This window comes from Dendropsophus ebraccatus, chromosome 1 (assembly GCF_027789765.1).
Source record: "Dendropsophus ebraccatus isolate aDenEbr1 chromosome 1, aDenEbr1.pat, whole genome shotgun sequence".
Lineage (NCBI taxonomy): Eukaryota > Metazoa > Chordata > Amphibia > Anura > Hylidae > Dendropsophus > Dendropsophus ebraccatus.
In genome coordinates, this window is record NC_091454.1 from 26,697,429 (window position 1) to 26,759,709 (window position 62,281).

Below are 62,281 nucleotides of genomic sequence, written 5' to 3' on the forward strand. Positions count from 1 at the left end.
AATATTACGCAGCTATTGGACAACTTGTGCAGGCGAATTTTTGCCCGTACACCATGATCGGGATGTATGCCTGCCCCCAATGTCTTGGAAGGCTTACTATAGTGGATTCACAGGGAGTGAGCGCCAGGGAGTAGAAGCCTTCAGCCATTATATGCATGGACTAGGTGTTATGTTGCATGGTATGTGGAAGAGTTTAGCACCTTATTATTTTACTTCTTTTTTTTTTACATTTCTAACATGAAAATAATTTAATGTAGAATTAATTTTTAACTACAAATGAACTTTCATTGACACTCTCATTGACATTTGCTAATTATTTTAATGAAAGAAAAGGCATTACTGATTTGGAAAATACAAAAAAAGAAAGCAAAATAAAGCACTGCAATGTTGGTTTCACACACAGCATTTTTTATTGGGAAAAAAACAGAAGTGGATTCAACAGAACAGTGAAGTAGAAGGCTACACAACGTCACAGCCGGGGTGTATACACATAGTATACACTTCAGCCGGGATTCCTAGTGGCTGTGGCAAAGACGGACATGTCAGTGAATAGCGGTCGCACAGATCAGAACCTTTATTACCTTGCTGTATCATAATCATAATCATCATAAGGTTCTTATACATTAACATGGTGCCACCTGCTGGTAAAGAGTGAAATTACTATTTTTCTTTTCTCAGCCAATAGCCTGCAATAGAGCATATTTATTATTATTATTATTATTATTATTATTATTATTATTTATTTAGCATATAGTTTCTTGTTAATTATCTATGTTCCATTGTTTAGCTATGCATTTGCAAAGTGTGTATACAAATAATAATAATAATAATAATAATAATAAATATATATGTGTATATATATATATATATATATATATATACAGTATATATTTGAGATGTATGAGATATGCAATATATGGGGATATACATTGGATGTTGTTGCATATATACTCTCATGATGTATTGATTGCCTGAGTTTTTTAATGGGTTCTTGTTTTCTTCTTTTGTTATAAGGGCTTGGGTATGAGAAAGTTGCTGTGTATATAGTTGTACAATAAAGAGAATTTTTTACATGACTGTGAGGTCATTTTAGGTTTTGGAGTGTTATTTTGTGACCACTGGTCGTACATAAATTGAAGCTTTTGGGGAGCTACAGTATAGGTTATTTACCACAGCATGGACTCTATATAACAGCACATATAGGGCAAACAAATGTTATTCACAGTTATAAGTCCATGTATACTAAACTATACAGGGCCAAACAGTCAAAAAATATACTTTTATATTTCTAAAATATACTTTTCCTGTCACAAGATCCTCTTAGGCTCAGGCAGAGGCGTAGCTAGGATTCATGGGGCCCCATAGCAAAACAAACTGTTGGGACCCCCTCACCCACGTGCAACAAAAAAACACAGCAGCTGACTGATGAGAATCGGGGGTAAGGGTCAGCCTTGTAACTATTACGTGTCAGTCGACCAAATGCTGAGAACAGGCAGAGATGGGGGTTTGATGCTGTCACGTGTCTGACGGGCAGTAGCCACACCACCGCTGGATGGGGACACACTGTGGTGAGCCCCCGCAGTGCTATGGCGGGGGAACGCCACTGCTGTGGTGGTTGACCGAGATGTAGCCAGACCCTGAAATGTTGGGTCGTGACACCAGTGCTGGTTGGGCACACAGGTATGGCGGCACACCTGCTTATATTAAAGGGGACGGTTACACCTTGTTCCCCTGTGGTCAGTGACCTGCCGGGCTGCTACGGGGTCCCTTGGGTTGTTATCACGGTAGGCCAGAGTGGTATAGTGACCCTCACGGACTATCTGTACTGCCACCCACAGAAAGGGGAAATGTCCCAAGGATGTAGTGTTCACTGTGTTGGTGTGGGGCAAGAATCACAGAGTCTCTTTATTATAAATAATCTCTTGTGTACTTCTGGTGTACAGCAGATTATACAGCTGTGCATTGACAGAATATGTTTCTCTTGATAAAACACTTGATAACACACTTGATAATACACTCGGTAGCACACTTGGTAATACAGGATCCAGCTCTGTAATAGGAGTATAGTGAAGAGTACAGTCTTGCTGAGTGAGTAGCGTGTTGAGAGACACAAAGAACCAGAGGAGCAGAGAGGAGGATGTCGTGAGAGTCCTAACCCAAGTAGTACTGTGCTGTGCTGGGATGTTGGAGGATGAGGTAGAATAATACTTTAGAAGAAGAAGAGAATACTTGTGCCCGTGTTTTGCACCACCTTATGCCCACCAGTGTCGGGTGACCCGTCCTATGAGAGTGACACAAGTCCCAGGCCCTGCTACCTGGGATGAGCGGAATGCTGAGGGTTCCCTGCTGACAACCGCACTGCGAGATAGAGTTCCTAGGCTCTTAGCAACTTTGCTCTATCCGGATCAGTTCCTAGATTTTTTGCTTTTTGTGGATACTGTGCTGCACTGTGACTCTCCTAGTTCATGGCGTGGGTTGAAATTATCTCTGACATGTCCTCTCCTGTATGAGTTTAACATTGCATAGTGTTGTGTAGAGTAAGCTGAGGAGAAACTGTTAGCTGTGTCTTGTCTTGCTTCCTACCTACCCATAAGGGGACCTGACTAACCCTTTAGGGTGAAGGGACATGGCAGAGAGCCAGGGCCCAAAGGGACCACTGTAGGGAGCATTCTAGCTTGCGTCCTTCCCCTACAACGTCCAACACAAAAGACCTTCACACTTCCTCTACCCATGTGACTTCCTATCTTCAGCGTATCTAAAGGGTGCTGTGAGTGGGTGAAGAGTGCGTAAGAAGACGTAAAGTGAGAGATGATAGGACAGAAGAAGAAGATACTCCTATAGGTTCACAGATCCATGTGACACACAAATAAACAATAAGCCTTTCCAAACTTTAGCTGTGCACCATCTGTGTACATACATCTGTAATAGCGACATCAAGTGGCGAAACTCTATCACTGCTTCATCACCACTTACTCACAATAAGTACAAGCTTTTACGAAGGGTGTAACCAATAGCAACACCCGTGGTAGGACACCCCACACACCATAGGTCAATATGCCCCTCTCTTGGGCTTGACCTTGCAATCCAGATCAAGAGAGGTCCAGGACAGTGCCAATCTCTGCTGTAGGGCACAGATTGGGCACAGTATAGCCTGGTGGCAGGGACAAGGCATCTCCACAGAGTGCATGCTGATGGCAGGGATACAGACGTTACACGGTTTGTAGGCTTGTATCTGATGGCAGTGGATGGCCACTTGCTGCCCAATTAGAACCCTGTAGATTAGCCCCACAGCTCTTCCAGCCCTTTCCCTGCATTTGCGGTGCTCGGCTTGCGTGGCTCACCACATACCACATGTCGGCTGGACAGGGAAGCTGCAGGTATTAAGAAGTTTTCCTGCACAGTGCGGAGGTAACACTTGGCCAGGACAAGACAGTGTTGAAGGCCGAGAACGAGTGGGGGGTGTTTCAGCTATTCTGAGAGGGGGGTGATCGTGCCACCAGTGGGTCTGCAAGCCACCTGTCAGTGCTAGGGAAGGTGCAGAGGGGTAGTTGTTAGCATGGAGGCAGGCCATGTCCTATAGCAGAGGCCCCATAGCGTCTGCGTGGTTTGCCTCCATGGTAGCTATGCCACTGGGTTCAGAACAGTCTTCACTTCTTTTTTTCTGATAGACTGTCACTGCCCAGAAGTTTCAAGTCTTCATCCTCTCTGGAACTTTCCCTGTCCATCATCTCATGTGCTGTGCTCTGATTAGACACTAAGGTCCCCCTCAGGACCACCCTCTCCACATGTTCATGATGAAAAGTCACGAGGGGTATTTACAACAGGGATGGGGGAACCTGTGGCCCTCCAGCTAGTGCAAAACTACAATTCCCATCATGCCTGGACAGCCAAAGCCATACCCTTAGGGGCCTATTCCGCGGAGCGATAATCGGCCGAATCATCGCTCGGTGGAATAGAGAAAACGATCAGCCGATAATCGTGTGATCGGCTGATTGTTTATTTAGGCCCAAACCTAAAATCGGGCACTGACCGTGCATCACTTCGTGGAATAGCGGTGAGTGGTGGGCGACCAACGATTTGAGAAGCACCATACATTACCTAGCAGGGCTTTTCCTCCGCTCCGTCTTCCTCCCCGGGTCCCGCGGCACAGCATCAGCTCCAGAGGGCCTGACTGAGCTGTCAGACCGCTCAGCCAATCACTGTCCGGGACCGCCGTGCCCATGATTGCTGAGCGGTCTGACAGCTCAGTCAGGCCGCCCCGAAGCTGATGCTGTACCGCGGGACCCGGGGAGGAAGACGGAGCACAGGAGAAGCCCTGCTAGGTAATGTATGCTGCAAGGGCTGCAAGGACATTGGTAACAATGTCCCTGCAGCCCTCGCTAAACCATCACTGGGCTAGATCACAATTTTTTTACCCAGAAGAGCATCTAGTCTGAATAAAGCCTAACAGTGTTAATGAGTTTAGATACCTTTGTAGTTATATTTTATTTACTTTCTCTCCTTTTAGTGTATTACATACAGGAATGACATCTAATGCCATTGAATATAACCTCCCCAGCAGTATACAGGGGCAGAGGGAGTATATTCAGGCAGTGTGGAGGTAACATGCTGTCCTGAGTCCTGTCCCTTTAAGGTGCGGGGTTTTGCTGTCTCCACAGTGAGTGCTGGTTGGCTGAGGGTGGTCACTTGCTCTGGAGTTGTCCTCTGAGCTGTGAGAAGACGGAAGTGCTGCATGTCTGGTGGGTGTCTGTGTCTTATACAGCTATGTGCTCCCTGAGGTGATGTGCCCAGCAGCCTCCCAGCCCCCCGGGGACAATGTACTCTGCACTGTACAGTCTGGCCTCAGCCATGGTGCATAGTGCAGGCTGGGAGGCTCAGGTGCAGCAGTCACACTATGTAACTGAGACTTATAAAGTAACCATCTCAGGAAGTCGCACTAACCACAGCTCTGCGACATTAGGACAAGTGTTTATTGTGAACTGCAGCAAGTCATGTGACCGGGGGGGGGATGCAGAGCAGCAGGGGGTGCAGGGTGTGTGTGCACAGAGACAACAGGCAGAGCAAAGTTTCCTTTCTGTGACTGAGCTGGAGAGCAAAGTTCAGTCACGTGATTGAAAAGAAACTTCCAGAAATGAGGAAAAAGAGAAGAGCCATGATAGTAGATTAGCAATACTCTCATACTATGCTGGTTGTATGCCAGTCATCCTGCAGTGACTCTTCAGCTAAACTACAACTCTCATCGTGTCCAGGTGTTTTCTGGGAGTCAATAAGGGAATATACAACGCTGCACCCACAGTGATTTTTGTTTGTGGAGCTTTGGTTTTCTTCCCCCTTGGCATTATTTGGGTCACTGGTGGCGAAGAGTTGTACCTATGGCTTTTTTTTTTCATGCACATTCTAGTGTTTGTCTATAGGTTTAAAAAAAAGCTGATATTTATCCCCTATATATTGATCATCGTACTTTTTGCATGTTTTTTTTTGTCCTAAAAGAAAAAAAAGCTAAAAAAAATGTTGTTCCTCCTCTGGGTAGCTTCATACGTAACGGATTCGCAGTAGATTTCACGCTGCGAGTTTGCAGCGAAATCCGCTGCGAATCCTGTTACTGTTAATTTCAATGGGGTTACATACCCGCAGCAGAATTTTCTTTCCGCTGCGAGTAGGTAACTCCGGTGCCGCGGTTGCATGTGAGGCTCCCGCCTCCTGCCAGTCCCCCCAGCCAATCAGTGCACGGGTATGTAACCCCCATTGAAAATCACAGTAGCAGGAATCACAGCAGATTTTGCTGCAAACTTGCAGCGTAAAATCTAATGCAAATCCGTTATGCATGAAGCTATCCTAAATGAGGATTTGCAGCAGATCCTCTACTTGTGAATTTACTTGTGAAAAAAAACAAAACACCCAGAAGGTAGATTAACATTACGGAATTCTCACTGAGAACTTCCCGCAGATTCCACTGCACTCTTCCACTTTCCATTCTATTCTTGGGCAGGTTCTGCTGTTCGCCTAAAGAAGTGACATGTCCATTCTTTGGGCGGTATCTGTCCGAGCATAGAATGGAGTTTATGGGACGAATGGAGAGCCAAGCGAGGGCGAGCGGCAGAATCCGCTGCAAGTTCTCGGCGAGAATGTCATAGTCTGAATGCACCCTAAGGCCACATTTACACATCTGTTGTCCCACAAGTAACTATGTGTGGGACCACGGATGTGCATCTTCAGCCAGTCTAAGGTTACAAACCCACTTGGCGGGTCTGCAGCGAGTCTCCATGCTGCGTTTTTGCAGCGAGACTCGCTGCAGATCCCGGCCCTATGCTTTTAATGGCAGACAAATACGCAGCAGGGATGTACATCCCTGCTGCGAGTTTGTCTGCAGCCCACCCCATTAACCCCCCGGCTGCCGGAGCTGATACTTCACCTGATCCCGGCTCCGGCGGTTCCCGATGTCTTCAGCAAGCCGGAGCGGGGACCAGGTGAAGTATATGCTCCAGCCAGCCGCCCGCAGCCCCGGCCGCCCGATCGCCCCCCCGCAGCCCTGGCCGCCCCCCCCGCAGCCCCGGCCGCCCGATCGCCCCCCCCCCCCCCGCAGCCCCGGCCGCAGCCCCGGCCGCCCGATCGCAGCCCCGGCCGCCCCCCGCAGCCCCGGCCGCCCGATCGCCCCCCGGCCGCCCGATCGCCCCCCCGCAGCCCCATCGCCCCTCCGCAGCACCGATCGCACGCCCCCCCGCAGCACCGATCGCTTACACGCCCCCCTGCAGCCCCGGCCGCTCGATCGGGGGGGGCGTGCGATCGGTGCTGCGGGGGGGCGTGCGATCGGGGCTGCGGGGGGGCGATCGGGGGGGCTATCGGGGCTGCGGGGGGGCGATCGGGCGGTCGGGGCTGCGGGCGGCTGGCTGGAGCATATACTTCACCTGGTCCCCGCTCCGGCTTGCTGAAGACATCGGGAACCGCCGGAGCTGGGATCAGGTGAAGTATCAGCTCCGGCGGCCGGGGGGTTAATGGGGAGGGCTGCAGACAAACTCGCAGCAGGGATGTACATCCCTGCTGCGTGTTTGTCTGCCATTAAAAGCATAGGGCCGGGATCTGCAGCGAGTCTCGCTGCAAAAACGCAGCATGGAGACTCGCTGCAGACCCGCCAAGTGGGTTTGTAACCTAAAAGGGCATGGACTCAGTGGCGTAGCTACCATGAAGGCAGGGAAGGCGACTGCTATGGTGCCCTTGCAACAAGGGGGCCCCAGAAAGCCCTGCTCTGCCTTTATGTTAGGTATGCCACTGACAGCCGACCACCACATCCCCCCTCCTGCAGATAAAGAGGGACCCGCCACTGTACTCTTCAGCCCGCTCACATCAGAAGGAGAGGGACAGAGGAGCAGGTCCTGCACACACAGAAGGAGAGGGATGAAGGACCTTATTACAAGACCCAAAGGTCCTCAATACCTCTGTGTAAGGATCAGCCTACTACAGAAGGGGGAGGGGGAAGCCTGGGAGCTGTAAGTGCTATGTATGTGTGTCAGTGTTTGTACATATGTGTCTGTGTATATATGTATATGTCAGTGAGTGTATATATGTATCTGTCAGTGAGTGTATCTATGTATCTGTGGGTATATATGTATATGTCAGTGAGTGTGTGTATGTATCTGTGGCTATATATGTACTGTATATACTGTAGTGTCTGTAACACTGGTGTATATGTGTGTGTTTGTGTATGTCAGCAGTGTCTCAAGTGATTGACAGGTTTGCTCCCAAAGATGTTCTGCAGCAGTTTCTATTAATGCTGGGCTCTAATAAAAGAACCCACCACTAAAAGAAAATGCTGCAGATAATATTTCTGGTTCTTATTACGCTTGGGAGGTGATTTTCCTGTATATGGTCCATTCATGGTGTATATGTCATCACTAGTGTAATCACATCCCAGTGTAAATGTATATGTCAGTGGTGTATTTGTGTCGTGGCAGGGAGGTATGAGGTAATTAGGGTAATTTAGTCTGCCACGCTTCAACTAACTGCCTATGTCCAGATTGAAAAATGGGGAAGTGTCGGCCGTCAGGAAATCACACCAACAACCAGTTTGGTCCAAGTTCCATATACACTCCTTTTATTACTTCCTTGATCCATCCATTTATACGGTAGAATATAGGGGTGGTTACAATATGACATTATTACATTCCTCTTTGATCTAATTGGATTACACCAATTTCTATTCATTTATGCATTTTCTACTGCGTAGCTTAGGCCGTTAGACTCTTGTAGTAGTAACGTTTTCTATCTTCACATATCTTCTGGACGTGACTTCCTCTAGCTTCCTCTGCAAACCACCAGCATACCATTCTTTGTCCAGGACAGGAACCATTAATCTTCCATGTGAAGGCTTGCCTTGCAGAAGCAGTTACGAGCTACTAGTATATATATATATATATATATATATATATATATATCTGAAGCAGTTTGTTAAGAATTATATATTGTAATAAAAATCACGTGTTAGTATACATTGTAGATTTAAATGTTTCTCTTATGAGGGCCATACCTTTACCTCCATACCTGACATTTGTATATATGTAAAAGGTGTCTGTGTGTGTGTGTATATATGTGCGTCATTGTGTGTGTTTAAGAGTTTCCTATCTATGGGGGGAGGAGATGTACAGGATTCAGGGGCCCCGTAGAGTTTTTTGCTATGGGGCCCCATGAATCCTAGCTACGCCCCTGCATGGACTCCTACATTTATGATATTGGATCAGGAGCATTATAGTTAAAGGAGTACTCCGGGCTGGGGGGCTTTTTGCCTATGACTGGGGAGGAGGTGGATGAGGGCAATGACCCCCCTTACCTCCCCGGTTCCAGCGCTGTGTCCCGGTTCGCACCGCTCCCGGTCCGCGCTGCCCGGCCGCTTCCTGGTCACTGACGTGGGATTGAGACGTAAGGTTACAAGTCAGCTCAGCCAGTCAGTGGCAGTGGCTACACCTTATGCACACAGTGCCAGAAGACCGAACCAGAAGCCGGACACTGCAGCAGTAGGTGAGTATGTTTTTTTTTTCCAGCCACAAAAAAACAGACACAGACATTGTTAATTTAATGTGTTATCGTCTGGCATGCAGAAGCTTAGCCCGGCCTCTTTGACTATTGTACATGGAAGAAAAGCATAATTTTATAACTTTGCACCCAGCCATCAGCTAACGGACAGGTTTCATTTGTTCTGTCAACTATCTGTCCATGCATCTCTAAGCATAATCTTTAAAGGGATAGTTCACAAAACAAAATCTCTCAAATCAGCTGGTGCCAGATATTTGTAATTTAGTTCTATTAAAAGGGGTAGGGTCCATTTACACAGAAAGATTATCTGACAGATTATCTGCCAAAGATTTGAAGCCAAAGCCAGGAATGGATTTGAAAAAAAGGGAAATCTCAGTCTTTCCTATATGACCTGATCTCTGTTTATAGTCTGTTCCTGGCTTTGGCTTGAAATCTTTGGCAGATAATCTGGCAGATAATCTTTCTGTGTAAATGGACCTGTAGTGACTTTCCTTAACCCCTTCAAGACTAAGCCTATTTGGGCCTTAATGACCAGGCTCATTTTTCAAAATCTGACCTGTCTCACTTTATGCGCTTATAGCTCAGTGATGCTTTAACGTATGCTAGCGATTCTGTTTTTTCGTCACATATGACACTTTATATTAGTGGCAAAATTTGGTCACTACTTTGTGTGTTTTTTGTGAAAAACATCAAAATATGAAAAATGTAAAAAAATTAGGATTTTATGAACTTTCAAATTCTCTGCTTCTAAAAAAAGAAAGTCGTATCACATAAATTAGTTACTAAGTCACATTACCAATATGTCCTCTTTATTCTGGCATAATTTAATAAACATATTTTACTTTTTTAGGGTGTTATGGGGCTTAGAAATTTATCAGCAAATTATCACATTTTCGTGAAAGTTTCCAAAACTGATTTTTTTTAGGGACCAGTTCTTTTTTTAAGTTGATTTAGGAGGCTTGTATACTGGAAACCCCCATAAGTGACCCCTCTTTGGAAACTAGACACCTTAAAGAATTAATCTAGGGGTATAATGAGCATTTTAACCCTACAGGGGCTGGAGGAAAGTGTTCACTATTAGGCTGCGTTCACACAAATATATTTCAGTCAATATTGCAACCAAAACCAGGAGTGGATTAAAAACACAGAAAGGCTCTGTCCACACAATGGTGAAATTGAGTGGATGGCTGCCATATAACAGTAAATAACGGCCATTATTTCAATACAACAGCCGTTGTTTTAAAATAACAGCAAATATTTGCCATTATATGGCGGCCATCCACTCAATTTCACCATTGTGTGGACAGAGCCTTTCTGTGTTTTCAATCCACTCCTGGATTTCGTTGCAATACTGACTGAAATATACATATACTGACTGAAATATACGTAGTGTGAACGCAGCCTCAGGCTGTAAAAAAATGGAAAATTAAAATTTTCCAATAATATATACGTTTAGATTAAAGTTTCTCATTTTCAAACGGAACATGAGAGAAAAAAGCACCCCAAAATTTGTAACGCAGGTTCTCTTGAGTACAACGGTACCTCTTATGTGGGCGTAAACCACTGTTTGGGCACACAGCAGGGGTCAGAAGGGAAGGAGCGCCAATAAGCTTTTTCAATGCAGATTTTGCTGAAGAAGTTTCTGAGCGCCAGGTGCGTTTGCAGAGCCCCTGTAGTGTCAGCAGAGAGAGAAACCCCCATAAGTCACCCCATTTTGGAAAGTGCACCCCTCAAAGAATTCATTTTGGTGTGTGGTGACCATTTTGACCCCACAGGTATTAGAGGAAAGTATTCAAAAGTAGACAGTAAAAATGAAAAACTCGAATTTTTCCAATAATATGTTCCTGTAGTTTGAAGTTTCTCAATTTCAAGAGGAAAATTCACCCCAATATATGTAACGCAGGTTCTCTTGAGTAGAACGGTACCTCATATGTCAGTATAAACCACTGCATGGGCACACTGGAGGGCTCAGAAGGAAGGGAGCGCCAATTAGCATTTTCAGTGCTTGATTTATCTGAAGAATTTTCTGAGTGCCAGGTGCGTTTGCAGCGCCCCTGTAGTGTCAGCAGAATAGAACCCCCCCAAAAGTCACCCCATTTTGGAAAGTGCACCCCTCAAAGAATACATTTTGGGGTGTGGTGAGCATTTTGACCCCACAGGTATTAGAGCAAAGTATTCAAAATTGGCCAGTAAAAATGAAAAACTCAAATTTTTCCAATAATATGTTGGTTTAGTTTGAAATTTCTAAATTTCACAAGGATCAGGAGAAAACAATGTACCCCAAAATCTGTAACACCGGTTCTCCTGAGTACAACGGTACCCCATATGTGGACATAAACCACTGTATGGGCACACAGCAGGGCTCAGAAGGGAAGGAGTGCCAATGTGCTGGAGCAAAACCGCAGCTAGTAATGGTTATTAGAATAGCGCAGTTACTATAATACAATAAAAAAATGAGATTACAGGTAATGTGGGGTGGTTACAGGCAGCCTGGGGTGGTTATGGGCAACCTGCTGTGGTTACAGACAATCTAGGGTGGTTACAGGCAACCTGCTGTGGTTACGGGAAACATGGGGTGGTTACGGGCAACGTGGGGTGGTTATGGACAATCTGGGGTGGGTATGGATAAACTGAAGTGCTTATAGGTAATCTGAGGTGGGTACCTGTAATCTGGCGTGGTTACGGGCAATCTGGAGGGCGTCATTGGAAATTTGTGTTGGTTAGAGGCAACGTGTGGTGGATAGAAGCAGCGTGCAGTGGTTAGAGGCAACCTGCGGTGGTAAGTGGCAACTTGCGGTGGTTAGAGGCAACGTGCAGTGGTAAGTGGCAACTTGCGGTGGTTAGAGGCAACGTGCGGTGGTCAGAGGCGACTTGCGGTGGTGAGAGGCAACGTGCGGTGGTCAGAGGCAACGTGCGGTGGTCAGAGGCAACGTGCGGTGGTCAGAGGCAACGTGCGGTGGTCAGAGGCAACGTGCGGTGGTCAGAGGCAACGTGCGGTGGTCAGAGGCAACGTGCGGTGGTCAGAGGCAACACTCGGTGGTCAGAGGCAACGTGCGGTGGTCAGAGGCAACCTGTGGTGGTCAGTGGTAACCTGCGATGATCAGAGGCGACGTGAGGTGGTCAGAGGCGACGTGCGGTGGTAAGCGGCAATGTGCGGTGGTAAGTGGCAATGTGCGGTGGTAAGAGGCAACCTATGGTGGTCAGTGGTAACCTGTGATGGTCAGAGGCGATGTGCGGTTGTCAGAGACAGCGTGCGGTGGTTAGAGGCAACGTGCGGGGGGTTACCGGCAACCTGCGGTGGTTACGGGTAATCTGGGGGGGTTAGGGGTAATCGGGGAGTAAACTGTAATTATTACTATAATAAAAAGAGTATGTTTTATTTTTTGTGTGTTTTTCACTTTTTGTACTTTACACATTCGTTTTCACTGTATTACTATGATTACTGTGATATTGGTCTCTGTCACTTTAAATTTTCAGAGTTGGCTGCTTCTGGAGCGCATGCGCACTTCAGAAGCAGTCAAGACGCCGAGGAGGAAGGACCTCACAGGATCAGGTAAGTATAATGGGAAGGGGGGGGGGGTGACAGGGGTGACTGGGGGGGTGGGGAGCGACTTGGGGGATGGAGACTAACACTTTTTATCCCCTGTCACCAATCATTTATGGTGACAGGGGATAAAAAGTGCATCCCTGCACATGGCACAAGCGATCAGCGGTATATAGTATATACCGCTGATCGCTTGTACCGGGACCCCACAGGGGGGTCACCGGTCACTGCCCCGTGCTCTTCGGTGCCTCCGGTGGCGGAGAGCATGGGGCTTTGATTATTTATTTTCCATCGCTGTGAACAGACATAAGTCCAAGATGGCCGCCGGGGGAGGGAGAGGGATAGTGATTGCCCTACTAGGGGGGGCTGATCTGGGGTCTGATTGACTTATTTCATCTCCCCCCCACCGATTCACGGTGGGGGGAGATGAAAGGCACTGCAGCGCCGGCCCATTAGTGACCGCCGTATCGGCAGTCACTAAGGGGTTAACTGCCGGGATCCGGGCACGTCCCGGATCTCGGCAGTTGTGGCGGGTGCCCGGCTATCACTGACAGCTGGGCCCCGCCGGTTATGACATGCGCCCCTGTCATCCCGAGGACGTATCGGCACGTCCATCTGCAGGAACGGGCTGCAGATTTGGACGTGCTGGTATGTCCTTATGCGGCAAGGGGTTAAGGAGAGCTCATCATAAAGACGTGTGGAGACTTACAGACCATCGCTGCTTCACTGAGAATTCTGGGAAAAAAAGGATATGCAAAATAGCTCTCACACATCTTGAGCAAAGAGATGGCCCTTCAAGTCAAGTCTCGCTCAGTCAAGGAGCCTTAGAACATTGACTGGGGATTTTATGCCAAGCCAAACAATCTCTTTAAAAGGAAAGATTTCCCATCTGCAGACAGCTATTTCAGGGTTTTTGCGCCTCATCAGTGCAGAGCAGGGTGTTGGCTGGCTAGTGAGAGGTCTATCCACGTGGGTCAAATGGGTAGTGACTCTCCTTAACCCCTTAACGACGCATGATGGGTATACCTGTCATGCGGCCGTTAAGGGTGATCAGAGAGGGCTCCCGGCATGATCCCTTTCTGCAGCCTGTGGTCCCCGGTTGCTATGTGTAGCCAGGGACCGCGGGTATTAGCCGCCGCGGCCGGCTAATTAACTATTCAAATGCAGGTGTCAAAGCTGACAGCTGCATTTGAATAGTGGTGGTGGTATTATTCTGTCACTGTATGGTGGTATTATCCTGTCACTGTATGGTGGTAGTATGCTGTCACTGTATGTTTATATCATCCTGTCACTGTATGTTTATCTCATCCTGTCACTGTATGGTGGTATTATCCTGTCACTCTACGGTAGTATCCTGTCACTGTATGGTAGTATTATCCTGTCAATGTATGGTAGTATTATCCTGTCACTGTATGGTGGTATTATCCTGCCACTGTATGGTGGTATTATCCTGTCACTGTATGGTAGTACTATCCTGTCACTGTAGTAGTATTACCCTGTCACTGTATGGTGGTATTATCCTGTCACTGTATGGTGGTATTATCCTGTCACTCTATGGTTATATCATACTGTCACTGTATGGTGGTGTTATCCTGTCACTGTATGGTGGTATTATCCTGTCACTCTATGGTAGTATCCTGTCACTGTATGGTAGTATTATCCTGTCACTGTATGGTAGTATTATCCTGTCACTGTATGGTGATATTATCCTGTCACTGTATGGTGGTATTATCCTGTCACTCTATGGTTATATCATACTGTCACTGTATGGTGGTTATAGCCTGTCACTGTATGGCGGTATTATCCTGTCACTCTATGGTAGTATCCTGTCACTGTATGGTAGTATTATCCTGTCACTGTCACATTTAGATTGGTGTAATGTGATAATGTTTGAATCCAGTGGTGGTATCGTTCATACACAGTACAGTGGTTTTCAGTTCTTTTTAGGTATTCTCAAATAGTATGATTATATTATCCTGTCACTATATGGTGGTAGTATGCTGTCACTGTATGTTTATATCATCCTGCCACTGTATGGTAGTATTATCCTGTCACTGTATGGTTATATCATCCTGTCACTGTATGGTGGTATTATCCTGTCACTGTATGGTGGTATTATCCTGTCACTCTACGGTAGTATCCTGTCACTGTATGGTAGTATTATCCTTTCACTGTATGGTAGTATTATACTGTCACTGTATGGTAGTATCCTGTCACTGTATAGTGGTATTATCCTGTCACTCTATGGTTATATCATACTGTCACTGTTTGGTGGTATTATCCTGGCACTGTATGGTGGTGTTATCCTATCACTCTACGGTAGTATCCTGTCACTGTATGGTAGTATTATACTGTCACTGTATGGTAGTATTTTCCTGTCACTATATGGTAGTATTATCCTGTCACTCTATGGTAGTATTATTCTCTTACTGTATGGTATTTTCTTGTCACTATATAGTTGTATTATCCTGTCACTGTATGGTGGTTATATCCTGTCACTGTATGGTGGTTATATCCTGTCACTGTATGGTGGTTATATCCTGTCACTGTATGGGGGTTTTATCCTGTCACTGTATGGTGGTTTTATCCTGTCACTGTATGGTGGTAGTATCCTGCCACTGTATGGTAGTAGTATCCTGTCACTGTATGGTGGTATTATCCTCTCACTGTATGGTATCATTATCCTGTCACTGTGTGGGCGTATGATCCTCTCACCTTATGGTGGTATTATCTTGCCTCTGTATGGTAGTATCCTGTCACTGTATGGTGGTAGTATCCTGTCACTGTATGGTGGTATTATCTTGTCACTGTATGGTAGCATCCTGTCACTTCTTGGTTGTATTATTCTGTCACAGTATGGTAGCATCCTGTCATTATTTGGTACTGTTATCCTTTCACTGTATGTTGTATATTAGTCTAGGTTTACATTGTGTTTTCCGTCCTATGCTGGGACACACATAAGGAATCAATGATAAAAGGTTGCCAAAGTAAGTCTGGAGAGCAGCCCGGCATGGGGCCGTTGGCCTGTTGTCTTGAATGGGATATATGGGTCTTTGTGCAGAACTCAAAAGTGTGCATGACTATGCTTTTGAATGTCCTTCCCATTAAAGCGGCACTATCAGCAGGTTCAGGCCAGTGAACCTGATGGTATGAGCCAGCCGCTATTTACCTCAGGATTCCCGGGCTGTCCTTCTTATTCCTTTGGGGTCCGGTATACTGGCGTTTTCTGCTAATTGCTCATATGCTAATTAGCGGGTTCGGAGCATTTGGGGTGTTCCCGATGCTCCCAGAGCACCCGCTCGGCTGGCCCGCTATGCATTTTCATATATGCTCTGCACTACGGGCTTACTTCAGCATCCTTTTATCTTTTGATCATAATCGCTTCATTCTGTCTTTGTATGGTAGTTTTCTGTCAGTGCATAGTGTATATTATCCTGTTGCTGTATGGTGGTATTATCCTGTCACTGTATTTGTAGTATTACACTGTCACTGTATGGTGGTGTATGGTGTATGTTGGTACCCTGTCATTGTATGATGTCTATTGTTCTGTCACTGTATGGTGGTATTACTGTATGGTGGTATTCTATCACTGTATGTTGTTACCCTGTCATAGTATGGTGTATATTATCCTGTCACTGTATGGTGATATTATCCCGTCACTGTATGTTGGTACCCTGTCACTGTATGGTAGTATTACCCTGTCACTGCATGGTGATATTATCCTGTCACTGAATGTTGGTACCCTGTCACTGTATGGTGTATATTATCCTGTCACTGTATATTGGTAAGCTGTCACTGTATAGTGTATATTATCCTGTCACTGAATGGTGTACTGTAGTATCCTGCCAGTGTATGGTGATATTATCCTGTCACTGTATGGTGGTATAATACCGTCACTGTATGTTGTTACCCTGTCATTTGTATGGTGTATATTATGCTGTCACTGTATGGTAATATTATCCCGTCACTGTATGTTGGTACCCTGTCGCTGTATAGTGTATATTATCCTGTCACTGAATGGTGTACTGTAGTATCCTGTCAGTGTATGGTAATATTATCCTGTCACTGTATAGTGGTATTATCCCGTCACTGTATGTTGTTACCCTGTCATTTGTATGGTGTATATTATCCTGTCGCTGTATGGTGATATTATCCCGTCACTGTATGTTGTTACCCTGTCATTTGTATGGTGTATATCAGGGCTCCAGACTAAAAAATTTACCTAGGAGCCATTGGCTCCTAACCTGAAAAATTTTGGCGCCAAATAGAATATTTGGTCGCCAACATTTTAAAACATGTAAAATTAATGTTATGTTAAATGGGACTTACTGTGTGCAGAGGCCACGGCAGCATCCTCCTTTAGATTCTTTCTTTTCTTAGTTTGAAAACGTTCAACATGGAAACTTGCAACTTGACAACCATATACAGTACAGTACTTCAGCTTCACTTGGCTAGCCTTTTAATGAGGCTTATGCTGCGTTTACACAGACAGATTTATCTGACAGATTTTGGAAGCCAAAGCCAGGAATGGATTTGAAAAGAGGATCCCTGTTTATAGTCTGTTCCTGGTTTGGGCTTCAAAGATCTGTCAGATAAATCTGTCTGTGTAAACGCACCATTACTCTTCTGAACTTGAACTTAAAAGCTTGCAACTTGACAACAATATACAGTCCACTAGAATGTGTGAGGTGGTCTACAAGTCAGGTTCTGAGTCAGTGTATATACATACAGACACTGAGGGAAGTGGTACTGTGCAGTGTATATATACACACACACACTGAGGGAAGTGGTACTGTGCAGTGTATATACAGACACTGAGGGAAGTGGTAGTGTGCAGTGTATACATACAGACACTGAGGGAAGTGGTACTGTGCAGTGTATATACATACAGACACTGAGGGAAGTGATACTGTGCAGTGTATATACATACAGACACTGAGGGAAGTGGTACTGTGCAGTCTATATATACAGACAGAGGGAAGTGGTACTGTGCAGTGTATATACACACAGACACTGAGGGAAGTGGTACTGTGCAGTGTATACATACAGACACTGAGGGAAGTGGTACTGTGCAGTGTATATACATACAGACACTGAGGGAAGTGGTACTGTGCAGTGTATATACACACACACACTGAGGGAAGTGGTACTGTGCAGTGTATATACACACAGACACTGAGGGAAGTGGTACTGTGCAGTGTATATACACACAGACACTGAGGGAAGTGGTACTGTGCAGTGTATACATACAGACACTGAGGGAAGTGGTACTGTGCAGTGTATATACAGACACTGAGGGAAGTGGTAGTGTGCAGTGTATACATACAGACACTGAGGGAAGTGGTACTGTGCAGTGTATATACATACAGACACTGAGGGAAGTGATACTGTGCAGTGTATATACATACAGACACTGAGGGAAGTGGTACTGTGCAGTCTATATATACAGACAGAGGGAAGTGGTACTGTGCAGTGTATATACACACAGACACTGAGGGAAGTGGTACTGTGCAGTGTATACATACAGACACGGAGGGAAGTGGTACTGTGCAGTGTATATACACACACACACTGAGGGAAGTGGTACTGTGCAGTGTATATACACACAGACACTGAGGGAAGTGGTACTGTGCAGTGTATATACACACAGACACTGAGGGAAGTGGTACTGTGCAGTGTATATATACAGACACTGAGGGAAGTGGTACTGTGCAGTGTATACATACAGACACTAAGGGAAGTGGTACTGTGCAGTGTATACATACAGACACTGAGGGAAGTGGTTCTGTGCAGTGTATACATACAGACACTGAGGGAAGTGGTACTGTGCAGTGTATACATACAGACACTGAGGGAAGTGGTACTGTGCAGTGTATACATACAGACACTGAGGGAAGTGGTACTGTGCAGTGTATACATACAGACACTGAGGGAAGTGGTACTGTGCAGTGTATACATACAGACACTGAGGGAAGTGGTACTGTGCAGTGTATACATACAGACACTGAGGGAAGTGGTACTGTGCAGTGTATACATACAGACACTAAGGGAAGTGGTACTGTGCAGTGTATACATACAGACACTGAGGGAAGTGGTACTGTGCAGTGTATACATACAGACACTGAGGGAAGTGGTACTGTGCAGTGTATACATACAGACACTGAGGGAAGTGGTACTGTGCAGTGTATATACATACAGACACTGAGGGAAGTGATACTGTGCAGTGTATATACATACAGACACTGAGGGAAGTGGTACTGTGCAGTCTATATATACAGACAGAGGGAAGTGGTACTGTGCAGTGTATATACACACAGACACTGAGGGAAGTGGTACTGTGCAGTGTATACATACAGACACTGAGGGAAGTGGTACTGTGCAGTGTATATACATACAGACACTGAGGGAAGTGGTACTGTGCAGTGTATATACACACACACACTGAGGGAAGTGGTACTGTGCAGTGTATATACACACACACACTGAGGGAAGTGGTACTGTGCAGTGTATATACACACAGACACTGAGGGAAGTGGTACTGTGCAGTGTATACATACAGACACTGAGGGAAGTGGTACTGTGCAGTGTATATACAGACACTGAGGGAAGTGGTAGTGTGCAGTGTATACATACAGACACTGAGGGAAGTGGTACTGTGCAGTGTATATACATACAGACACTGAGGGAAGTGATACTGTGCAGTGTATATACATACAGACACTGAGGGAAGTGGTACTGTGCAGTCTATATATACAGACAGAGGGAAGTGGTACTGTGCAGTGTATATACACACAGACACTGAGGGAAGTGGTACTGTGCAGTGTATACATACAGACACGGAGGGAAGTGGTACTGTGCAGTGTATATACACACACACACTGAGGGAAGTGGTACTGTGCAGTGTATATACACACAGACACTGAGGGAAGTGGTACTGTGCAGTGTATATACACACAGACACTGAGGGAAGTGGTACTGTGCAGTGTATATACACACAGACACTGAGGGAAGTGGTACTGTGCAGTGTATACATACAGACACTGAGGGAAGTGGTACTGTGCAGTGTATACATACAGACACTGAGGGAAGTGGTACTGTGCAGTGTATACATACAGACACTAAGGGAAGTGGTACTGTGCAGTGTATACATACAGACACTGAGGGAAGTGGTACTGTGCAGTGTATACATACAGACACTGAGGGAAGTGGTACTGTGCAGTGTATACATACAGACACTGAGGGAAGTGGTACTGTGCAGTGTATACATACAGACACTGAGGGAAGTGGTACTGTGCAGTGTATACATACAGACACTGAGGGAAGTGGTACTGTGCAGTGTATACATACAGACACTGAGGGAAGTGGTACTGTGCAGTGTATACATACAGACACTGAGGGAAGTGGTACTGTGCAGTGTATACATACAGACACTGAGGGAAGTGGTACTGTGCAGTGTATACATACAGACACTGAGGGAAGTGGTACTGTGCAGTGTATACATACAGACACTGAGGGAAGTGGTACTGTGCAGTGTATACATACAGACACTGAGGGAAGTGGTACTGTGCAGTGTATACATACAGACACTGAGGGAAGTGGTACTGTGCAGTGTATACATACAGACACTGAGGGAAGTGGTACTGTGCAGTGTATACATACAGACACTGAGGGAAGTGGTACTGTGCAGTGTATACATACAGACACTGAGGGAAGTGGTACTGTGCAGTGTATACATACAGACACTGAGGGAAGTGGTACTGTGCAGTGTATATACACACACACACACACACACACTAAGGGAAGTGGTACTGTGCAGTCTATACATACACCCCCCCCCCCCCGCACTGACTACCGCACCTGGCCGCCATCACAACAGACACACTACCAATCCCCCGCCCAGGCCGCGGTCCCCCCACACAGATTAGTGGCCGGCCGCCACCCCTGCCGTCCCTCCGGTTGTACTCACACACACTATCCACAATCTTGGTGCCGCTGGGGTGCACTTGAAGAACCGCCGGGTGAGGAGAGGCGGGAGAGAGGCGCTGGAGGAGTGTGGCGCCTCTACGGCCGTCCGTCCAATGAATGAAGGACGTGCGGGATGACGTCACTGGAGAAGCGTGTCCCCGCAGACACATCATCCAGCACGTCCGTCATTCATTGGACGGACGGCCGCAGAGGCGCCACGTGCTTCGGTGCAGCATGCGGAAGTCCTTAAAGAGACAGCCGCCGCCGGGGCCAGTCGCAAATGGTGCCCAGATTAATAAATCTGGGCGCCATTTGCAAGATATCAGTCGCATTGGCGACCATTTTGGTCGCCATCTGGAGCCCTGTATATTATGCTGTCACTGTATGGTAATATTATCCCGTCACTGTATGTTGTTACCCTGACATTTGTATGGTGTATATTATGCTGTCACTGTATGGTAATATTATCCCGTCATTGTATGTTGGTACCCTGTCGCTGTATAGTGTATATTATCCTGTCACTGAATGGTGTACTGTAGTATCCTGTCAGTGTATGGTGATATTATCCTGTCACTGAATGGTGTACTGTAGTATCCTGTCAGTGTATGGTGATATTATCCTGTCACTGTATGGTGGTATTATCCACTAGTAATTATCCAGTAATATTGTTTAAATATTCAGGCAGCAATGACATATAAACGTCCCATGACAATCTCTCACACTCAGAGACTACCTGCCACTCCCTTACCAGGAATACTTCTTTGGTTTCTATTTAACTTTCCTTCCCTTTGGTTTCATTTCTGATTTACTGTATATCCCTCCCGGCCCTTTCTATCTCTATAAGCAAATACAGATTGTTTTATTTTGTATAATGTATATAATATTTCCATTATACGTTTTGCATATTTCCTCAACATATTTTATGCTCTTTTACATTAGGAAACTTCATCGGTCATTTCCTTATAAGGCCATGTTCACATTGTGTGAGAACATCTGCCGTTGTTTGACACTGCTGTGTCATACAACGGCCACTGTCTTACATGTTCACCCGGCCGATTACAATTACAAATCTATATAACTTTCTGATATCAGTTGATTCGAAAGAAAGAGTTTCGATGGATAACCCCTTGGATGTGCCCGCACTCCAATTTACCATAGACCACAGTGTAATAGACAACGGACGTTGTTGCAACAATGTAGCCACTGCAAACTTAACCCAGCAGCTGCCGGGCTTTAACAAGCTAATACATTACGTGCCCGTGCTCCCTTCTGCATCTAAGGCGTCCGGGTCACTCAGCCAATCAGTAGCTGCGGTGGGACAGTTTGACTAAGCGGGACATCAGGGACCCGGGAGCCGGAGATTGCAGAGCCATAAGCAATGAAATTACAGAGTATCGTTGCGTAACACGCAATGTGAAATCCGCTGTGTTCCCACTTCAGTAACATAGCCGGCAAAGGTCTTGTAATATAATCAATATAATCAATATTAGCGGCCGTCGATATAACAAGATGGCTGCCTTTGTTCGATATGTTCCCGAAGTCGGGAAGCCATTTTTCCATGTAGTTTATACACAGGGGGGGGAGATTTATCAAATGGTCATATCTAGCTCAGTTGCCCTTAGCAACCAATCAGATTCCACTTTTCATTCTTCACAGATTCCTTGGAAAATGAAAGGTGGAATCTGCTTGGTTGCTAGGGGCAACTGGGCCAATTCTACTTTACACCAGGTTCCCCATCCCTGGCGTAGATGATCGACCAGTAGGGATTAGGTATGTAGCTCATTAAAATGATCAGCTTCAGCCTGACCGTTTTTGACTGTAGCAAAACTGCTAAAGAAACAGAACCTTTGAATGCTAGGTGCAGCTTTGCATATATACTACACATTGATGCCCATCCGTACACTGGTCCGTACATTTGCAAAATGGTCCGTCCCAAATTGAAGAAAATAGGATGTGCCCCATTTTGTCCACATGTGCGCTCAGGGCTCCATAGATTTCTTCCCAAGTGTATGGTCTGTAATTGCAGACCGCACACAGAGGGTGATTCCTGGGCCGCCTGTGATCAAGTCCAGCGCGTGACTTTGAATATTCTGCCTTTGAATATTCGGTAGAAACTGCACTTTGGAGCTGTGTTCACACATGGCGTTATTTTGCATCAACAATACGTTTTTGGCGTGAATTAGATTATATTTTCCGCCAATTGCGCAATCTCTGTAAAATAGCTCAATTTTTGCAGTGAGTTAGATGGAATTGCGGCAAAAATGTTGCTATTTTACCGCAACTGGGAGATTTCCTTCAAAAATGCATCATTAAAGGGGTCGTCCAGCGGAAATCAGCTGGTGTCAGAAAGTTATATAGATTTGTAATTTACTTCTATTTAAAAAATAGCCACTGTATGTCATGCAGGAAATGTTGTTTTATTTTCAGTCTGACACAGTGCTCTCTGCTGACATCTCTGGCCGAGACAGGAACTGTCCAGAGCAGGAGAGGTTTTCTATGGGGATTTATAGAAAACCGAGACAGAGTTCCTGTCTTGGCCAGAGATGTCAGCAGAGAGCACTGTGTCAGACTGAAAATGAAACATTTTCTGCATGACATATAGGAGCTAATAAGTATGGGAAGACTTGAGATTTTTTATTAGAAGTAAATTACAAATCTATATAACTTTCTGATATCAGTTGATTTAAAAGAAAAACATTTTCACTGGATAACCCTTTTAATGCAAAATAAATGCTGAGTGTGGACACAGGGCTGCTCGGTGGTTAGCGCTATAGTCCTAGTGTGGGGGTCCTCCAACACCCAAAACATACAGAAATAGGTGAATTTAGATTGTGAGGCCCTAAAGGGGACCGGGACCAAATTGACAAAGCTATGTAAAGTGCTGCGGAATCAGTTGGTGATATATATATATTTAGTGATCAATATCCCGTGTGAGCTCAACATTATGAACAGAGGTCACTCACCCAGCTGATTCCTAAAGTGATGATTATCTAGTGTCCAGACTTGAGACCAGGAACTAAGTGGGTCATAAACACCAGGACCCATAAAAATTTGTTGACAGAGACAATCCACATCCTGGTCTGTGACAAAACCAGAGACCCAGAGAGGTTAGGTAAATGTCACCCATAGAACACCATTCTTGCATCTGACCCCTCCAGAAATATGGAATTCATAAATATTCTAGAGGTATGCTTTTGCAGAGGTACACAGGACACTGATTCAAACCTACAATATCAAATGTGGCCTTATCGTCCCATAGGAACAGGAAGCATTGGAGTAACTCCCACTGTATTGCTCCGACCATCGCCATGTTTGGTGTGTACGTGTGCGGGAGGTGATGACAGAGGGAATGGCATGGCTGAGGCATTGCTATGGTAAACACCTGCAGAGATTTTGGAATATGAACATCTTGAGGCTAGTGGTATAATACCATGAGTATCATAAACCCAGGGTTGTAAAAGGCCATTACCATATCCCTGGCCTCCTCTGACATCAGAGAAAGGAGGGTGGAAAGAGGGTCTCTCACAGCCCTTTTAAGACAGAAATGGCTGATAGGAAATGGTCATTCTTTGGGGATCCCTTGTTGGATGGACTGGCCTATATTCTGCTTCCCCAGGCAACTGGACTAAAACGTTGCCCTAGGAAGAGCGTTACCAATGGTGAGTTATTAATCTGTGAATGCTATAGCGCAGTGCTTCTCAAACTGTGAGGCGCCCCCTAGTTGTTGGTGAGGCCCAGCTGGGAAGCCAGTTTTCACAAAGTAACTATGATCTGCACAGTCCTTTTGCTGTTTGCAGAAATCTCCATTTTAATAACATTATTAATTTATTTTGTACTTAATTTATTAGTACATAGAGCTTCGCAGACGGGTGAAGGCTAACCCTAGCATTATCTCAGTTTTTAAATGGACTATCACCACAGATAGTGAGACCCAGGTATTCTCTTGGTCAGTCTGGTGAGGCCCAGGCATTGCCTTGGTCTGTTGGGTGAGGCTCCAGTAGAAAAAGTTTGAGAAGCTCTGCTATAGCGTAGTCTGTAGTAATTGTGTTAGGTGGGTTTAAGGTGAGGTGTAACGTCAGCCTTATATCATGTGTAGTGGCAGCAGCAGCAAGATTTGATGAGGTTCTGGTTGGTAGCTGACAGAGGGGGGTCCAGTGTGACCCTGTAGGCTATCAACCAGAACCTAAGGGTGTTATTACACGGGCCGATGGGGGCCTAAAAATAACTGTAAACAAGCGCTGATTTGGTAGATCGGTGCTCGTTTATTTGGCCTATTGCACAGCCCGATTATCGTTTAACAAGGGCTGCATGGACATCGTTACCAATGTCCTTGCAGCCCTTGCTAAACTTTATACATTACCTGCAGGGCTCCTCTAGCGGTCTTCTTCTCCCCGGGTCCCGCACGTCTCAGCTGACAGGCCACTCAGCCAGTCACTGGCCGAGATGGTGCCGGCCAGTGATTGGCTAAGCGGCCTGTCAGCTGAGAAGAAGACCGCAAGAGGAGCCCGGCAACCTGGATAGGCAATGTATATCGTCAGTCGCCGGCCGTGCATTGCTATTACACGTAGCGATGCGCGGTCGGCACCTGACAATTATAGGTTGAAACCTATACCAACGATCAGCCAGTGATCGTTGTCATAGGCTGATTGTTGTATTTATTCCACAGAGCGATAATCGGCCAATTATCGCTCCGTGGACTAGGCATCTAAGTTACGGGGATCGTGACATATACATAATAAATTATTTATTATTATTATTAACACAGCCTGGAGGTGCACAATAAATTTTAACAAATTCTAGAATAACTAAGTGTTTATTAAAAAGAAACCTACATAAAAATCACAGCAGAAGCGGGACAATCACATGACCGGCACAATGTTTTTCGACTGCAGGCAGAGATCTGTAATGCGAGTCATTTCAGCATAAAGCATAATGACATTCTTTGCTTTAGACTTTGAGGAAATACCCAGCATGATAAAAAAGAACTGGGAGGGCTGCAGGGCAGAAATGAAACCGAAAGTGAAGTGAGTTGGATGAAAGCTATAGGCAGTAGGAGTGGCATCTGCGCTCAGTCTGTGTGAGCTCTCCCCACAGTCTACACCGGCTCTATAGATTCATCATCTAAGAGACCCTCTATAGGAGACCACAGCATCTACAGGAGGCCGCAGAAGGTAATGGATTGTGTAGTATGCCATTGCTAGAGTTATGGAACTTTTTTAGAAGTATTTCCATAGTCTTACGGATACATTTAGGGGTGGGCTGTAGGCATATATATGATTGTTTAACTACAATAATGTTTTCAATTGTTGTCACTTTAACTATTTTATGGGATCCTGTCACCAAGACAATGCTATCTTATCTATCATGTCATAAAGCAGGAAGAACTAAGTATATATATATATATATATATATATATATATATATACATATCTCTATGGGAAAATATTCTGTACCCTGTAACTTGTAACATGTTGATTGACATCCCTGATCATTTACTTCCATTTTAAAATCTAGTCTTCCAGTACTAATCAGCTGCTGTATGTCCTGCAGAAAGTGGTGTATTCTTTGTGCTCTCTGCCGCCACCTCTGTCCATGTCAGGAACTGTCCAGAGCAGTAGCAAATCTCCATAGAAAATAGAAAATCGCTCCTGCTCTGGACAGTTCCTGACATGGACAGAGGTGGCAGCAGAGAGCACTGTGTCTGACTGGAAAGAATACACTACTTCCTGCAGGTCATACAGCAGCTGATAAGTACTGGTAGATTTTTAAATAGAAATAAATTACAAATCTGTATAACTTTCTGACACCAGTTGATTGAAAGGATTTTTTTTTGCTGTAGCACCCCTTTAAAGCCAGGGCTCCACTGCAAAGTGTTGTAGCATGACTTTATTTTGACTGTTAAGTTACAGCTGCAGGCCAGGAGTATACATGGAGTTGTTAGGCAATCTTGTGGTTTGCAGCTGTGTTTTAACAGTGAATCAGTAGTGCTAGGAAAAAATGTGTGCATCCGCAGCTTCATAAAATTCAATGGCTTTTATTCATCGTCACAAAACATAAAATAACAAAATGGTATAAAAGACACGCCGACGCGTTGCAGGGTGAGAACCCCTTAATCATGGCAATAGTAGCAAAGTTGCAACTGATTTAAATACAGATCGGATGTGACGTTGAGCTGAAATGGACCGCCCACCAAAAGGCTACATACACCTGAGCGTCCGCTTCAGGTAAGTCACATGGCTGTTTACATCGCACATGAAATATAACAAAAACATATTGAAAAAACATAAACAAAAAAGTATAGCTATCATGTTAATTCAATAAATGTAATATAAGTCAGTTCTATAATTTAACCCTTTCGGGAACCTGGTATTAAGATTAAGGATCCAAAGCGCCTCCCTTTTCCTAACCATGCGGGTCCAATCACCCCCACGTTTGGGTCTATTAACCCTTTCAATCGTGGAAACTTTTAAACCACTCGTATCCCCTGCGTGACACTCAACATAGTGTCTAGCAAGGCCTGAGAGTGAGCGAATGCTGTGTTGAGTGTCACGCAGGGGATACGAGTGGTTTAAAAGTTTCTGCTTTTATTATAGCACTGACTTATATTATAGAACTGACTTATATTACATTTATTGAATTAACATGATAGCTATACTTTTTTGTTTATGTTTTTCCAATATGTTTTTGTTATATTTCATGTGCGATGTAAACACCCATGTGACTTACCTGAAGCGGACGCTCAGGTGTATGTAGCCTTTTGGTGGGCGGTCCATTTCAGCTCAACGTCACATCCGATCTGTATTTAAATCAGTTGCAACTTTGCTACTATTGCCATGATTAAGGGGTTCTCACCCTGCAACGCGTCGGCGTGTCTTTTATACCATTTTGTTATTTTGTTTTGTGACGATGAATAAAAGCCATTGAATTTTATGAAGCTGCGGTTGCACACATTTTTTCCTATCTTGGATGATTCGGGCTGCTGTCTCCAATACCAGCACCCGCGAGCTCTCAAATCACGGAGATCCACACATCAGGTGAAGTAAGGCTGAGTGGGTGAGCTGACAACATTCCTTTTGTTTTACTGCAATCAGTAGTGCTACAAAAGTTATCACAATGTGGCTGAAACCACTCCCCTACACAGTCATTAATAGCGTGAATAGCTGATGTCGATCAATCCCAGCAAAATCACGTGGCTATTGGTGATCACATGAGGACATGCTTTCGGCTGTATACAGTGACCTCAGAGTGGGTTTCCACTATGTGGCTGCCATATGAAACAGTTGTGAAACTGTACCCACTGTACCCACAGACAGCGGCCACACAATTAGGAATATCCAGTATATGGGGGAATGGGACCCTGCTCTGTATAGCCCAGAGCAGGGGATCACAAACTACCCTGCAGATCCTGACACAAATGGTGGTTGCAACAGAGCCGTCTGTGTCCTCCCTCACTGCTGCCACTCAACCGAAGTTAAATTGTACATAGAAAACCACACATAGTTTTTAATGTGAAACTCTGTTTCCATGTCAAAGACATTGCGTGTCTTACTTGCGTCAACTAGCATGTTTCTCAGAAAATAAGACAGGGTCTTGTATTATGCTTTAACACTGTAGCCCCATGTTATACAGACGTTAGACACCATACTGTATGTCCTACTGTTGTTAGGGCCCTATTCCACCGGACGATTATCGTTCAGATTATCGTTAAATCTTTCGAATCTAAACGATAATCGTTCGGTTGAAATGCAGTTAACGATTAACGACCGAACGAGAAATTGTTGATCGCTTTATAAGACCTGGACCTATTTTTATCGTTGCTCGATCGCAAAACCTTCGCAAATCGTTCGCATCGAATAAGACGTCGTTCGGTTGTTCGCAGTAGATACGAACGCAATAGCGAAGAAAAAACTATTGCAAATGCGATAATAAGTAACGATTATCGTTCCATGGAATTGAGTGAACGTTTTCAGATCTTTCGCAATAGCGGTCGTTTGAGATAGTTAATCGTCAACAATTATACGAACGATAATCGTCCGGTGGAATAGGGCCCTTAGGCTCCTATACTGTAAGTTCCTCTGCGGTAAGGCCTCCATACTGTATACCACCTATCCCCCCTCTGTAGATGTTCCCCCATACTGTATACATCCTCCTCTGCAGTAAGCCCCCCATACTGTATACCCCCCTGTAGTTATTAACCCATACTGTATACATTCCCCCTCTGCAGGTAGTCCCCATCCTGTATACCTCATCCCCCCATCTGTATTTGGCCCATGTACCCTCCATCTCCCATCTTCTTACCCCTCCTGCCTCCTCTGCAGCTTGTGTTGAGCAGGTGGGGGCGGAGTCTGGCCCTGATTGGCTGATGCTCATCCACCCAATATCAAGGATCTGGTCAGCTGACTGTAACTAGGGCTTATTTTTTAAGCCTACTCCAAAAAGCCTGAAAAATTAAGTTAGGCCTTATTTTCAGCTTTAGGAACATGGCTGTGGTACTACATCATTGGTAAGCACCATTAATATGCATGTGATGCGACAACTGCCTGTCACTCATGTCACAGTGTCGCGGTGATTCAAAGCATTTCCCCGCTGCCGGCATAATATTGACATATCATGTCAGGCGGGTAAACAATCCATTAATTGCCTTCCCTGTCTGTAAGGTCCACAAAAACGGACGTGTGAAAGCAGCCTTAATACAGGAATTCCAGCCAGTACAGAGAGTCACACCTCAATGTGTCCTTCAATCACCAGTGTGACCTCAGATGACCTGGGAAACACGGGACTTCCTGTTTTTACAGTCTTTGTAAAAAAAAAAAAAAAGTCAAAACACAGGGAGTCGTGTTTTCCATGATATTTGAAAAAAAAAAAAAAAAAAGCATGTATATTGCAAGCTTGCTTTATCTCACATCTGCTGTTGATTTAGGTATTAAAAGTTATATCGACAGGTACACTTTAGGGTGCGTTCACACATACAGGATCCGCAGCAGATTTGATGGTGCAGATTTGATGCTGTGTTCAGTTATTTAGATTAAATCTGCTGCGGATCTGCAGCAGAAAATCCGCTGCGGATCCGGTACGTGTGAACGTACCCTTAAAGTGATTCTGTCACCCTCTTTCTGTGTGAGGACTTCTCTACACAGCTGTAAAGCCTAAATTCTGCAGTTTTCATATCTTACTTTAATTATAGATTACTTGGTGATAGCAACTGAGGAGCATTAAAGGAGATGTCCGGCGAAAATTTTTATTTAAGTATAACATTGCCCCCCAAAAGTTATACAAATCACCAATATACACTTATTACGGTAAATGCTTATAAAGTCCTTTTTTTTCCTGCACTTACTACTGCATCAAGGCTTTACTTCCTGGATAAAAATGGTGATGTCACTGCCTGGATAAAATGGTGATGTCACTTCCTGGATAACATGGTGATGTCACTTCCTGGATAACATGGTGATGTCACTTCCTGGATAACATGGTGATGTCACTTCCTGGATAACATGGTGATGTCACGACCCGACTCCCAGAGCTGTGTGGGCTGTGGCTGCTGGAGAGGATGATGGCAGGGGGACACTGAGGGACACAGGGCACTGCAGGGACACTGAGCATCCCCCCGGTATCATCCTCTCCAGCAGCCACAGCCCGCACAGCTCTGGGAGTCGGGTCGTGACATCACCATGTTATCCAGGAAGTGACATCACCATTTTATCCAGGAACTGAAGCCTTGATGCAGTAGTAAGGGAACAAAGGACTTTATAAGCATTTCCAGTAATAAGTGTATATTGATGATTTGTATAACTTTTGGGGGGCAATACAATACTTTAATAAAAATTTTCGCCAGACTTCTCCTTTAAGCAATATGGTGACCCCCACTATGGCCTCACTATAGTATCTATAGAGTGTCTGCTCAAGTAAACCAGTGTTAGCACATGTTAATTTTCCCTTTTTTCTGTAGTTCATGATGAATTTAACTCTTATTTCTCTTTGTCACCAATACACACAAAATGTGTATAACAGCCTCCAGAAAATACGCTGTCTAGGATGGTATATACTGTGTAGAAGATGAAGTGTGAGAAGTGTGGTCATGAACCTCCAGAAGAAAGGGCCAGGTTCTGCAGCATGTGTGGGAATTCGATGCAGCTACCAGTCCCTGCCAATACTGCAATCCAAGGTAAAGCTCATCTTTATTATTATTATTATTATTATTATTATTATCTGTAGTATTTTCCCCGTTTTTTTTTTTTTTTTTCTTATTTACTTATTTTTTTTTAATTTTAGCAAAAAAATACAATTGGACCACAGAGTAAACACAACCTCATAGTATCTGCTCCAGTGTAGAACCTTAGGCATGTTGTTTGGTTGCTCCGTAGTTGCCTTCTTGTTTTCCCCAAAGGGAATCTTTTAATTGCCATGCAGTTCCAGCCTTAAAATAATTGTCAACGTAAAAAAAAAATAACAACATGTAGAATGGATGGAAAGCTCTTCTCATGCAGTAAGGCACATGGGTCAAACCTGCGAGAGTCCAGCAGTGACAAAATGTAAAGAAATTGATAGTTTTAGTAAATTCCCCCCATAGATTTGAATGATAATTGTGTAATGTTTTATTTCCTCTATGGTAGCGATGCCAAGAAATTGAATACTTATAGCCTGTTGTTTCTACATATTATCTCTGTATGTAGGGAGTCCCTTCTAACAAACAGGTATTGTCTACGACGGACAACCCTGTCCATGACTGCGCTGGCACTCCTCAAAGTCAAATAGTCCTCTCTGTTTATACCAGTGACTCATACTCATCCATGCAAACACATAAAACTTACGCAGCACAGAGCAAATGCTAAGGGTGGGTTCACACTGCATTTTTGCAATCCGTTTAATGGATCCGTTTTTTTTAACGGTAAAAAAAGTAGTGTCAACAGTACTTTATTGTGCGTCAAAAAAAACGCATCCGTTTTGATCCGTTTTTTTTTTATAATGGAAGTCCAATGGAAAAACGGTTCAAAAACGGATGCAGACAAATGCATCCGTTTTTTGCAAAAAACGGATCCGTTAAACGGATGCTGAAAACACAGTGTGAACCTAGCCTAAGGTGCATAAACACTGGATATTCACCTTATATGCAACACTGGGGCTTTCTGCACACATTTTGATTAGATTGAGTCAATTCACCAGTGCCAAGGTGACCCAATATTGGGTGGTACTCATTAAACATTAAAGTGAATGTACCATTTTTTTTTGCCTGGTTCCCGCACACAGTCTCGGCCTGAAGCACTGGAGAAGGGCCCATCCACCCCCAGTGTGACAAAATCCCCTCCCCTCTATTAGAATCCGTGCAGCCGCGTCACAAAGGATAGGGGTTTTGTCACACTGGTGGCAGGCAGGCCCACCACCAGTGCTTCGGGCCTCTTTAATCTTTGCACCTTTTTGATTATGTTGGGTGTGTGGTTGTGCTACATTATTCTCTTGCTTTTATATCAATATGCTTGTAATGTATATAATATACAGCATGTCTTAAAAGGCTAGTTCACCAAAAATGTTTTTCTTTCAAATCAACTGCTGTCACAAAGTGCCAGAAATTTGTATTTTACTTCTATTAAAAAATTTCAGCTCTTCCAGTACTTATCAGCTGCTGTATGTCCTGAAGGACGTGGTGTATTCTTTCCAGTCTGACACAGTTCTCACTGCTGCCACCTCTGTCCATGTCAGCAACTGCCCAGAGCAGTAGCAAATCCCCATAGAAAACCTCTCCTGCTCTCCAGACTGGAAAGAATACACCACTTCATGCAAGACATACAGCAGCTGATAAGTACTGGAAGACGATTTACAATTACATATCTCTGGCGCTTTCAGTCACCAGTTGATGTGAATTTTTTTTTTTTTTGTGAACTACGCCTTTATATATGTTTTGTGATGTTATACTTTCATTGCAGAGGATCAGAATCAGAACTCTGCATTGGAGCCTGGGAAAGGACTGGTTTTAGAAGGAAGCAAAATAGCTGAATGTAGCAACCCAACAAATATACCTGAGGATGAACCTATGCCACTGAAGGAAACTAGTCCACCATGCAAGAAAAGAAAAGTAAGTAACCTAGAAGCCTCTATTAGATGCCTATTGATAAAGTGTATTATATGTATAAGAAACTATATATATATATATATATATATATATATATATATATATATATATATATACAATGAAAGAATAAGGTTAACCTTGTAATAGGCTTGCTTAAACTGGTGCTCCAGGAGATCAGCGATTGTATCAAGCAGGGGCCAGGCTGTGTAATACAGGTGTTTTATCATACCTGCCACATATACATCCAAGTCATCAGCACGTGACTTGGACTCCACTGCAAGGGGTTAATCTATTTCCACTCACTCAATCTTGCACTCACCTTCCCTTCAGGTGGCAAATTGAGCATAAATCACACCCCAACACAGTCCCAGCACCTCAACACACACGCTGCCACCATCTTTCAAATTAAGTGTGAAAGGACACTGTCAACCCACAACACCACTCACTGGCACTCACAGGGTTAAATCACTACATCCAAAGGCTATGGATTCTTAGAACATACAAGGACCAAACTTATTAAAGTTTTAAGCTTTAATAGACAAAAGGTAATGTGCTTACTAAAATAAGAGGACATACATACATGCCGTAACAGTCATAAAATAAAAGGGAGAAATAAGCAGAAACTATCTAAGACTTACAATTGTCGTCGCCTTCCCAGGGGGTAGGAGAAATCATGGATCGCAGCTCAGTCAGACTGACCCCCCACACTACCACACGGTTTTTCTGTTGTCGCCATATTTTATACCATCAAAACTAAGCTTAGATTTCCGAGCCGCCCATCAGGTGATTAGGATAATGAGTTGTCCCTGATTGGCTGCCCATCGGGTGATTAGGATAATGAGTTGTCCCTGATTGGTTGCCCATCACGTGATTACGATAATGAGTTGTCCCTGATTGGCCGCCCATCAGGTGATTAGGATAATGAGTTGTCCCTGATTGGCCGCCCATCGGGTGATTAGAATAATGAGTTGTCCCTGATTGGCCGCCCATCAGGTGATTAGGATAAGGAGTTGTCCCTGATTGCCCGCCCATCGGGTGATTAGGATAATGAGTTGTCCCTGAGTGGCCGCCCATCAGGTGATTAGGATAATGAGTTGTCCCTGATTGCCCGCCCATCGGGTGATTAGGATAATGAGTTGTCCCTGAGTGGCCGCCCATCAGGTGATTAGGATAACGAGTTGTCCCTGATTGCCCGCCCATCGGGTGATTAGGATAATGAGTTGTCCCTGGGTGGTTGATTAGGTGATAATGGGAAAGGACCAGGGACACCTCATTGCATATGTCCTTTAATTGAACCATTGTCCTATGGTTGGGGGGTGTTGTGCTTGAGTGGATCTATCCATTCTTTGAAGTAGATAAGAACTCCAGGTTTCCTGAGACCCTCAATAAACCAGGCCTAGACCCTCAATAAACTGCCCAGAGTTTATGATGTTTGGACAAGCTAAGGTATAGTGAATACACATAACAGTCTGTAGTGTTTGAATAAGTAAAACACTTTCATAACCACATATAATATAACTGTACACACTCATGAATAGGGACATGACCGTCCATATTCCTCACACCTCCCCCTTTTAAGAGATGGCAAGGGAGATTGATTCACAGATCATCTCCCGGCCAGCTCCCTGCTCCTTTCCTCTGATGGGACAACCCATCAGCACAGGGAAGCACATACTTTTTAACCAAGTCTTAGGATTAGGAGTGGTGGCCCACAATCACAGAGTTCACATAGTACAATATATGTCCTCTAATGTTAAGCCAGTCCTCTTTCTTCCCAGAATCAAGAAGCTTCTCATAAAGAGGTCTCGTCCTGGCCAGCCACGAACTGTTGATATCTGGGGGGTCACTTTTGATGTTGAGGGGCCAGTCATCTTCTGGGGTCCTGGACACCGGAGTCTTTCGACTCTATACAGCTTGTTCTGGACAGCTCCCTAATCCTAGGGTGGGAGGCTGCCCCTTTCACAGATTCTGTCTCCTCATACTGCTGAGGCACAGAATCCAAAGTTGCATGAACACAGTCCATTTTTAAACTTGTGGGGGCATCAGGGCTGACCACCCCATCTCCTGTTACTGACATCAGGGTTCCTGGCATAACATCCGCTAAGCAGAGCATCTCGAATTGACTGTGAGTCTTTTGGGTACCCACCACCTCAGCATCAGTGGGTTCACAAGCGACCTCCTCCTTAGACAGTCCATTTAGATCCAGTGGTGTCTCCAGGGAGGGGTTACACCAGATGCTAGTAATTGTGGCACTTTCCAGGTCCCTGGAACAGTCCAACAATCCTCTACCATTTCCCACAGGCCCACATGTAATATTACAGTCCTTGCCATCGTTATTACACAGTACCTTGCTGGTTCTGCCGATCTCCTCCTCAGGTGCTGCTGTGTTTTCTATAACTGCGGTAATCACTTGCTGGAGTGTCCTCAGCTCCACGTTGGTTCCCAGCCACACACTAGTAGCAACCTCTTGTACTGGCGCAGTCCTTGTACTGGTGTGAATCTCAGAAGACACTTCTTTTTGTGACTTATATCCGTCTACTTGTGACTTATCAACAGGTATACAGATCTGAGGCTTACAAGCGTTTTGACTACAGGTGACAGCTGCAACATACACATCATCCTTAGTCTTTACATTACATACATCAGGGACATTGTCTAGTTGTACATCCATCCTTAGATTTACCCCCACATCAGGGCATATCCCTGAGGAATCGCATATCTCAGTTGTCTGGGTGTCATTCAGTGTAGGGGCAGGAACATACTGAGACACCATCCTGCCCAGGTCAGTGCCCAACAACACATTACTAGGAATAGTGTCAGAAATTTCCACTTCTCTAAATCCACTGCCTGCTCCCCAGTCCAGATAGACGCAGGCCATGGGTACAGCAGGATTGACACCTCCAAATCCATTGACAAAGACATGGTCTTTCCAGTATTTATATCCTCAGGGTTCACCATCTCTGGACGCACCAGAGTCACCTCTGCTCCAGTGTCTTTGAGGCCCACTGTAACCTTGCTGCCCACTGTAACAGATTGAAGATTGTCATTGTTCTTCTCCTTAGCTCCAGCCACAAGCCGGACAAAAGGGGCTGCACTAGGGGGTTTTGGAGAAGTAGGGGCACTCGTCTTCTTATCAGGACAAGCAGCACTAACACGGCCCACCTGGTTACATGAAAAGCACCTCCGCCTGTCAGTGAAAGAATGTGTGGTTCTTGGGGCCCCAGAAGGAGTAAAAGTAGATTTCTCAAACAATCGGTGGGGAGAGAGGGGGGTCCCTAACAAGGTTACCTCTCCTCCAGCTCCTCCTCAGACGTCTTCCAGGTTTCTGGCATCCTGTAGGAATCTGCCATCTGTGCATCTTGGTCAGCAGTTTTAGCTCTCTGTCCCAAACAAACTGCCTTACATCCGTAGGACATAGAAAAAGAAACTGGTCCTTAATCATCAGATCTTCCAGGTCCTCAAAGCTGGTAATAGATAGTCCTCGCACCCATTGCCTGAAGGTGGTTCTCAGACTGCCCACGACATCGGCATAACTGTCAGTGGGACCTCTCTGCAAACTCCGGAATTTCCTGCCATACACTTCCGGGGTGAGGTTGTTCTTCTTGATTAGAGCCTGTTTTATTGCATCATAGTCCCCATCTTGCTCAGGTGGAAGGTCAGAAAAAGCCTACAAGGCTTTGCCCTTTAATCCTGGGGTTAGATACTGTGCCCACTGATCTCGGAGCAGTTGGTATTGCCTACAGTTTTTTTCAAATCCCCGTAGAAAAATGCCCAAGTCCTCATTCGGTTCCATTACAGGAAAGTTTTCTCGTCTGGATCTCTGTGGATTTGCATCCTGAGAAAGGGGTTGTGGGGAATTGCTACCCCTTTCATGTTGTGCCATCTGCAACTGGAACTGTCTGTCTGCTTTGGCAGTCTGTCTCTCCACCTGGCGTTCTGCAGCCTCTCGCTCTCTCCCCGCTTGGTGTTCTGCAGTCTCTCGCTCTCTTCCCGCTTGGCGCTCTGCAGCCTCTCGCTCTCTCCCCGCTCGGCGCTCTGCAGCCTCTCTCTGCGCCTGTTCATACTGCAAGATCAATTGCAGGCACAGATTAGGGTCACAGTCACCCAACTGCTGTAAAGCCATTTCAAGTAATAAGCCCATGCCCTCCTTGAAACTGTTGCTGTGAGGATCTTTAGGGGAGGCTATTGCAGAGGCCATGTTCACTTGCTCTAAGTTCTGCTCCATCAGGTCGCAGATCAGCTGTTCCTTTGTCTTATCAGCAGGATCGATCCCTCTTTGCTTACAGAGGTTAATGAGAGCCTCCTTGTTCTGTTTCTTGTACAGGGTTATCACACAGCACCATTTGCCAAACAAAAGATAGATATGCGTGGAGTCTCGGTTGCGAGTCTCAAAACACAGGATAGCCAGATATCTCTAGCCTGTTGCCACAGGGTGCCTCCATGATAGGGAGAGCACCACACCACCCTGATAAATAGCCCCTTAATTCCCACTCGGTTGCGAGTATTGGGACATAAATAGAAAATTACCAGGGTGGCCTCTTTTTGTCAATGTCTAACTCAAGGTTCAAGTATTGCGATCATGACAAGGGCTTGCCAAGGCAGGCTTCCATCCACAGACAGCCGTTTCGGGGTTTTTTCCCCTCGTCAGTGTGGAGTAGGATTCTGGCTAGTTGGGGCAATGACAAATCAACCAAGAAAACACAGTAATCACTGAACTCAAGGAGAACAGTGAAAAAAACTCCCACCCGCCCGTGCCGCTCCTCACACTATCCCGCCGCCGGCCGCCACTCCCTGCTCCTGCATGCCGGCCGCGTCAGCCCTCTCCCGCCGGGGTGGGGAAGGGCTGACGCGGCCGGCATGTAAGAGCAGAGAGCGGCAGCTGGCGGCGGGATAGTGTGAGGAGCGGCGCGGGCGGATGGGAGTCGGGTGCGGGCGGCGGGGAATCAGCGGCACGATAGTGTTTGAAGTCGGGAGGAGGAGGGGGAGCGGAGGAGGAGGGGGCATAAAGAGCTGTCCTTGTGTGAGCGGCAGCGATGTGATACGGATAGCACAGGTACTACTCCCCCATTATCTGCAGATAATGGGGGAGTAGTACTGTGTGTATATGTGCCCAGCACCGAGCAGGAAGGGAGGGGGGGAGGTAGATAGCACTTCTCTCCCTCCCTGCTCTGTGCCCTGCAAATGTATTCATTGAATACATTTATGGGATACTTTTGGGAGAAAGGACACTTGCTCCCCAAAGTATTCCATAAATGTATTCAATCACAAAGTACAGTACATAACATTAAATTACATACACAGATCCATTGATTCTATAGAGTGTCCAGCAGGGGTGCACTGTATATAGAAGTCAATGGTACTCATTGACTTCTATATATAGAGCGCCCCCTGCTGGACACTCCATAGGAATTACACCATTCGTCGTGACGTCACTGCTTCTGAGAGAATTCTAACACTGATACTGATACATTAAATTAAGGGAAATAGCAGTATATGAGCATTTCCCATAATTAATTTACATTAGAAAATTGTATAACTTTCCATAAGTAATAACATATAAAAAAATAATTTTGGCCGGACTTCTCCTTTAAGTGTGAAAGGACACTGTCACCCCACAACACCACTCACTGGCACTCACAGGGTTAAAACACTACATCCAAAGGCTATGGATTATTAGAGCATACAAGGACCAAACTTATTAAAGTTTTAAGCTTTAATAGACAAAAGGTACAGTGCTTACAAAAATAAAGGTAAAATAAGATGGAATACATACATGCAATAACAGTCATAAAATAAAAGGGAGAAATAAGCAGAAATAGTCGTTGCCTTCCCAGGGGGTAGGAGAGCTCATGGATCGCAGCTCAGTCAGACTGACCCCCTACACTGCTACAAGGTGTTTCTGTTGTCGCCATATTTTATACCATCAAAACTCAGCTTAGATTTCCGAGCCGCCCATCAGGTAATTAGGATAATGAGTTGTCCCTGATTGGCCGCCCATCAGGTGATTAGGATAATGAGTTGTCCCTGATTGGCCGCCCATCAGGTGATTAGGATAAGGAGTTGTCCCTGATTGGCCGCCCATCAGGTGATTAGGATAATGAGTTGTCCCTGATTGGCCGCCCATCAGGTGATTAGGATAAGGAGTTGTCCCTGATTGGCCGCCCATCAGGTGATTAGGATAAGGAGTTGTCCCTGATTGGCCGCCCATCAGGTGATTAGGATAATGAGTTGTCCCTGATTGGCCACCCATCAGGTGATTAGGATAAGGAGTTGTCCCTGATTGGCCGCCCATCAGGTGATTAGGATAAGGAGTTGTCCCTGATTGGCCGCCCATCAGGTGATTAGGATAATAAATTGTCCTGATTGGCCGTCCATCAGGTGATTAAGATGATGAGTTGTCCCTAATTGGCTGATTAGGTGATAATGGGGAAGGACCAGGGACACCTCATTGCATATATATTGTAATTCAACCGTTAGGGGGTGTTGTGCTTGAGTGGGTCTATCCATTCTTTGAAGTAGATAAGAACTCCAGGTTTCCTGAGACCCTCAATATACCAGGCCTAGTGTTCCCTGACCAGAGATACTAAATAAACTGCCCAGAATTTATGATGTTTGGACAAGCTAAGGTATAGTGGGTGGAATACACATAACAGTCTGTAGTGTTTGAATAAGTAAAACACTTTCATAACCACATATAATATAACTGTACACACTCATGAATAGGGACAGGGCCTCACAATACCCATGTAGTAGTTCATCCAAATCAGATTTTCATCCTTTAGGGTAAGTGCACACTACGTAATCCGCTCAGATAACTTCCATCGGATTCCGACGCTCAGCCCCGCACGCTCTTGCTTGGATCTCCCCCTGTCCCATAGGCTCCATTCTATGCTCAGGCAGATTCCGCTGTCCACCCAAAGATTGGACATGTCTGTTCGGGCGGCGGAATCTGCCTGAGCATAGAATGTAGTCTATGGGACATGCAGAGAGTGAAGCGAGAGAGTGCAGGGACGAGTGGCAGAATCCGCTGGAAGTTATGTGCACAATGAGGAGAATTGTGAGTACATACCCTTACAAACATTTACCTACATAGCTAACAGCTCTAACATGCTCTGAACAATACAGCATGATAAGAGAATATGACTACATAAAAAATCACTCTACCTGCAATAAGTATAAACATGAATACAACATGGAGATTTGTACATCCCTTCTTCTAGTAGCCTGAATTGCACTACATAAAGCATCCACCAAGAGACTCCTTACTGCAGGGATGGTCAGAGAAGCAATATACAGGCCCGCAATATGACACCTAAAAACATCAGAATGTTATGGGAGTGGGTGATTCTCCTTATACCCATATTGTGCACTAAAATAATATTGTCCTCAACATTCTGGTACACAATCAGGTCAATTAGCATACGGCATTTCAGTAATGTTTTCAAGTCTTGACTTTTTTATTTAGGTTCCACTGGTCACAGTTTTAGGTTTATGGTCACAGTATTATTTACTTTTTGCCTGCAACTTAGTTTGCTGACTTTTAGGATATTTTATACTTGTCTGTTTCCCTCTTGATGATGGGGTGTTTGATAATAGTTTTGTATTATCCAAGTCTGGCAAAAAACTTGTTCTTTGATTGCTTTCCCACATAATGGTGGATTTTGGTTGGGAATCTAGACTTTAGATAAATGTCTGCTGCAGTTAGGCTACGTTCCCATGTTCCGTGCACGGTCCGTATATATGGAGGATGTGCAATGGTCTGGACCTCAGAGCTCCAAGCATCATCATGCTGTATGATCCCGGGATCTCCGTAAGAGTTTACTCTTCACGTTACAGTACTGACACAGCCATTATGAGTGATGTTGCCGGGAGTCCAAAAGAGTTTAAACTTCACGCTACAGTACTGACACAGCCATCATGGATAATGGTGTCAGGAGCCCGAAAGAGTTTAATCTTCACGCTACAGTATTGACACAGCCATCATGGATGATGGTTCTGGGAGCTCGGAAAAAGCTTAATCTTCACGCTACAGTACTGACATAGCCATCATGGATGATGGTTCTGGGAGCTCGGAAAAAGCTTAATCTTCACGCTACAGTACTGACATAGCCATCATGGATGATTTTAGTGGGAGCTCCAAAGTCCGCTTCGTAGCACATCGCCTGTATATACGGACCATACACTGAACGTGGGAATGTAGCCTTGCCAGATTTAGTTGTGGTAATATATGCCTGTCTAAAACTTGTGAGGTGATCCATTACATCGTGGATATACTGATATACCTTTACACTTTTCCAGATGCAAAAAGTCAATGAATATCAATTCATAATGGTAAGTAGTGACTATGTTGTGTGACCGTGCACTAGGTGGTTATGGCATGTTTGGAAGGCGTGTATATTTTTGGATACACTAATCCCTTATATGATTGTATACACGGCCTATGTTGCTTTATTGATGATTTGGAAATCGGTTGAACATGAATTCCAGTTAATATTTTATTTTATTACTTAAATACCAATTTATTAATTACTGCTAATTTTGGGGGCAGAGAAATATCCTTTTTGGATCTGATTTTGCAAGGTTTTGAAAAATTTATTAAAGTTGTGCCATATTGACAGGAATATGCTGGTAATTCTGTTCTTTTAGCTATATCTTGCCCCTGATTTTGTGCCTTCTTCCTGGCGTACGCAAGAGGCGCATCCTTTAATACATCTCCTCTATTGTCTACTAATGTCTTGCATGTTCACATATTAATCTCTAACACTATAACGCCATGTGCTAAAGTCAGTGTATTTAAAATTAAAAGCTATTTCAAATGCAACGCTACTTATGTTGTATATGTTGCCACTTGTAGTACATGCAACCTTCAATGTGTTGGATGTACAACTACTGCCCTCAAAGTTTGCATCAGACTTTATGAAAAATGATACAGTAAATGTGTCCTGCCACAAAGAGGAGGATGTCATAAAAGGGAACTGTTGAATTGGGAATCCTTCTTATTAGGGACCCGATTGCAACACTGTATGAATTCCAGACACAATCTTACATTGGTGCATTAGTAATTTAATATAACATAGCCTTCCTTTTGTATGTTATATATAAATACATTTATTTATACATATGGATATAAAAATCTTTTTATATATTGTGGCAAACTGATCACTACTCACTCTCTGGGGTCACCATCTCCCAGGTCTGAGATGGTAGGCACACCAAAAATTGCAGTCCACTTTACATTTAAACTGGATGCAGTGAGCTTTATTTTTCCATAATTGGAAAAATTATATAGGCAACACCATGCACATAAACAAAAGGAAACCTAGACTGCCTGGCCACTGACTACTCATATTACAGCTTCCCTAGCTGTCCTTTTTGAGCCTAATGCCCCTACATTACCAGTTGTACATAACTGTCTCACTAAGAGTCTGTCGTCTTGGTTGCAGCTCCCATGGGTCTAGCACTACCTGTGTCCTCTCTCACTGGGAGTCCTCACCTGGGAATCTCTGAAGTCTCCTGATCTCCACCACATGCCGGAGCCTCATCAGCTCTAAGAGGGCATTCACACGTTTCATGATTATGGTCTGTGCACTAAAAATGTGCTACGGACTGGAATCGTACATCTTCTGGCATCATGTATCATTATGGTGCCGGGAGCTCCGCAACTGTTTAAAGCGACTCTGTACCCACTGTGCAGCCCCCCCAAACTACTTATACCTTTGTGTAGCTGCAGTGAAGTCCTTTCTGGTGGTCTTTTAAAAAAACGCTGGTGCTGCTTTGGTGAGGCCAAAAATCCAACTTTTATTGGGGTCTAGCTGTGTCAAAGAGGCAGGACCTAGAGCGCTCGTGCCCTAGGCCAGCACCGCCTATGTGGTGTTGCTCTCCACTCCCCCTGGATTCCTGCTCCGCCCCCAGGCCGACGGCACTGTGTAAGCTGTCACTGCGGGTGCGCCACTGTTCTCCCCCAGGGTGCATCTGCAGTGACGTTGCCAGTCCCACGCTGCCTCTGTGGTGTGTCTTCCCCACGCCACCCCTGCAGTGACGCACCTGGCCCTGCACACCTCTGCTCTGAATGTTGCCCGCAGCAGGCGCAGGGACGCACTAGGCTAGAAGGAGAAGGCCTGTCGCATCACTGCGCCTGCGCCGGATTGAGTCGCAACGGCATATGTGTAAAGAAGAGAGGATGCAGATCCAGCCAGAGGGCGTCACTGTGGTATGCGGGGGTGTTTGGCAACAGACGGTGAGAGAGGTGGTGCAGGGCCAGGTGCGTCACTGCCATGGGGCGGGGGTGGCGCGAGGAGGACACACCACAGAGGCAGCGTGGGACTGGCAACATCACTGCAGATGCGCCCTGGGAGAACAGTGGCGCATGCACAGTGACATGGGTTAGTAAACCTGGTATTGGTACTTTTGGCAGTGTGTACAGGTGACAAATCCTGCTGGAATATGAAAATTCCATCTCCAAAAAGTGCTTGACTTTGGTGTTGATGAAACCCGGTGAACCTACACCAGCAGATGACATGGCTCCCCAAAGCATCACTGATTGTGGAGACTTCACACTAGACCTCAAGCAGCTTGGATTGTGTACAGCCTCTCCACTCTTCCTCCAGATTCTGGGACCGAGATTTCCAAATGAAATGCAAAATTTACTTACATCTTAAAACAGCACCTTGGATCACTGATCAACAGTCCAGTTCTTCTTTTCCTTGGCCCAGATAAGACGTTGTTTATTGGTCAGAAGTGACACATGGAACGTAACACTTGTAGCCCATGTCCTGCAGACGTCTGGATGTGGTGGCTTTTGAAGCACTGACTCCGGCAGCAGTCCACTCTTTGTGAGTCTTTCCCAAATTTTTGAATGGCATTTTTACAATCCTGTTAAGACTGCGGTTCTCCTGGTTGCTTGTGCACCTTTTTCTACCACACTTTTTCCTTCTACTTAACTCTCCATTAATATGCTTTGATACAGCACTCTGAGAACAGCCAGCTTCTTTAGCAATGAACTTTTGTGGCTTACCCTCCTTGTGGAGTGTGTGAATGACTGCCTTCTGGACATCTGTCAGCAGTCTTCCCCATGATTGTGTTGCATACTGAACCAGACTAAGGGACCTTTTTTATAACACTTAGGAAGCCACTGCAGTTGTTTTGGGTTAATTATTCTAATTTTGTGAAATACTGTTTTGGGTTTTTTTCTTGGCTGTTATCCATAATCATTAACTTTAACAGAAATCAACGCTATAAAAAGTTCACTCTGTATGTAATGACTATAGAATATATGAGGTCACTTTTTGAATTGAATTACTGAAAAAAAAACTTTTTGTTGATTTTCTAATTTATTGCAAACCACTGTACATGTGATGGCATTTGGGACTTTTCTTTTGAAATAGGGTGAGATCTGTGTTTGATACTAAACGTTTTGAACTAGGCTTTACACCGAATTTTGTCGACGTAGTGCTTTTTTCTTTTGTAACTGTTCTCGAAACCATTAAAGAATCCGTTTTTACACCATCTAATGCTGGATATTGTGTGGTTTACTGTTACTTTGCTTTAAGTCTTCTGTGCACAGATTGGTTGGGAAGGAACCGGTGGAGCTAACCAAACAGTTTTTTCCTTGTGCTATAGTTGGTTAGTTTGGATGTTTTTTCCAACCAGCGGCATTGTACAGTACATGTATGGCCAGAAAAAACAATCTTTTACAGGATGTACCGTTCTTTCTACTAAATCACATATGTCCCATTTGCTCATGAAGTTCTGTGAATGCTGTCCTGTGTTAGGGTATGTCCACACTATGGAATCCCAGCGGATCACCCCCCACGGATTACGCAGCTCGCCCTTGGTCCCATAGACTTCGTTTTGTGGTTTGACAGATTCCGCCATCCGCCTGAAAAATAAGCGGGTTCGACCGCAGATGGGTGCAAGCTGCGGAATCCGTGGCGGGTGATCTACTGGGATTCTGTAGTATGCATATACCCTTAGACTTTTATCAAGGCTAGTTGGGAATTATGCCTGCTCTTCTTATACAGAGTACCATCAAAGTCAAAGCCTCCACTCCCCTTAAGGCATCACAAAACAAGAATTACTTACCCTTGTACACAGATTTAGGGGACCTTGCAGAGATAAACGATGTGGAGTATCAAATGTACATAAACCATTTATGTAAAAAATACAGTACATTTACAGTAATTTATTATCCATGATTTTAAGCATGAAAAAATATTGCAGGAGTTCCCTCCCAGCCTCCTGAAACCTATCCCCTGAGAAATAGTGTCACTAAAGAGAGGTACCCTGAAGGCATTCAGGCCATATCAAGTCAGGATGAGGCACAGTGTATATACTACTTTCAAAAATGAAGGCTTAAAGGGGTAGTGCGGTGTTTTTCTTTTTCTGCTTAATTAACGCACATTGCAAAGTTATATAACTTTGTAATGTGTGTTAATAAGCTGCCTGTCTCCGACACTGGCAGCCTTTTCTTTGGCCAAAGAAAAGTCTGCCGGTGCGCATGCGCACCAGCAACCTTTTCTCTCCCATTCACTGCACCCGGAAGTGAGGTTGAAGATGGCGGGGAGGCGGTCGGCAGGAAATTTGAACGGCAATCATCACTGGTGGGATGGTAAGGCTAGGTTCACACTGCGTTTTCAGCATCCGTTTAACGGATCCGTTTTTTTTTACGTCCAGAAAAATAGGGTCAGCAACGTTTTTTGGTCCGTTTTGGTCCGCCAAAAAAAAACGGATCCGTTTTTTTTTTATAATGGAAGTCAATGGAAAAACGGATGCACACAAATGAATCCGTTTTTTGCAATCCGTTTTTCATGCGTTTTTTGCAAAAAACGGATGCGTTAAACGGATGCTGAAAACGCAGTGTGAACCTAGCCTAAGGGGGGGGGGGGGGGGGGGGCACCGCAGCACTACCCCTTTAAGGGTGAAATTGATGGAAAACATAAAAAGTTCCCTCTGCAGTAATATTATATCATGAAAGTAGGGAACTTAAAGCGGTGTCCAGTTTAAAACTTTTTTTCTTCCTTTCCGGCCCTTTCCCAAAGTTATACATACTAGTCTTGTGCTTCCTGCTCCGGCCTGGACTTTGACCCCATCTCTAGCTGCACAGGAAGTTCTGCAGTTCTAAAAATTTCTATTTGTGTTGTTGTAATACATGTTACTGTCCTTCAATTTGTACCAATACTTCACAGAACATGTCATTACCCCGGGGCGGTATTAGCAGTGAGAGAGTCTTTTCTAATTGGTCCCCTTCCTCAGGGCTAATTTCAATTTCTAGGTCACTGAATTCCTATTGGTTTGTTACACTCTGCGTCACATGTTCCTTTTTAGCCATTGACATTGCTCTTCAGGACCTTCATTACATGTTTTCTCAGAGCCAATAGAATAACAGGAATTGACCTTGCTGTCTAATAGCAGTGCAGTGTTCTGGAGACAAGAAATGGACCATCTGTGCTCTATGAAAGGAGAGAACTGTGGCCACTAGTCCCCCCATACAGCAATGCAATGCAGAAGCGCTGATTGCCTGATCATGTTGTTTTTGTTTTTTGCCAACTAGTGTTTTGGTAGTTATATATTTGGTAACCGTGGATGCAGTTTTTATACCAGTGACTACCTATTCCTAGTGTTGTACCTGCGCTATGCACTTTAGAGGATCACAATTGGCTCCTAAAGTCCTATAAGGATCCTGCTTTCTTCCTGATCATGTTAGAGCAGAGGCAGCAGCATCTGGTGACATGGCGAAATATCATATTGGAAATGATGGCTGGGTGTTTGTTTGGCTGTTACTTGGCTAGTGGTCATTGAGGGGAGGGAATGTGGGAGGTATTACAAGAAGTAGGCATGGTGGAAGGAGACGGTCTATGGCAATTTATTGAAGCTAAAGCCATTGGTGGGTGTATCCCAACAAACATTGTCAATGTCTTGATAACTTGTCATGTGACCTTGAGCACCAATTACAGCTTGACAATGAGGTCTCATGCAGTTCACAAATCGCCCTTTTGTTTGCTGAGGTATGGCATCCCACTCTTCTCAAAAGGCGGCCCTCAGCTCATTGAGGTCTTGGGGTGCAGAGTTACGAGCCTCTACACGGTGACATGGACAGCATACATAAGGCAGGCATTAACTGTATATTTGCAGTTTTTTGTTTTTTTTTTATATATTAAGACAGGTACACTTTAATATCAAGAAAAAAGGTAAGATATTGGATATCCCATGTATCAGATGTATTTGTGCAAATTTCTTGAAACATTGTATTTTTATGTTATATAGAAAAAGAACAGAAAGAAAAAGAAGAAAGGAGCTGCTGGTGAAATTGAATTTACGTCTCTTCCTGTCACAATGGAGGAGCAAAGAGATGAGGAAAGCGCTAGTGATGAGGATGAATGTAAGAGCCTTGAGGTGTCTGCTGAAAACAACACGTCTTCATCTACAAGTGCAAAAGAGGTTTCACATAAGAGTACCATGTCTGAACGTAGTTGTGCCAACCCTGTCTTATTAGATGTAAAGACAGATTCACAGGTAGAAGGTTCCAACCGAGTAACCAAAGAAGTCCAAGGATCCACGGGGTCAACAGAACAGGAAATTGTACAGCCTAACAAAAGGGACTATTCAGAGGAAAAGAGTGAGAAACTGATTGATAATGTGACAAAAGATGCTGACAACCCAAATGTATTGGGTAATTCAGGTACATTAGAAAAACTGGAACAAACTGAATTTCACAGTAAGGAAAAACAGGATAATAAGCAAGACATAGCAATGCTTGAGGAAGTAACTGCTAACCGTAATACATTAACAGGTGATAGAACGAAAGAAGACTGGGAAAATAAGAACAAGGTCGCTAATCCAGTCAGTGGAGAAATTTTTACCTCAAATGAAACAAAGTCCAGACTGAAAGGTGAAAAGGAGGTTATAAAAGGCAAGAGTAACTCAGACCAACAAAAGATGGATACAACCAAAACGACTCCTAACCTAAGTGAGGAGAATAATAACTCAACTGAAATGTCTGTAGTAGCAAAAGTAGCTGCTAAAAACAAAAAAGAAAAAGAGACCCCAAGCACTAGTGCCACCGAAAAGAAAAAAGAAAAAGAGACCCCCAGCACCAGTACCGCTGAAAATAAAAAGGAAAAAGAGACCCCCAGCACCAGTGCCGCTGAAAATAAAAAGGAAAAAGAGACCCCCAGCACCAGTGCTGCTGAAAATAAAAAAGAGACCCCCAGCACCAGGGCTGCTGAAAAGAAAAAAGAAAAAGAGACCCCCAGCACTATTGCCGCTGAAAATAAAAAAGGAAAAGAGACCTCCAGCACCACTGAAAATAAAAAAGAGACCCCCAGCCCTAGTGCAACCGAAAAGAAAAAAGGAAAAGAGACCTCCAGTGCCACTGAAAATAAAAAAGAGACCCCCAGCAATAGTGCAACCGAAAAGAAAAAAGGAAAAGAGACCTCCAGCACCAGTGCAGCTGAAAATGATCAAGAATGCACGCCTAAAAATGCTTCAAGAAAAAACAAAAGTAACACAGCGGCAACCAGTGATAAAAATTATACTGATGATAAAGTAGATTTCAATGAGCCAAAAACAAATTCAACAAATAGAAAAGAAGTTCAGGATAAGAGAAATGAAGATGCTAAGAAACTTTCTGAAAGTAGCAATATGGCTGAAGCAAAAGGCAAGAAAGGCCAAAATAAGACCCAAGAAAAACAAGAATTCAAAAAGGTGACCTCTGAGGTATGTTTTATATACATAACATGAGTATGTCAGTTGTTGTATATGTGTTAATATGAAGCCTTTTAACCCTCTATTCTGCTAGTTTTCTAGAACGTTAAACAGTTTAAGTTAAAGGGAACCTGTCACCCCCCGTGCCGGGGTGACAGGTTCCCGACCCCCCGTTAGAGACCCCTATACTCACCTCATCGCGCCGGGTCCCGCTTCTGAAGATGGTCGGGTCACGGAGATCTCAGCCGCTGCAGCCCGGCGCGCGTGCTGACAGATGAGTCCAACGTTCATAGAGAATGACGGAGCGCTGGACTCTCCTGTCATACTCTATGAGCGTTGGACTCCTCTCTCAGCGCGCGCGCCGGGCTGCAGCGGCTGAGATCTCCGGGACCCGACCATCTTCAGAAGCGGGACCCGGCGCGATGAGGTAAGTATAGGGGTCTCTAACGGGGGGTCGGGAACCTGTCACCCCGGCACGGGGGGTGACAGGTTCCCTTTAAAACCATTAGTCATCTGGGTGGTCCCTGGCCTTGATTGATAGATTTCTTCCTGATTGGGCACAGGAAATAGAGCTAACTTTGACCAGGCTAGCATATGTAGTTCCTCTTCAAAAGCAAGTGCAGATTGACAATTTCGACAAAAAGGCATAAGTGCCACCAGAATTAACAAAACATACTATGGAGCTATAAATATACGATACTGCGATATTTATTAATAAGCAACGCATTTCGTCTCAATTTAGTCAGGTCGAACCCTTCTCAAGCTTAAAGAGGTTGTCCAGGGAAAATTAACGTGTCCCCTATCCACAGGAGCCTCCTGAAAGCGCTTACTCTGCTCTTTCCAGCGGCGCCATAGGAATGAAAAGAGCCACAGGTCACGTGCTGTAACCGTGGCTCCATTCAAAACAAGAACGTTGGGGGCCGATACTGAGATCAGTGAAAGTTAGAGGTCGGACTGTGGATAGGGGACAAGTTAGTTTTCCCTAGACAACCTCTAAAACAAACTTGAAATAACAGTTCCTAAATACCACACCCATCTGCATTGATCACATATATTTTGATCAGTATTTGTAGTTAAAATCAGGAGTGGAATTTACAGGGCAAATTTATAATGGGAAGTTTTGCACAGTTTCTGTTTTCAACCCACTCCTGGTTTTGGTTGAAAAAAATTGTGGCTGAAGACTGAAATACTGTGTGCGAACAGATCACCATACATCGGCATCACTTTTAGGTCGAGGGTCACTGCTACAAATATTAGATGGTGCTCACCATGAATTCCATGATTCTCCTAACCCCTCTTCAGCAGCTTTTCTTTATATGGAGGGTATTTCAATCCCCATTTATGGAGAGCCAGCTGTGTGAGCAGCAGCCAGTGGGGACCGCCCAGATGACTTCTAGTTCAAGCAGCCTAAAAGTGATGACAGGTTCCCTTTAATTCTGTAAAAATTAAAAGTGAAGGAATTTAAAATAAAATACTATGTTCTGTTTGTCCCCTAATATAGAAGTTGCAGACGTCAGAAAAAGCTGAGAACCAACAAAATGATGATAAAAAAACTGCTTCAAGTGATGAGACGATAGATGATTCTGCCGCTGTTCGGTAATGCAAAGTTTGTTCTTTGACATTTTGTGATACTTTTTTTTCATGCTTAAATAACATGTGCAGATGGAAAGAAGGCACTCCAAGTGTAAGTGGTGCACATGGTGGATATATCCAGCAACAGGTAAATAGTAGAGACCGGCACTCACTAAAAAGTTTGCTCATTTCTTCAAGTGCAGCATGCGTAATTATAAGCAAGTGTAACTGTGCATGCTGCACTTGAATAAACGAACAAACTTATGGTGAGTGCCAGACCACTCAGCGGGGGACCCAAAGACGTCACACCAGGATCCCCCAGAATGTGTTATATAAACTCCGGAAACAATGAATATAAAAAAATGTCCAGAGTACCCCTTTAAAGGGATTGGCTTGGATTTAAGGACCATAGCTGTTCACTGGTATTGCAGCCTAGGTCTCTGTTTAAAGGATGCTTGATGACAGGAGAAGGAAGCATTTTTGTCTGATAAGATATATTGCAAAGTTTCTTATTTTTGGCTCATGCAAAGTTTGCTAAAATGACAGGGCCTATTTAAATTCAGTCAGCTTTGCCAGCCTACCAACACATCGTCCACCTTGCTACCATCCACTTCTAAAATACAGTATCCTAAATAGTGCACTCCTTCTACTAATATTATGCAGAAAGGTTTAAGTCAGAGTCCGTTCTTCGATGTTTTTCAGACCCTCTTCCCAAGTAGGAGGAAGCTGAAGACACTGACTTTATGATTTTCCCACTTTGTTATTTTATATGACTGAGTGCTATGCTGTATGTAATTAGTAATTCCCCTCCCTGTATTCTGTTCTTCTAACCTGATCCTACAATCTTTACCCTCTTCTCTTCTTGTTAAATTAGTTTGCTTCTGAATCCAAAAGCAGAAATAGCACCTATATAGACCTGTTTCTAAGCAGGCTGGGAGTAATGTCAAACCTGTTTGGTGACATTTTTACAATGATACCAGAAGCCGTAAGAAGCCCTCAGAGGGTGTACACTATAATATATATATATATATATATATATATATGTGTGTGTGTATATATAATATATATATATATATATATATTTTTTTTTATTTTATTTATTTATATATATATTCACAGTGTAAGATATATATATATATATATATATATATATATATATATATATATATATAAACTATATTATATTTTAGGGAACATGTTAACTGGAAAATGGTTCTCAGTCCTCAAGACACCATATACCAGCTGTTGGGATGCTCATTATAGACATTTTAACAAGTTTAAAAAAATTTTTCATTAAAGGGCCACCTATCAGTAGCTTAGATGAATCTAACCTGCTGATATGTCCCTATTGTGCAGGAGACGCCAAGGATGAAGGTATGTCTCTCCATGGGGCAATGTTAGGAGCATTGCCAACCCCCATATCACTGATCCGCCCTCGGACGGCCCGTCTCTTTCTATTTATAATTAATGGAGCAAGCCGGCCAGGGCAATGCCAGTTTGGCGCTATGGGCATGGGCAGTGGTCCTAAGTACCTCAGTGCTCCTAACTGTCTTAGAAGACCGTGGAGCAGATGACTAACTGCACTGGAACGATGCTGACGGTGAAGGTAAGAGACATACCTTCATCCTTAGCATCTCCTAAGCAATAGGGGCCTATCAGCAGGTTAGACTAATAACTCAGGTCGATCTAAACACTATAACCCCAGTGCTAGCATGTTTAAAACCAATGTGTACATTGTTTTATTTTGTTAATGTTCATTTATTATCTCTGTAGGGGACGGGATCCTGAAAATGACATCACAATATACTTTCATGTTGTTATCGCTAAGGATTTTGGTATTAAAGTGAATGAAGATAGAGTAATCGTTAGAGCTGGAAACATAAGAGGATTTAAGAAATGGAAAAGTACTGTTTGTGAATTGCACTGTACAAAGTAAGTTACATTGTTGCATTTCTAGTAGTGGTATTGTGGGTTAATTTGTCTTGGAATGGAGGTAACAAAATTCCAGCTACTAGAAGGCAGGCACTAAATGGGCTTAAAACATAACTTTTAATTATTCAGAATAAAATATGATTACAGAAAAAAACACATAAACTATACAACACAACCCACGTGAATGACCAATACCGGCACGCAGGAAAGTAAGGATATCAAAGAGCAGGGAACACAGGCTAATAATCCATCAGATAATTACGGGTGTACATAGAGGAACATAGTGCACTCTGTTCACTCCTATCCAAGAAGTACTGTCCCTGCCTTTTGGGGGTACCCACCTCCTTAATAGGGTGGCCCCAACCACGATGACGTTCCCTGTTCTATTCTAAGTGCAGGACAAAAGACAAACAAACAAATAAAGAAGTGAGCCCCAAATAGATAAACTACCACACCAAAATCAATGCAAACATCCAACGCTGTGCTGTAACCACAGGATCATCAGGGATACACTAGTGTAAACAAATACGATAACAAACTCAAAAGTAGTGAGACAAATGCAAAAAGCAGCACCACTAACACTACCCCTTGTGGGCTGCTGGATAAATACAGGTATTAGGGAGCAGACCAATGAAGCAATGAAGTCCTTAAAGTTACAAAATATTAGAACTATAAATCAAATAGGGTATAGGGTATACACAGGGATCTCATTACTAGGTTACCAGGAAAAAACACTGTGATATGTGTAAGCATGGTAATGATACATCCTAAAAAATGGTCCAGAGTATGTGTAACAGGTAAATCAGCAAGAAGGATCCATAAGAAAAGAAAACCAATACTCATCCAAGGCTGTATCCATAGAAAATGTTGTTAGGTCAGCTCCTGGTAAGGGTCAGCTCCTGCCATGATGGAATGTCCCTGGGAGACTATGCATGACCGCTACTCTCTTAAGTAGTGGCGTTCAGATAGATAACAGCCACAACTTCCGCTGTGTGGAGCGCTGCGTGCGTTCCACCGACTAGTAATGATGGCATCTCCGGAGGAGGGGCTCTATATTCATTTGCCCACAGCAGATGACGCACTCACTTGGGTGCGGATTACCCGTCCGGCACGTGGAACGCAAAGTGCGTTCCATTGCGTACGTCATATCCGGTCAAATGTCATGGATCTAAATATCCGGTCTAGTCGGCCTTTGGAACGCATAATGCGTTCCATTATTGCATGACTCATACAGAGAAGGAGCCAGTAACTAGCTAGCTAGAAAAACAAAAGATCCCCAATCAAATGTAAACACTGCTATCACATGGAAAGATCCCAAATTATAATAACACACAAATGAAGGAGCTGACCTAACAACATTTTCTATGGATACCTGTGACAGTCTTGGATGAGTATTGGTTTTCTTTTCTTATGGATCCTTATTGCTGATTTACCTGTTGTGGGTTATCTACACCACATACTCTGGACCATTTTTTAGGATGTATCATTACCATGCTCACACATATCACAGTGTTTTTTCCTGGTAACCTAGTAATGAGATCCCTGTGTATACCCTATACCCTATTTGATTTATAGTCCTAATATTTTGTATCTTTAAGGACTTCATTGCTTCATTGGTCTGCTCCCCAATACCTGTATTTATCCAGCAGCCCACAAGGGGTAGTGTTAGTGGTGCTGCTTTTTGCATTTGTCTCACTACTTTTGAGTTTGTTATCGTATTTGTTTACACCAGTGTATCCCTGATGATCCTGTGGTTACAGCACAGGTGAAACGCGTTGGATGTTTACATTGATTTTGGTGTGGTAGTTTATCTATTTGGGGCTCACTTCTTTATTTGTTTGTTTGTCTTTTGTCCTGCACTTAGAATAGAACAGGGAACGTCATTGTGTTTGGGGCCACCCTATTAAGGAGGTGGGTACCCCCAAAAGGCAGGGACAGTACTTCTTGGATAGGAGTGAACAGAGTGCACTATGTTCCTCTATGTACACCCGTAATTATCTGATGGATTATTAGCCTGTGTTCCCTGCTCTTTGATATCCTTACTGTCCTGCGTGCCGGTATTGGTCATTCACGTGGGTTGTGTTGTATAGTTTATGTGTTTTTTTCTGTAATCATATTTTATTCTGAATAATTAAAAGTTATGTTTTAAGCCCATTTAGTGCCTGCCTTCTAGTAGCTGGAATTTTGTAGTCTGTGTATGGTAGCACAGGGCTATGCCTATCTGCATGGAGGTTTTTTGACCACCTCTTTCATTAGTTTGGTCAACTGTGGATTTTTTTTGGAATGGAGGTAGCAAGCATAAAGGGAATTTGTTACTTATGTGTTTTTTATTGCTTGTTTCCAGAAAAGTGCACTAGTATAAGGCTTCATCCACACTTAAGTTTTTCTCTAGGATCAGTGATGTCCTGGAGAAACCATCTGTGTGACATGACATCTGTGATGCATCAATTTTCTATTTGTTCCTATCTGTTTTTGTAGATCTGCAAAAACAGATAGGAAGGTAATAAAAGGCCACAGGGTGGAGCGTGCCTAGGGCTTGGTAGGCAATGCTTCTGTGATAAACGGACGGCACATGGATGGTGCATCAATGTGTCGGCTGACATTTTGAGTGACACATTTACTTCTATTGGAGCTTCCAAACAGATCAGTGGTAAAAAAAAAAGAACAGACGCATGGATGACCACATAGAAATCAATGGGTCCTTTCTCAGGATCCTGATTCATGGATATCAAAAACTGATATGTGGATGAGGCCTAATAGTACCACATTTTTTAAAAGAAAAAAAAAAAACATTATACTTTTATTTTGTTTAAATTTTTAGAGAGGTGAAGGACCTTGGATTGTTGTACGTAGGACATACTCAGATTTCTAAGGAACATCTGGACAAATACATTCCGTACAAGTATCTTGTACTGGGTAATAAACATGAAGAATGGGAGCACATTTACTGTGAAGCAGAAGACAAATCACAAATTATCAACCGCTGTCTTTACATTCCAGCAAGCTATGCTTTTAAAGGAGGTAAGATTACTGTCATCATAAAAAAAACTTTTGACATGTCATAAAGACATATCAAAAGTTTTTATCAGTGTTCAGTGCTCAGACCTGTATTGAGTGGAAGAGGATGTACTGCAGTGCGGTCCACTGCCACTCTGTGTTCGAAAAAAGTGTCAGGCTGATAATGTAAGTCTATAAAGACCCCCTCTTTTTTTCTGACAGAGCTGGGAACCGAGGCACTGCAGCAAGGTCCTCTCCCGGTTTGTTCTCCCGATCGGTACAGATCTGAACATTCAGACCCAGAACGATCCGACATGTCTCTATGACATCTATGTGTACAGTTTTTAGTTACCAGTGTACAAAAAAGACATAGAAGAACTGAAGAGTGTTCAAAGGCAGGCGACTAGAATGATAAATGTAATGTCAGGACTACAGTACCCAGAAAGATTCTCACAATTAAGGTTATTTAGCAACTTAACAACTATGTAAATATTACACCTAGAGGAAGTGATTCTTTACAGTAAGAGGAGTGAGACTATGGAACTTTCTGCCAGATGAGGTGGTAAATGGTCAAACTTAATAAAAGCTCATAAGGGGCCTGGATGCATTTTAGGGTGATACTAATACAGGTATTGTCACATGAATCTGGAAAGGGGAATATTGCTAGATTTGGTTAGATTTTTCCCCTTAAAATAAGTGCCTTAGACCTTGTGGATTATATTTGCCTTCTCTTGATCAAATTTATAGGGTAATATGCTGAACTGGATGGATGTGTCTTTTTTAGCCTCACAAACTATGTAATACTGTGTAAGGCCATGTTCCCACTTTTTAAGTGGCCGGGTCACAGAATGGCCGAGAAGATCATCCCGGTCGTCACTGCAGCATCGGCCGGATGATCTTCACTCCTAATGAATTGGGATGCAGGTTCATCTATGCACACCCGCATCCCAATTTCCCGCTGCACACAATGGAGCGTGCGGCCGCTATTGTGCGCTGACAGGTGACATGCACTGACATGCATTTTTTTTTTTTTTTTTAATATGATCTGTATTTGTTACCCAGATAGATTGGAACCTATACAGGGAGAAAAAAAGTTATTTTGCATTTCTACCCCTGCTGCAGGTTGATGTGTATACCTACTATTGACAATTGTTTTCCAGTGGCGGGGCTTCATTCCTGTGGTACGGCGCCATTCGTATCCTGCTAATGGCCACCTGACTTCTTCTCAGTAGCTGCGGGCTATTGGGTGGCCGAAAGTCAGACTTTTCAATGGATCTCTATGAGAGCGCTCTATAGAGATGCATTGGAGACCCTAACTTCTGGTCTTCAAAATCAATGAGTAAAGAAGAGCCATAACATCAGCTAGTGGGACCCGAACAGCTCTGTACCACCAGAATGAAGCCATGCTGGAAACTGATCATCAATGGTAAGTATATATGGAAATAAAAAAGTGCACTGCTTCTTTAAGGGTTCTTTTACACCCACAGATATCTAAATGTTTATTTGACTTATTTTTGAAGCCAAAGCCAGGAATGTATTTGAAAAGAAGAGAAATCTCTGTCTTTCCTTTTGAGACCTGTTCTCTGTTTATAGTCTGTTCCTGGCTTTGGCTTCAAAAATCTGTCAGATAAATCTGTCTGTGTTAACGCACCATGAGGCTTTGTTCCCACACAGTATTTTTGCTCAGTATTTTGCAACCAAAACCAGGAGTGGATTGAAAACACAGAAAGGCTATGTTCACACAATGTTGAAATTTGTTGGATGTCCGCCATTTAATGGCAAATAACAGCCGTTATTTCAAAACAGCGGCCGTTGTTTTAAAATAATGGCAATTATTTGGGTTCCAAAATACTGATCAAAAGAGAAATAACAAGTATGCAGCTAAGAAATCTTAGTTTGACATAGTTTTGTGTGAATATCACTGATATCTTTTTCCCTCCTCAGAATGGCATCAGTATGATGATGTTTGCCTTAAAAAGGATGAAAGCTTTTTAAGAAAAGTGAAATACCTCTTGAGAGATGAATACAAGCCCATCTATGAGAAAAAAAAGAAGGCGGGTGAAGTCATGCTCAGTAGCATTTACAGTATTCTTGAGACCTGCGATGAGATCAATTTGACTGGATTTTTTCAACAACTGCAACAATTTCATTACGTGACTACACAGTCTCTTTTGATGTCAGATAAATTAATAAGATGGAGTGTTCATGAATATGACAAAGAAAAGGTATTTATAGTGGAGTTGCCTAAAATTATATAATTGTGTCATGCACAGTAAATATATGCAAAAATATTGTGCATTTCTATCTAAAGCTTTTATGTAAGTTGTATGGTTAAGTGGGATACGCTACAATACAATTCTGTTTAATGTTTCCTTAGGCTAGGTTCACACTGCGTTTTCAGCATCCGTTTAACGCATCCGTTTTTTGAAAAAAACGCATAAAAAACGGATTGCAAAAAACGGATTCATTTGTGTGCATCCGTTTTTCCATTGACTTCCATTATAAAAAAAAACGGATCCGTTTTTTTTGACGGACCAAAACGGACAAAAAAACGTTGCTGACCCTATTTTTCTGGACGTTAAAAAAAACGGATCCGTTAAACGGATGCTGAAAACGCAGTGTGAACCTAGCCTTAGCAGAGGGCAAATTACAACGTAAACAATCCACTTTTTTCAATTCAAGATACAAGGCTGAACATTTCAGTCATCACGACCATTCTGAAGATGATAACCTCATAGAGTTTGAATGGAGCTGGCAGAGAAAGCCGAATAAAGCACTCTGCTCCTTCCGACGGCTCCATGGAGAACAAATAGTCACGAATCACGTGCTATACCCGCGTCTCTATTTAAAACAAAGTAACCAGGGGATGATATGGAGATTGCCGGGGGGTATCTATTACTTGGCTTGAAGTACGCCAGAATTTTCAACCCGATTCAGGTGGCCCCACCCCTTTTTCATACCAGGCAGATGAAATGTGGAGTGAATGTGGAAAAAAGTCCTGTACGCCACTTTTTCAGCCAACATTCTGGCGGAGACACATTATTAAATCTGCGCCAATGTTGTCAATAATGTCAATGATCATTATCAATAACCGTCATTATCACACAACTGCCATTATTGTGCATAAAAAGACATTGTGGGAACATTGGCTAAAAGTTTTATGCTATCACCCCCCCCCCCCAACATTTTTTTTTCTGCCTTTCTACGTGGTATTTTGCTCTGATATATATATCAGAGCAAAATATATATATGTGTGTGTGTATATAGTATATATTTATAGAATTCTTTAAGGAAAATAAAGAAAAATGAGTAAAAATAATAAATGATGAAGGATGAATCAGCGGACCTCTTCTAATTCCTTACAATTCATTTTTTTGTACTAAATATGTAAAAGTAACTGTATAGATGTGACTTCTCTTTCATGAGATGATTTTGATAATGTCTGTCCCATAGGTGCCTTATTTGATGATGACTTTGCTTAATAAAATCTGTGACCCCTTCCTTGATAAAAATAAGCATCAGGAAACTGATATAAAGCTGAACAGGATAGTGGCAGGATTACTTTGCATTTGGATTGTTCGTACATTTTCGATTCATGTTGATAAAGAACATTTGACCAACATCTGCTGTGTTCTGTGCTTGGATGAAATGCCAAGAGAAAAGATGACGAGTGACCTTCAGAAAGCAAAGACTCTGTTCGTTAACTTTAATGGGTAAGTTTTTCTCATATCTTGAATAGTTAAAGGGGAACTCTGGGCTTAATATAAAAATTCACAGAGGGCAGGGGGAGGGGAATCATAATAAAGAAGCGATACTTACCTATCCCCATGCCCCTGCAGCGCAGTATCACCATTCACTGACCCCTGAAGGCCTCCTGCAACTCCTGGTCCTGTGACGGCATGAACCAGCTCAGATATGCCCGCTTAGCCAGTTAGTGACACCTCTGCAGTCACTGATTGAGCTGAGTGGTGAGTTCAGGTTGTGGCAACACAGGAAGCTGGGAGAAACTGGAGACTGGAATCTCTTTACTGAACATGCACAGGAACAGCAGCCCATCTCCATACAGGCTCTGTTCCTTCACATGCAAAACAAAGAGACCAGCCTGCTTATGCAGATCTGAATATGCATAAGTAGGCATGAATGTAGGAGGCGGGTGGGTGGACCAGTGCAATAAGGGGGCAGAGGAACTCCCCACTGCACCAGAGTCACTCCTTTACATATTTCTTTCAGAGGAAATTACTCAAAAACAGTGAGACACACAAATATAATAGAAGCGGCGCAGGAAAGGGGAGATACGCAGTTACAGGGAGATATCAGCAGGTTTGTATGGATGAAGCTGCTAATAGTTTCCCTTTAAGGTAAAACTGCTAAGTTTTTGATGTAGACATCGAAACACTTTCTGTGTGAAAACGTGTGAACTAGCCTTAAAGGGGTAGTGCGGCGTTTAACATTTATTCACTTAATAACATACATTACAAAGTTATACAACTTTGTAATGTGTGTTATTTAAGTGAATGGCCCCCTTTCCCATGTTTACCCCCACCCCGAAAGTGTGGTGCAGTATACTTACTGAATCGCTGTCAACCCCGGCCGCCATCTTGGGTCAAACACGTCATCTTCAGGAGGCCGCACGGACCGCTCCAGCCAACCCTCATACTGCCCCCCTCTGCCACGTCATCAGCTGCTCAGCCGCGATTGGCTGAGCACAGTTATGCTCAGCCAATCGTGGCAGAGGGGGCCAGCAAGAGGGAGGGCTGGAGCGGTCCGTCCGGCCTCCTGAAGATGACGTATTTGACCCAAGATGGCGGCCGGGGTCGACAGAGATTCAGTAAGTATACTGCACTACACTTCAAGGGTGCGGGGAAACATGGGAAATTGGGCCATTCACTTAAATAACACACATTACAAAGTTGTATAACTTTGGAATGTGTGTTATTTAGTGAATAAATGTTAAATGCCGCACTACCCCTTTAACAGTTCAAGATGTAGGATATGATGGAAGACAAGCTCAATCCATAGAGACTGCACCTATAATATAGGCCTATAATCGTCCTGTGTAATAGAAGGCAATGATCAGCCGACATGAATGATGTTGGCTGATCGTTGCAGTCGTTTGTCTTTCAACATGTTGAAGGAAAAGCGACTTGTAAAGGCAACGACCAGCTGCCCCCGCTCCATGCGATAGGAGCAGTGGCAGCAGACCGCCGCTATCCTCTATGGGCTGCCCGGATGATCTAGCGATCACCTGGGCAGCCCCCCCCTCCCGCAGCTCCCCGCAGCCCCTCCTGCACTTACCCGCTGCCGACACGTGGCATAGGGGCGGCAGCGAGCGGGTAAAGAGGAGCAAGAAAGCGCTGACAATGCTAGTTTGCTCTTCACAGTCGCCCCGTGGAATATGGGCTTAAGGGCTTATTCACACGTTCCGCGCACGGTCCATAATTATGGACAATTTACTACATTACGTCATCATGATTCTGGGAGCGCCAAAACTTAAACTATTTAAATCTTTCCACTACTATGCTGTGTTGTGTTATGTGTTATGTTGTGTCAGTAAAGTAGCGTAACGTTTTAAACAGTTTCGGAGCTTCAAATCCCATTTCCTATTGGGATATACGGACTGTGCATGGAGAGTGTAAATAAGCTTTCAGGCTAGTTTCACATGCACAGTATTGCAGCAGATTTCTGTTTCTGTATCTTCTTTGAATATATATTCTGATTTCTGTGCTTTCAATTACTTTTGGGTTACAGAACAGATGAACTGTTGAGGCAGCTGTTCCGGCAATGTATAGATGAAAATGTAGAACACTGGATATGGGTCCTGCCAGTCCTGCATACATTTTCTCATGTATCCAACATGGACACATCAATGTCAAATCAAGAAGATGTCTGGGCAGGTCTTGAAGGCATTGTTTATGAGAATCTTAAAAAATATGCAAGGTAACACTCTTTTATATATTTGTAATAAAGGTTTTTTATGCTTGCAGTACCATGACTCAAATACTATGTCTTTACAATGACAGTAGAACTGCAGCTAACCTTAAAACTGCGGTCATAGTCATGTCAGAGTGTTTTTTTGAATCAAAAGAACTGCAGGGAATTGGAACTTCTTGCTTCTGTGTCTGTGTGGGGGCAGAGGACACTGCAAGTGAGCGCAGGGAGGTGGAACACCCCTTTATAGCTATCTAATAAGCCTAAGGCTGGGTTCACACTATGTATATTTGAGGCTGTATTTGGTCCTCATGTCAGGTCCTCATAGCAATCAAAACCAGGAGTGGATTAAAAACACAGAAAGGCTCTGTTCACACAATGGTGAAATTAAGTGGATGGCCGCCATATAACGGTAAATAACTTCCATTATTTCAATATAACAGCCGTTGTTTTAAAATAACAGCAAATATTTGCCATTAAATGACGGCCATCCACTCAATTTCAACATTATGTGAACAGAGCCTTTCTGTGTTTTCAATCCACTCCTGGTTTTGGTTGCTATACAGCCTCAAACATACAGCCTCAAATATACGTAGTGTGAACCTAGCCTAGAGGTGCAATATGTGCATTTTGTTTGTGTGTCACATGCTTTAATCTATCTGAGAATATATCAGTTGTTTTATCCCAGACAACTTCCTTAAAGGGATGTCATGAAGCAACGTTGGCAAAAAGGGCGCCATTCACATACATAACACACATTACAAAGTTGTATAACTTTGTAATGTGTGTTATTTTGTGAATAATTGTTTAGCGCCACACTACCCCTTTAAGCAAAAGGTAGTCTGCTCCTGCACCTATGTATATAACCATGTATATAACCTAATAGGCTTTTATAGTTAAATACAGTGGATGGACAGAACAAGCAGACATTGGCTTTCTCCTCTGCCAGTTACGGTTGTGGCTGCAATATATATATATATATATATATATATATATATATATATATATATATATATATATATAATTATAGTGTGTAGGGGAGGGGGGCCCCATATGTTTTTTTGCTGTGGGGTCCCATGAATCCTAGCTACGCCCCTGCACTGGTACATGGCTTTTCTGATAATCATATGGATAGAGTTGCGTTGGCGCAGAGAAGCCAGTGCTGCTGTCCTTTTTTTATAACCACGGCCCGGTTCCTGCGTACGGTGCCGCTTTATTCTTGGGGGTGAGCAGGCCCACCCCCAGTGGGAGGAAACCCCTGTCCCATTAGAATTAATAGAGAGGAGTCATAGAGGGAAGGGGGTTTACTCTCACTGGGGGCGGGTCTGCCTGCCTCCACTGCTTAACACACGGTCTGTGCATGGGAATAGAACGGCACCATACAAGGTAATTGGGCCGTGGTTTAAAAAGAGGACCATGTGAATATCAGAAAAGTGATGTAACAGTGGTACATTCTCTTTAACTTGACCTTAGATTACCCTCTTGGCATCACAGAGAGCAAAAACAGTGCAGAAACAACCGACAAGGGACACGGTTTATGTCAGCTGTCT

At 43.9% G+C, this 62,281-nt stretch overlaps 1 protein-coding gene across 1 annotated transcript; it reads left to right on the plus strand.

Annotated features, from left to right (window-relative positions):
- The first annotated feature begins 25,484 nt into the window (after window positions 1-25,484).
- LOC138776808 (E3 ubiquitin-protein ligase rnf213-alpha-like) lies at window positions 25,485-60,744 on the plus strand. The gene is made up of 12 exons (XM_069956200.1): window positions 25,485-25,704; window positions 30,545-30,698; window positions 32,455-32,603; window positions 40,899-40,931; window positions 46,863-48,314; window positions 49,804-49,898; window positions 51,648-51,806; window positions 54,628-54,827; window positions 56,748-57,028; window positions 58,257-58,516; window positions 59,034-59,123; window positions 60,552-60,744. Exons 2-12 carry the CDS (start codon window positions 30,590-30,592, stop codon window positions 60,742-60,744), a joined length of 3,021 nt encoding a protein of 1,006 aa, XP_069812301.1. The 5' UTR covers window positions 25,485-25,704; window positions 30,545-30,589.
- The last annotated feature ends 1,537 nt before the right edge of the window (window positions 60,745-62,281 follow it).

Bases quoted from the DNA above. Each gene is read 5' to 3' on its own strand.
- LOC138776808 (XM_069956200.1), top strand. From the start codon at position 30,590: ATGAAGTGTGAGAAGTGTGGTCATGAACCTCCAGAAGAAAGGGCCAGG. The intron at 54,828-56,747 runs GTAAGATTACTG...TTCCCTCCTCAG, and splicing joins AAGCTATGCTTTTAAAGGAG to AATGGCATCAGTATGATGAT. The intron at 59,124-60,551 runs GTTTGTATGGAT...TTTGGGTTACAG, and splicing joins TTACAGGGAGATATCAGCAG to AACAGATGAACTGTTGAGGC.